Source organism: Oncorhynchus keta, chromosome 14, assembly GCF_023373465.1.
Source record: "Oncorhynchus keta strain PuntledgeMale-10-30-2019 chromosome 14, Oket_V2, whole genome shotgun sequence".
Lineage (NCBI taxonomy): Eukaryota > Metazoa > Chordata > Actinopteri > Salmoniformes > Salmonidae > Oncorhynchus > Oncorhynchus keta.
The window spans coordinates 24,271,000-24,341,148 of NC_068434.1; the positions used below are offsets into that span (position 1 = coordinate 24,271,000).

The 70,149-nt window shown below is 44.4% G+C and overlaps 5 protein-coding genes across 8 annotated transcripts in view; all 5 read left to right on the plus strand.

The window, feature by feature from the left end:
• Nucleotides 1-6,024: 6,024 nt before the first annotated feature.
• LOC118375645 (FK506-binding protein 15) lies at nt 6,025-19,785 on the plus strand. Of its 3 annotated transcripts, none has more exons than XM_035762235.2 (29): nt 6,025-6,271; nt 10,776-10,879; nt 10,987-11,065; nt 11,189-11,258; nt 11,391-11,465; nt 11,564-11,662; nt 11,748-11,897; nt 12,021-12,089; nt 12,212-12,355; nt 12,463-12,617; nt 12,718-12,766; nt 12,894-13,010; nt 13,110-13,194; nt 13,389-13,492; nt 13,680-13,862; nt 13,959-14,057; nt 14,181-14,275; nt 14,409-14,511; nt 14,786-14,818; nt 15,281-15,452; nt 15,556-15,692; nt 16,756-16,911; nt 17,003-17,155; nt 17,349-17,441; nt 17,565-17,678; nt 17,766-17,873; nt 17,988-18,577; nt 18,774-18,882; nt 19,186-19,785. In XM_035762235.2, the coding sequence occupies exons 1-29, from the start codon at nt 6,222-6,224 to the stop codon at nt 19,258-19,260; spliced, it is 3,570 nt and encodes a 1,189-aa protein (XP_035618128.1). In that variant the 5' UTR covers nt 6,025-6,221; the 3' UTR covers nt 19,261-19,785. The 3 variants fall into 3 exon arrangements, with proteins under 3 accessions (XP_035618128.1, XP_035618127.1, XP_035618129.1); XM_035762234.2 differs by having other exon boundaries at nt 6,026-6,271; nt 13,662-13,862; XM_035762236.2 differs by lacking the exon at nt 14,786-14,818 and having other exon boundaries at nt 6,028-6,271; nt 13,662-13,862.
• A 318-nt stretch (nt 19,786-20,103) lies between these two features.
• On the plus strand, nt 20,104-24,795 carry LOC118375646 (uncharacterized). The gene is made up of 11 exons (XM_035762237.2): nt 20,104-20,287; nt 21,078-21,243; nt 21,384-21,558; nt 21,698-21,770; nt 21,953-22,071; nt 22,220-22,286; nt 22,419-22,784; nt 23,467-23,653; nt 23,874-24,037; nt 24,147-24,252; nt 24,417-24,795. The coding sequence occupies exons 2-11, from the start codon at nt 21,087-21,089 to the stop codon at nt 24,509-24,511; spliced, it is 1,509 nt and encodes a 502-aa protein (XP_035618130.1). The 5' UTR covers nt 20,104-20,287; nt 21,078-21,086; the 3' UTR covers nt 24,512-24,795.
• Nucleotides 24,796-29,227: 4,432 nt separating this feature from the next.
• LOC118375641 (CCN family member 1-like) lies at nt 29,228-39,040 on the plus strand. Of its 2 annotated transcripts, XM_052461386.1 has the most exons (6): nt 29,228-31,685; nt 32,266-35,959; nt 36,277-36,490; nt 36,727-37,092; nt 37,252-37,454; nt 37,706-39,040. In XM_052461386.1, exons 2-6 carry the CDS (start codon nt 35,888-35,890, stop codon nt 38,006-38,008), a joined length of 1,158 nt encoding a protein of 385 aa, XP_052317346.1. In that variant the 5' UTR covers nt 29,228-31,685; nt 32,266-35,887; the 3' UTR covers nt 38,009-39,040. The 2 variants fall into 2 exon arrangements, with proteins under 2 accessions (XP_052317346.1, XP_035618118.1); XM_035762225.2 differs by having other exon boundaries at nt 29,228-35,959.
• Nucleotides 39,041-41,567: 2,527 nt separating this feature from the next.
• Nucleotides 41,568-45,038, plus strand: si:dkey-90l8.3 (LIM domain transcription factor LMO4.1). Its single transcript, XM_035762233.2, has 5 exons — nt 41,568-41,911; nt 42,863-43,099; nt 43,281-43,377; nt 43,817-43,975; nt 44,071-45,038. The coding sequence occupies exons 2-5, from the start codon at nt 42,882-42,884 to the stop codon at nt 44,077-44,079; spliced, it is 483 nt and encodes a 160-aa protein (XP_035618126.1). The 5' UTR covers nt 41,568-41,911; nt 42,863-42,881; the 3' UTR covers nt 44,080-45,038.
• A 23,944-nt stretch (nt 45,039-68,982) lies between these two features.
• Nucleotides 68,983-70,149, plus strand: part of bcl2l16 (BCL2 like 16) — a 1,948-nt gene continuing 781 nt past the window's right edge. Inside the window, exons 1-2 of the mRNA XM_035762241.2 lie at nt 68,983-69,168; nt 69,474-70,109. Of these exons, the coding sequence (XP_035618134.1) occupies nt 69,630-70,109 (480 nt within the window). The 5' untranslated portion in view covers nt 68,983-69,168; nt 69,474-69,629. The remainder of the gene's footprint in view (nt 69,169-69,473; nt 70,110-70,149) is intronic.

The following is a 70,149-nucleotide window of genomic DNA, read 5'->3' on the forward strand; positions in this document are numbered from 1 at the left end:
TCTAAAAACAATTAAGTATTTTTATACAACATATCCCGATTATTCCATATATAATATCTGAGTGGAGAAAAAATATGTTTATAAATTAAAACCTGCCGATGAAAAGAAAGTTTCACTGGAATTTTGTCAATATTATAATTGCAAAACAATGAAGGCCACCAAAAGTAGAGAAGACATGATGAGGAATAAAATTCCAGATAGAAGTGGGTCTTCTTAGGAATTATTTTATCCAATTGATCTTAAAAGTATTATTTAAAGTAGTAAAGTCCAGAAAATTCAGTCCACCATTCTCATAAGTGTTCATTAAAACAGTTTTCCTCATGTAATAGGTACGGTTTCTCCAAAGAAAGTTGAAAAGCAGCTGGTCTATCTCCTTGCTTATTTAACTGTCAAGATATAAAGATAGAGCGCCATATGTTAGTCTAGAGATACCCTCAGCCTTGGTTATTAGGACTCTACCTTTTAAAGATAAGTCCCTCTGTAGCCATTGATTTAGCTTCTTCTGGGTATTTCTAATAAGAGGGCTAAAATTTAGTAAGCCTCTAGACTTTTGATCCTTTGTACCAGTTATGCCTAAATATGTAAGTTCTTCTTTTACTGGAATACCATAATATGAAGGTGTCACACAATCTTTGACAGCCATGAGTTTACATTTATTCATGTTAAGATATAGACCAGACGCTTTGGAAAAGGATTGTATCACATTCATAGATATGGGAATTTGGTTAGCGTCTTTCAGAAAAAGTGTAGTATCATCAGCCAGCTTGCTTATAATAATTTATTTATCAGCTGTGGAAATACCTTGTACAGGACTATTATTTAAAGAATTTGCAAGAAGTTGGGTGATTAATAAAAACAGGTACGGAGATAGGACAACCGTGCCAAATTCCTCTCTTTAACTCAAATCTAGGTGAGGTGCCATATTTCAATTTGATTGAGCTGTTACCATTTGCATAGAGTCTTAATGACCTAACAGAAAAAATCCCCAAAGCCAAGTCTCTCAAGGGAGTGGAAGAGAAACTGATGCTCTACTGTGTCAAATGCTTTATAAAAAAAATCTAAAAATAATATGAAGCTATCCTCAGTTATTAGGTCTGAGTAGTCAAGTATGTCCCCTACCTGACACCCTAGACCCACTCCAATTTGCTTACCGCCCCAATAGGTCCACAGACGACGCAATCGCAACCACACTGCCCTAACCCATCTGGACAAGAGGAATACCTATGTGAGAATGCTGTTCATCGACTACAGCTCAGCATTTAACACCATAGTACCCTCTAAACTTGTCATCGAGCTCTAGACCCTGGGTCTCGACCCCGCCCTGTGCAACTGGGTACTGGACTTCCTGACGGGCCGCCCCCCCAGGTGGTGAGGGTAGCTAACAACATCTCCACCCCGCTGATCCTCAACACTGGGGCCCCACAAGGGTGTGTTCTGAGCCCTCTCCTGTACTCACTGTTCACCCAAGACTGCGTGGCCATGCACACCTCCAACTCAATCATCAAGTTTGCGGACGACACTACAGTGGTAGGCTTGATTACCAACAACGACGAGACAGCCTACAGGGAGGAGGTGAGGGCCCTGGGAGTGTGGTCTCGGGAAAATAACCTCACACTCAACGTCAACAAAACAAAGGAGATGATTGTGGACTTCAGGAAACAGCAGAGGGAGCACCCCCCTATCCACATCGACGGGACAGTAGTGGAGAGAGTAGTAAGTTTTAAGTTCCTCGGCGTACACATCACAGACAAACTGAATTGGTCCACTCACACCGACAGCGTTGTGAAGAAGACGCAGCAGCGCCTCTTCAACCTCAGGAGGCTGAAGAAATTTGTCTCGATACCAAAAGCACTCACAAACTTCTACAGATGCACAATCGAGAGCATCCTGTCGGGCTGTATCACCGCCTGGTACAAGAACTGCTCCGCCCACAACCGTAAGGCTCTCCAGAGGGTAGTGAGGTCTGCACAACGCATCACCGGGGGCAAACTACCTGCCCTCCAGGACACCTACACCACCCGATGTCACAGGAAGCCCATAAAGATCATCAAGGACAACAACCACCCGAGCCACTGCCTGTTTACCCCGCTGTCATCCAGAAAGCGAGGTCAGTACAGGTGCATCAAAGCAGGGACCGAGCAGCTTATATCTCAAGGCCATCAGACTGTTAAACAGCCACCACTAACATTGAGTGGCTGCTGCCAATGTTCCGACTCAACTCCAGCCACTTTAATAATGGGAATTGATGGAAAAATGTATCACTAGCCACTTTAAACAATGCCACTTAATATAATGTTTACATACCCTACATTACTCATCTCATATGTATATACTGTACTCATTTAAACTGCTGCATCTTGCCATCTTTATGTAATACATGTATCACTAGCCACTTTAAACTATGCCACTTTATGTTTATATACCCTACATTACTCATCTCATATGTATTTCTGTACTCTATACCATCTACTGCATCTTGCCTATGTACCATCACTCATTCATATATATTTATGTACATATTCTTTATCCCTTTACACTTGTGTGTATAAGGTAGTAGTCGTGGAATTGTTAGGTTAGATTACTCGGTGGTTATTGCTGCATTGTCGGAACTAGAAGCACAAGCATTTCGCTACACTCTCATTAACATCTGCTAATCATGTGTATGTGACAAATAAAATTTGATTTGTCTAATACTAGTTTGACATTGTTAGAAATATGTCTGTTCCTCATGAAGCCAGACTGTGTTTCATCAATGATTGCATCCAGGACTTCTTTAATTATTTTTGCAAGTAGTAAGGCTAATATCTTAGTCATTATTAAGAAGACAAATTGGACGCCAGTTATCGACGAACAGCACTTCTTTTTTAGGCTTAGGTATCAGTGTTATTAACCCCTGACTCATTGTAGGAGGGAGAACATTGTTTTTAATACTCTCTAAAAAAAGACTTCAAATAGGAAGGGAGCTACTTCAGAAAATAATTTGTAAAATTCTGATGTAATTCCATCAACACCTGGTGATTTATTGTTCTTTAGATGTTTGATAGAGTCTATATTCTCTTCAACTTTGATGGGTTAATCACACTGTTTAGATTCTATATCACTGATAGAGTGAACATTATTCAGTGAGTTAAAACACATATCTGTGGATTCCTGACAGTACGTAGAGCTATACAATTTTCTATAAAAAATTGCTACAGTATTTAGCGATTAATTTTTGGTCATCTGTAATAACACCATCAATGTTTAACTTCTGGATAGTGTTATTTTTAGAGTGAAATTTCTCAAGTCTAAAGAAGTAGGATGAATTCTGTTCTCCCTCCTCAATCCATTTTTTCCTAGATCTAATAAAGGCTCCTTCTGCTTTTAATTTATATATATTATCCAGTTTATTTTGTAACTTAATGAGTTCCATCTTCTCCTCCCCCAAGAGGTCAGCTGGGGACCTCTGAGAAAGGGAAGTTATCTTAATGATCACCTTGTCCTCCTCAGCTCTTCTGGTCTTAGCAAGATTACTACCATATTTTCTAAGGTATTTGGACACCTCAAATTTAAAGAGCTCCCAGTTCTTGCAATAATATTTTTCTTCACAAGCCTTTTCCCAAAAGTGTGAGAGCAGATCTTTAACCTCAAATTGAATTTTATCATTATTTAATAATGAGCTATTTAGCTCTACCAAGGTTAATATCAGGGGTAAATATTTTGATATCAATGTAAATGGCCCTATGGTCTGTGAGGGGAGTAGTACAAATATTTGTAGTAACACACTCACTATCAATACATTTGGATATAAGCCAAAAATCTATTCTGATTGTCTGGAGCCTGTTTTGTTACTCCAAGTGAATGATCTGTCAGGCGGAAACCTCTCTCTCCATATATCAGTAGGATCAAACTTTTCCATAAAAAGTATTAAACCCAAATTCTGATTGGTTGGCCTACCTGGGGGCCATCTATCAGTTGAATTATCTATAGTAATGTTAAAGTCCCCTCCTATCAATAATAACAAATTGGGAAATTTAGATAACCAATTAAATATATGTTTCTCTATAGATTCAAGTAACTCATCATTATCATGTTTGGTGTTGTACCCGTAGAAGTATACAGTAATGAGTGTAACGTCATTGTAACTGATCACAAGACAAATAAAGTGACCAAAGGGGTCACATTCCGAGTGTAGAATATGACCACCAAAGGTATTTTTCATTGTTCAGATCCATGGGAAAGACAAATATCGTTGCCCCACTGTGACCTCCAGAAGTTGGCAACAGCCTAAATTGAGTGAGACTCTGTTCAAAATTGTTTAGCAAATAAAAAGAAGGCCTTACGCTTCACACTGTTTCGTAACCCCCTAGCATTAAGAGAAACTATAGACAAAACAACAAAGATTATATAAAAGTATAAACTGTAGTAGGATGAGTCAAAGACGTAGGAGCAGTGAACATAAAAGATAAGGAACTGAGATCTGCACCATTTAAGTCAATTTAAAGTGAGAAATAGCTCATTGCATAAACTTTGCGCTAGACGTTATCCGGCTTTGAAATTCAACTCAACTGAAGATTATGTTCAAAACCAAACCATGGGTTCTTGTAGTAAGAAAGACTATTCTGAGAAATCAAATACAAATGAATGATTTAAATAAAAGGGTACCTACTATTTTATGTGCATATGAAAACTGAACATAAAAAAAATGAATAAAAAATGTTTTCATATACATGTTCCTAAGACATTTTTTTGGGGGGGATTAGTATTAATAACTAAATAGAACAATAACCGTGTAAAGTCAGAGCAGACCTGTATGCCCTTTAAAACAGTATCTTAGTTACTGTATACACAAAAAATAAATACAGCTTTCAATCTTCATCGTAAGTTTGTAAACAAAATAGGACTTCCGGTCATACAAGAACAAACTAATAAATTGAAGTACCTGAGTATTCCTGAAAAATAGCCACCCGATGCTTGTTAGGTAGAAAACATAAGGAAAATAAGAATACCATGGCTGAAACCATCAATCTGTTCCTTCTGGTGAGATTTTAGGGAGGAATATGGATTTCTGAACCGTTGATGAAGCCTCGTCCTCCGACGAAGTAAGCATCCTTTCCCTCATTTCGTGCTATCTTGATCGTTGGCCACAACTTGTTCCTTCTTTCTCTGTCCCCCGGGCTGAGATGCTCTGCGAAACGCATACCATGGCTCTGTAGGAAGGCGTTCTTCCTAGCAGCTTTCCAGACAGCATCCCTGTAGAATCTGGCAGTGAAGAGGATGATGATACCCCTTGGTCTTGAATCGTTTTGCTGTTGCTTCTTGCCGAGGCGATGCACAACGTCGATGGTATCACCAACTTTGTTAATTCTCTGCAGATGCGGATAGCCTCTCCTCGCACATCTTCATTCTCCGCATCTGGCAAGCCGTAGAGTCTCAGGTTCCATCTTCTTGTGCATTGTTCCAGATCAGTGAGACGTCTATGGTAGACATTGTTATTCTTTTCCACACTTTTTCCAATTTATGCCACTCTCGTTTTCACATCGTTGATTTCACCACATGCAAACTACAGTCTTTTTCAAGCCTTCGATAACCATGGTGTTCGTGCCAACCTTTTCTCAATGGCGTCAGACCTGGGGTTGATGAGTAAGGAGAGGGTGGCCACTATGTCAGAGTTCATGTTGGTTTTTTTGGAAGGTGGAGGTTTGCACGGAGTAACCGGTAAAGAGAGGAATTCGTCATCTTCAACAGCATTCGGAAGCATGATATTATCCATCGGCCAAGCGTAGTTATGGCAGTTGTCCATAAGCACGTTTCGCTCTTTCTCCCGCTAACTTCTTCCTTTCTTTTTTTGTCACGACTTTGTATAGACATGCCGAAATAAATAATCAAATTATTATTCAAGTAACAGTACAAGTCTTATATCTTGAACAAATAAAAACAGTAATGACTGTAAACTTGTTTTTTTCACAATCTTTCTGAAGTTTGGTACGGAGCTCCGTAAAAAAAGGGTCTGTTCAAGCTGCCATCTTGGCACCTCCTCCAATAAGGTCATTACCCCGGAGCAGAACAATTCACAGTACCATGGATCAGGTGATATGTCAGCTGATGATCATTAGAAACAGGAAGAGAGATTAGTTGGTGTCCTAGCGTTGTTATTTCTCAATAAGTATTATATTTATCAACCCAAGAAAATCATAATATTTGAGAAGTATTATTGCTACACGAAAGAAAATACATTCAAAATGTTTGCCGCTGATGACGAGGATGGAGATTTTCTGTCGCCTACTGGAGGGTGAGTTTGCTTTCTTTCAGGCTAACTGGCTAATACCAATCTAGCTAAACCATTTTTCTTTGACATGAAGCTGTGCTTATTTTGTAGCTAATGGAAGCTAAGATATCTTGCTTGTTTGCTTTTTTAGACACTTCCTGAATTGAAGTAGGCTTGGCTATAATTTTCACAGAGCTAGCTAGTTACTGCACCCACTGACGACAACTGCACCGATGCTATTGAAAATGGCTAGCTGCGAAATCATTTTGATTGACACTGTCGCCAACTACCCCCTGAATTCACTACAACAATTTGAGGTAGTCAAGCCCATTCACACACAGTCTGGTACATTGTTAGATTACTTGTTGATATTACTGCACTGTCGGAACTAGAAGCACATGCATTTCGCTACACTCGCAATAACATCTGCTAATCATGTGTATGTGACCAATACGATCTGATTTTACGGATTTGAGCTAGTCTAGCTAGAGCTAGTACCTTGCACAATATAAATCGAAGGAAAGCGTAACCTCGCTTTACACTTCGCGCATCCCCAGTTAGAGCCCTGTGTTCTGAGACAGGCTTTGTCCTCCACCTCTCACCCATTGACAGTAATGCATTGGATTTGCATGTACAGTAGGTGTCTCATGCAACTGGTTAAGTTGCAGGTCACGATATTTGCTATATCCTATGTTTTGGGTAGTTTGATTTCACCCCAATATGTTTTTCCATTTGGCTGTGAGCCCGATTTCAGTTCAAGAGGTTTGGTACCACAGTTGCTGAATTAATAGGTCTGCTATGTCTCATCTGAAGTTCATATCTATTCAATCACTTGAACAATGCAGGCTAACTGCCAACTAGGGCATGTTGTTTTGCTCTCTAACATTTCCTGGTTAGTAGGGCAATTGTTCACTCAGATAATATGATTTGGACTAATAAAGCTTGTCTGGGCTAGGAGCAGTGGAGGGGGGGGAGGCTAGGGTTGTGGCTCCTAATTCCTCTCACATGCTGCTAGTTAGGTCCAGTAGGGCGAGGGCTGCCTGCTCCTTCACATCAGCTCAGCAAACTGGACTGCAGACGTAGCCAGAGCACCACAGCTCTTCCAGTGTTATGGTGTCAAATCTGCCATGGTGGTGTGACTGCATTGGTGAGCAAGCCATTGGGGAAAGGCGAGGAGGGCATTGCTAAAAGTGGCAACACTGAAACTTAGTGTGTTGTTGGGTGGCCCATGCCTGTCTGTGGCCCATGCCTGTCTGTGGCCCATGCCTGTCTCTTACAAGTGGCTAAACGGGCTACTCTTCACCACCAGTCGTCAGCAACAAAGACCCCAACCTCAAGGTGCCTACCATGTCTTCTGCTCTGAGGGATAATGACTACCTTTGGAGGGAGATCCAAGGGTCAGTATGGCCCTGCTCTGGAGGGAAACGTTAAAATGAAACCTGATGTTTTTCATCTCGATAATGAACAAAGCATTCATTTGCCGCTTGTGGTCTGACTGTGGCAATTGAGGAAGGTCATGGTTTGAATTTGTGATATGGTTCTTCTGCTGGAAAGCATGTAAATGTTCTTGTGATGTATTTACACTTCACTTATGGCAACATAACGTTAGAGATGATGGTGCAATACCTGATGATGTAAGCTATTCTAGTGTGTACGATTTATATCGCAGTAAGAGCTGCTGTGATAACACACAACTGTGAATATAGGTTGTTTTCGTCATCTTTCATTCAACAAACTGTTAAATGTGGAAATGGGCTACTTGACTTATTAACATGAATAAGTAATTTTTGCATTTTCACTTGTTTGATGCAGTTGCTTTGGGATTTGGAAATCTTCAGTCTTTTTCAGATGAAAGGGCTCATAAGAGCAGCTTTTCTCTGTTGTGTGGGCATGGGTCTTGATATACAGCGTGTGGTGGCTGTATAAACCAGGCATGGGTCTTGATATACAGTGTGTGGTGGCTGTATAAACCAGGCATGGGTCTTGATATACAGCGTGTGGTGGCTGTATAAACCAGGCATGGGTCTTGATATACAGTGTGTGGTGGCTGTATAAACCAGGCATGGGGCTTGATATACAGTGTGTGGTGGCTGTATAAACCAGGCATGGGGCTTGATATACAGTGTGTGGTGGCTGTATAAACCAGGCATGGGGCTTGATATACATTGTGTGGAGGCTGTATAAACCAGGCATGGGGCTTGATATACAGTGTGTGGTGGCTGTATAAACCAGGCATGGGGCTTGATATACAGTGTGTGGTGGCTGTATAAACCAGGCATGGGGCTTGATATACAGTGTGTGGTGGCTGTATAAACCAGGCATGGGGCTTGATATACAGTGTGTGGTGGCTGTATAAACCAGGCATGGGGCTTGATATACAGTGTGTGGTGACTGTATAAACCAGGCATGGGGCTTGATATACAGTGTGTGGTGGCTGTATAAACCAGGCATGGGGCTTTTGTTCTCTGTGCTCAATATAAATACATTTTTCACTTCAATTTGTTGTCAGCTGAAATCAGGAACGGTAAGCAAGGAAATGGTTGACAATGAAACGGCAATTGACAGAATAGCGTTTGCTTTTTATCCAATGAGCTGTTTTTTTTGTCTCTATAGAACATATGTGTTTATCTGTTTTTGAATTTGACTTAGGAGAGCGTAGTAGACCAACCTCATTACGGTACACTAATAGGGCTTCTGCAGATTATGGGTTTACAGAAATAACCTAAATAACACTTGCTCTATGTCCGGGTTCCCCATCTCGCAGCCTGCGGGTGATTAAAATAGAAATAATAATAATGATAATAATAATAATTTGGTACCCCAAGTTTTGAGTGTTAATTTTATTTTTACTTGTTGGAGCTGATTTGCAGTCTCATGTCCAAGTGATTTTACTTTTGGAAATCTGTTTCAAAGTATTCCCACACATTGTAGAGAGATGTGATTGTATACAAATGTAAGCACTGTTAGAAATTGTCATGGTCAACTATTATATCCATTTGGGCTTCTTGTGGTCAATTTTCAGTCTACAAATGAGTTGTAATTACAGTACATGCGGAAAGCATTCAGACCCCTTCAATTGTTCCACATTTTGTGACTTTACAGCCTTATTCTAAAATGAATAAACTTTTTTCCACCAAAATCCATCAACACACAATACCCCATAATTACATTTTTGCAAATTTATAGACAACTGATATCACATTTATATCACATTTTCAGACCCTTTACTCAGTACTTTGTTGAAGCACCTTTGGCAGCGTTTACAGCCTCAAGTCTTCTGGGTGTGACACTACAAGCTTGGTTACACCTGTATTTGGGGAGTTTCTCCCATTCTTCTCTGCAGATCATCTCAAGCTCTGTCAAGTTGGATGGGGAGCGTCGCTGCAGAGTTATGTTCAGGTCTCTCCAGAGATGTTCGATCAGGTTCAAGTCCGAGCTCAGGCTGGGCCACTCAAGGACATTGAGACTTGTCCTGAAGCCACTCCTGCATTGTCTTGGCTGTGTGCTTAGGGTCGTTGTCCTGTTGGAAGGTGAACAGGTTTTCATCAAGGATCTCTTTATTTTGCTCTGTTCAACTTCCCCTTGATCTTGACTAGTCTCCCAGTCATTGCCGCTGAAAAACATTCCCACAGTATAATGCTGCCACCACCATGCTTCAATGTAGGGATGGTATTGGCCAGGTGATGAGCGGTGCCTGGTTTCCTCGAGACATGACGCTTGGCATTCAAGCCAAAGAGTTCAGTCTTGGTTTCACCATACCAGAGAATCTTTTTTCTCATGGTCTGGGAGTTCCTTAGGTGCCATTTGGAAAACTCCAAGCAGGCTGTCATGTGCCTTTTACTGAGGAGTGGCTTCCGGTTGGCCACTCTACCATAAAGGCCTGATTGGTGGAGTGCTGCAGAGATGGTTGGAAGAGTCTTGGTGGTTCCAAATTTCTTACATTTAAGAATGGAGGCCACTGTGTTCTTGGGGACCTTCAATGCTGTAGAAATGTTTTGGTATCCTTCCCCAGATCTGTGCCTCGACACAATCCTGTCTCGGAGCTCTACAGACAATTCCTTCTACCTCATGGCTTGGTTTTTGCTCTGACATGCACGGTCAACTTATATAGACGTGTGTCTTTCCAAATCATGTCCAATCAATTGAGTTTACCACAGGTGGACTCCAAGCTGTAGAAAATTCTTAAGGATGATCAATGGAAACAGGATGCACCTGAGTTCAATTTCGAGTCTCTTAGCAAAGGGTGTGAATATGTTTGTAAATACAGTTTAAAAAAATGAAAGAAATTATATTTTTTATACATATGCAAACATTTCTAAACCTGTTCGCTTTGTCATTACACTGTATTCTGTGTAGATTGAGGAACATATATTTTTATACATTGTAGGATAAGGTTGTAATGTAAAAAAATGTGGGAAAAGTAAAGGGGTCTGAATGCACTGTATGTTCCGCCTCCTAGACCATCCACCCAAGAAAAAAATCAGCTTGCGGCTAAATATAGTTGATGATCCCTACTGTGTTATTTCAGGGCAAAGCTGGCATCACTTTTTGGACTGGACCAAGCACCTAGTCAGGGGAATGAATCCTTCCAATATACAGCCCCTAAACAGCCTAGGAAGACCTTGAATCCAGGTAAAAACAATTTTAGCAATGGAAGGAAATATGACCAAAGTTAGGTTAACATGATCAGGTGAAACTGAGATGTGTTTACTGACAATAGAGCATGTTTAAATTTCCAGGACCTCCTGCCCAGAAACCCACTGGCCCTCCTGGTGCTCCTGCAGTATTATTGGCTACAGCTATCCATGCTTTCAAATAGTGAGTATCTTTAAACTGTACAAATGACTTGAAATGCTGCCCTGTTGGTCCTGTGACGAGACCCATTCATTTGTTTTGAGTTCATGACTTACTCCATAATCGATGGTGCATCTTTTTGTTTAGTCTTAATGGACAGTATCAGAAACAAGGAAAGCTTGGAGCTGCAGTCCTGGGTAACCACACAACCAAAGAGGTGTGAGCAGAGATGTGCTTTTATTTTTTTAAATGTGAATAAATGTTAATGATTTCTGTTTCTTTGTACATGCTCATCATCATGCACGTTTGCTAACAATGACATAAGAGTTCCCTGTCTGTTTTTTCGTAGTACAAACTCTTGCTGTACGCCAGTCAACAGAAACAAGTGACTGCGGCCACGATTCATGTTGGGTTTGTCTTCACGGTGAGTTTGTGTCAGGAGAATCTGAGCAAGTGAGGAGCGAGCCAGTTGGCTTCACTTAAAGAATCTCAGCTCTTACTCTTTCCCATTGTCTTCTGCAGGTTCAGCCCAGCAACTACTGCACTTTTTATGACGACCAGCGTCAGAACTGGTCCCTGATGTTTGACACAGACAAAGCTGCCGTGGACTTTTGTAAAGAGGTGAAGGACAGCAGATGGACTCTGAGTTTGATTAATTTAATACTCATATAAAAGTGATTGAATTGGCAACTTGTCTTTAATTTAGGTGTGTTTGGCAAAAGTGAACAGCGCCCCCTCCTTAGATATGGTGGTGGTGCAGGACCTGACACTAGGGGAGGGGCAGGGTGTTGAGAATGGAGACTCCCTGGAGGTGGCATACACAGGCTGGCTCCTGCAAAACCATGCCATCGGACAGGTAAGATATCGCTGTGTTTATTGTGTCATTAGAGACCAGTGCTTTGCACATTGCTGTGTGTCATCTTTGCCCTGGGATGTAGTGGTACAGCAGTGGTCTTGTAATATTCAACTATTGTTTCAGGTTTTTGACTCCAACCTGAACAAAGACAAGCTACTACGACTGAAACTTGGCGCTGGAAAAGTGATGAAGGTGAGTCATTGATATCCTATGGGTGAGTTATTTGGGTTGTATATGCGCAGCTTCTGTTCTCAAGAAGAATAGTAGGGACATGTGGAACTTACAGTTTCCTCGCTCTCCTTTCTAATTGCCAGGGCTGGGAGGAGGGCATGCTGGGTATGAGGAAGTCAGGCCGGCGTCTCGTGGTGATACCCCCCAGTCTGGGAGACAGCTCCCAAGGAGTGGCCAACTGCGTTCCAGCAGACTGCACTCTTATCTTTGAGGCAGAGCTACGACGGGTAGGACGTCCAGCATCTCTCAAATGGGACTGTCCGATAACATTAAGCCAAAAGTAACATTTGATGAGTTTCTTTGTCTCCTCATGCTTTTTTTATTGTGTCCTCAGTTGAAGTTGGCAAAGGACAGTGTGTCTGACCGTGCCAGTGCTGGGTCTCGGGACTCTGCTGCCCCCTCACCTGCCCCCAGTATGGAGAACTTGGGCCCGGACCTCCCAGCAGGGCCCGCTCAGCCCCCTTCTACTACAAGCCCCGGGAGACTAGGGTAAGAGTACATGCTTTCCTGAACACTCATAACCATCTCTCCCAGCTCATTTTTTGTCTTTGTCTTGTCTCTTTCATTGTTTTCACCCTCTCGTTTTCAGGGAACCACTACTTCGGGCAAAGTCGAATTCCATCAGTGAACAGTTGACAGTGAGTGCTTTCTCTTCTGAGTAACATTAGACTTTAATATAAAATGTTCAAAGCTGACTTGTTTGTAACCCAAGCCCTATCAGGCTGATGAGCTATAACCTACTCCTTAATCTTCCCATGGCTCCAGAATCCAGATGCCACCAAAGCCAAGCTGATCTCTCGCATGGCCAAGATGGGCCAGCCCATGTTGCCCTTCATGGCAGGGCCCTCCTCTCAGCCAGACTCCAGTGACTCTGAGATGGAGGTAAGATGGAGGGTCCAAGGGATTGTATTTTCACATCGCTGCACCTACAGAATATGAGCTAATATAATGATGCTAGATATAACCAGTGTCTTCCTTCAGGACCCCAGTGTGTCCAGACTGAAGGAGCGTCCTGCTGCTCCCTCTCCTGTGCAGATCTCCCCTGCCCCCCAAGCTCCAGTGCAAGGTGAGCTCTCCCACAATCTCTGCTGGAGTCATCACTCTCCATGTTTAGCTGGCCAATAAATTGTCTAATATCACCGTTTTTTTAAGACTCATTTAGATTGATTTGCTATAAAACTTTCTTTTCAGTGTGTCAATGTTTGTTGATGCCCTGGGTGTAATTTCTCAGTTTGTACATAATGTGTATTTTTCCTACAGTGCTTTCCTACCCTCATGGGGCACCACCCTCTGCCTTGATGCCTGTCGCTATGACAACTGCTGCTCCGCAGCCTGTGATGCCAGGCTCCGCCCATGCCTTTCAGGTGAGAATGACAAATGTCATTTTCATCGTTCAACTGTCAAACATTTAAACTAATTTCCATGCTATTTTGTATTGGCTGCAGAGCTGACTTAAAGGCTAACCTCCTTTCTAACGAATCTTCCTCCATTCTCTGTTGCGTCATTGAATCAGTCTGTTATGTTTTTTCATAGCCTTATGCCTACCCACAGTCCTCTATGGCTCCCTCTCAACTTCAACAAATGGGCCAGATTTACCCCACCCAGACAGTGCCATACATGGGAGGCACTGGAGAGGTCACTTCCTTCCTCATGACTGAAGCTCGGCAGCATAACACTGAGATCCGATTGGCTGTCGGCAAAGTGGCCGATAAAGTGGACCAGTTGGCGTCAAAGGTCAGCAATATTATTATTATTATTATTTCTCTTTCTGTATCAGACATTTACACCTCCAGTATGACATCAGTTTTTCACTTCTCATCAATTTGACAGGTTGACGACCTTCAGAGGCAAGGAGGCCACTCATTGGCTATGCCCAGTGTTAATATGGAAACATCCATGATTATGCACAACATCCAAAGAATCATTCAGGTATAGTCTGGTTGGGGGGACGGGTTGGGGGGGGGTGTTAGGGATTTAATTCCCTAATAACACTTTAGTAAAATGTCTACGTGTTTTTCTCTCTCACTGTATCTCACTATATTTACTGTACAGGAAAATGAATCTTTAAAGAAGGATGTCTATGAGAAGAGCTCACGTGTAGAGGAGCAGAACCACAAGATTGGGGAGCTCATCAACCAGAACCAGAGGTAGGACACAGACATTGATGCAGAAGTTAACATTGGGGGATCTAAAATGGCATCATTCACATACCAATTTCAGACACAGCTGTTGATTTTCTCTGCGTGTCCAGCCAGGCTTGTCTCTTTTGTTGTTGTCCAGATACATGGAGCAGAGTAACCTGCTGATGGAGCAGAGGAATGATTCCCTGAAGTCCTCCAGTGAACACAACCAGGTCCGGGTGCTGCAGGCTGAGCAGGATAAGGTAGATCACAGTACCACCACCCTACCGTACTTCTTCTGTATATACTGTCATCAGACTGCAAGGAGGAACTAACCTTCTCTTATACTCTCACAGTCAGGGCTCATTATTCTCACGTGACTTAACGGCTCTATTACTGTATCTAACATGGCTTTAGGGATATTAGTGTTGTTTTTGTCTGGGGACTAGACTAACAGAATGACTGCTGCAGCTCCTGGCTATTTGTCCTGCTGTGTTCCTCTCAGGACCTTTAGTAGTGACTGCTCTCTCTTTCCAGCATGTACGGCCTCAGGACCTGTGCTTGGGCCAGGTGAGCCTGTTAGCTCTCGCTCTACCTTCCTCCACTCATCCTCCTTCCCGTCCCCCTTTTTGCTGACTTTTCATTTTTTTTCTTCAGCCCTTTCCTCCTCATCAGTCATCATAATTCACCAGTCATCTTCTTCCCACAGGATCATGCTGTCAGGCTCCATGTTAACTCTGTCTCTCACTCATCACATCCAGCCAATCACCATCACCACTGTCCACTCGCACTGTCTATGGCTGTGTCCCAAAACTCTGAGATGGCCTCCTTTCCTCGTCGCCTTTCCTTCATGACCACTGGATAAAGGACTGGACACTGACAGTTCCCAACATCTTGATTTATTTCCAGTCAGATTAGTGATCATGAAGGAAATACGTTAGTTTAGGTTATTGGGACACAGCCTGCCTTTGGACTGTGTATTGTATAGACCGACAACACCGCTGACTAACAGTACTTGTCTCTGTCGCTCAGGTGCGTCTGACAGAGGAGCTGGCTAAGTGTACAGCGCGGGTGTCCCAGCTGCAGCAGGAGGCCACGTCTCACCAGCAGAGGGCTGCAGAGCTGCAGAGCAAACTGACCTCTGCCCTGCAGGACAGTGACACACACTGCACACGCATCTCCTCCTTAGAAACCCAACTGGAAGGTTTGCACTACTCTTACATAATTATGTGCTATAAACACAATGTTTTTCTTTTAAATTGGTTAGAAAGGTGTCAGTGAGAGTGTGTTTATGTTGGTGTGAGTAGAGCTAAAGGAGACGTCAGAGCGAGGCCAAGCCCAGTACCGTACAGAGAAGCAGAAACGCAAAGAGATGGAGCTCAGAGTAAACAACATGGAGGAGGAGTTGCAGGACCTGAAGATTGACAAAGAAAGTCTGGAACGAGTGAGTATGGCACAGTGTCTGTGGGCTGTTTTCTCGCAAGGGCGCTGGGCGTGATGGTATTCCAGGGCGTGTTCTCAGAAGGTGTGCAGATCAGTTGGCAGGCATCTTCACGGTAATTTCCAACCTCTCCTTCTCCCAGTCTGTAATGTTTTAAGATGACCACCATCATTCCTGTTCCCAAGAACTCTAAGGCTTCATGCCACCCTGTAGTGCTCACATCTGTCATCATGAAGTGCTTGGGAAGGCAGGTTATGGCACACATCAATTCCATCATCCTAGACACACTCCAACTTGCATACCGCCCCAACAGATGCATAGACGACGGAGTCTCAATTGCACTCCACACTCCATTTTCTGATGACCCAACGGTGGTAGATCACTGGCGACCTACAGGGAGGAGATCAGTGACCTGGCACTGTGGTGCCGGGACAACAACCTCTCCCTCAATGTCAGTAAGACCAAGGAGCTGATTGTGGACTACAGGAAATGGGATGGCGGGCACGCCCTCATCCACATCGACGGGGCTGTAGTGGAGCAGGTCGAGAGCTTCAGTTTCCTCTATGTCCAAATCACTAAGGACTTAAAATGGTCCACGCGCACAGTGCCTCTTCCCCCTCGGGAGGTTGAAAAGGTTTGGCATGGGTTCTCAAAGGTTCTACAGCTGCACCCTTGAGAGCATCTTGACTGGCTGCATCACTGCTTGGTATGGCAACAGCACTGCACTCAATTGCCTGGTGCTATAGAGGGTGGTGGGGACAGCCCAGTACATTACTGGGGCTGAGCTCCCTGCCATCCAGGACCTCTATATCAGGCAGTGTGAAAGAAAGGCCCAGAAATCGTAACCATGTACTTGTGCACGTGAGATTAAAACGTAACTTTTAGATTTAGCCTCCAATGCTTACATCTCTGCTAGAAATTGCCCAAAGGCACAGATCTAGGATCAGCTTACAGATCTCAGTTCTCTTCACTCCTATACCATAACCTTCACCAATAGTGTGGGAAATTGACCTAAAACTGAAATTAGATCAGTGTCTTAAGGGTAGCTTCATCTTTCTTCTCTTAGACGCTGTCAGACAGGAAGAGGAAGTGGCAGGCGGAGAGGCAGCGGTGTGATGAGGAGATGGAGGAGCTGAGGAGGAGCAGCCAGCAGGACATGGACAGTCTAAAGACACAGCTCCGCAAGGCCAGGACCAGCACTGGCCAGGCGGCCTCAGAACAGGTACTGTACAGGGTATAATAATATGTCTATGGGGAGAGGGTGAAGAGTAATTGTGCGTGCGTGTGCGGCTGACTGTGCGTGTGTGTTCCAGCTAGCCCAGCTGCAAGCGGAGCTGGAGGAGGAGTGGAAGGGGAAGTGTGAGCAGGCGTTGGCCTCAGCCAAGGAGCAGCAGGGGCGTCAGATGGCCGAACTGGTAGAGCAAAGGGACACACTGGAGCAGAGACTGACCCAGCTACAGGAAAAGGTCAATAGCCTAACCCATATTATACCGTATACAAAGCTTTCTCTCTCCTGACGCCCCTTTGGACTCCTGAGTTAATACATACTTTTATATTGTGTGGCTAAGGGGAATTTGTTACTGTTATACAACAATGGAATTCCAATTACTTGTGTAGCTTAATCTGTGAGAGTTTAGTGGCTCTAACGCATTCTAACAGTTCTCAGCTCTGAAGCAGTCCAGGGACTCAGAGGAGCAGGGCCTGCTACAGCAGCAGGTACAGCACGAGAAGCTGCAGGTCCTACAAGAAAAGGTACTGGTGTGTTTACATGTTAGTCTAGCATTAGCAGCTAACTCTCTCCATATCATAATGAAGTCCTCTTTCTCACACACCCACATTCTTTCTCTCCTTTTCTCTCGTTCTCCTCTCTTTCAGTATTCAGTCCTGGAGGAGAAGTCATCAGCTATGAAACAGAAGCTTGAGGAGCGAGTGGCTGAGCTGGAAAGGAGGCTGGCAGAGCAAATGGGCCAAGAGGACACTGCAGGGGAGGTGAGAGGGACACAGACATGTTTCACAGCTGAGTGTCTGTCTTACCTGTACCTCATGGTTTGACCCTAGCCCTGTGTGCCCTGGCAGGTGAAGCGTGTGATGAACGGAGTGTTCCACTCTCTGAGAGGGGAGTTTGACCTACATGAGACCTACACAGGCAGCGCTGTGCTCAGTATAATCGTCAACACCATAAAGGTACTGCATCTCTGCTTGACAATTATCGAGACTGTTATATCTTACTGTGTTATTCACAATGGAGATGGACTGAAAGGGATTTGGGTGAATTAATGTTGGTGTTTGACCCTTCAGAGTGTTACGTTGCAACTGCTCAATGTTACTGAGAGACCTTTGTCCCAACGGAGTGAAGAGGAAGAGGTGGTGGAGGTCAGTGATGTGAAGCTTCGAGAGGAGAGACCACCACAGGATGTCCATGTGAATGGAGAGGAAGAGGAGGAGCAGAGGGTAGAGTCAGAGCAGCCTAGTGAGGCCGTTGGGCAGAGGGAGGGAGACCCCAGAGATGTGCAGGAGAGGGCTCGTCTGGAGGCAGAACCAGAGACAGAGAAGCCGACTAAGGTGGAGCTAGCGTCAGACATCCATACAGAACCAGAGCAGCAATCACACTCAACCCAGCCACAACCAACATCTCCCGAGCCACTGAGAGAGAACACCACCGAGGCTTCGGAACCCACTGACATAAACCCTGAGGAGAATCTGCCCTCTGAGATGGGACAGGAATGTCAGTTAGAAGGTGATGTAATTACCCCAGAGGTGAAGAAAGTGAGTGTGACTATTGAGGGTCCCATGGGTGAACTGGAAATAACTAGCCCCAAAGCCACAGGTCCTCCAACCCAGCCCCCACCTCCACCAAGCCCTCTGCATGACAGTCCTGGGAAAGTAAGGTGAGTTTTCTAGAGAGACCAGTGAACTACACAACCCAGTCTCATTCAACTGAGCCTTATCTATGTTCATAATAAGTCTGTTGTCCCTTGCTAATATGCATGAATTCCTGCACCTCTCTCTGCCTTCTATCTCCCCCTGCTCTCCCTCCTTGCTCTACTCTATGTCCATTCTCACTTATGTGTTCTATTCTCTCAGTCTGACTGAGGGAGTAGGAGAGGAAAATGGAAAGGAGACATTTTTCCAGAGCACAGCCCCAACCAAACCCCCACCACCACCCACTGAGGAGGAGGATGATGATGAGCTGGTGAGGAAGGATCAGTAGAGCCACACCAGTTCTCTCAGATTTATACACACTGCTTCTGTTCCCCTTGTTTGTCAGTAAAGTTTGTCTGTTACATGGCCTACTGAATAGTACATCAGATATCTTGAAACCAGCTTTATGTTATAATTCAGTGGCAGGTTCCTCTGCTGTTGAATGTCTATGACAGGAACTTGTTCTGAATTACTTCATTCCTTTCCGAACAGTTTCATATGTTTTTTGTGGTTGGTCAGCATAGGATTACGGAACACAACTCGCATTTGATATACTTTCCCCATGTTTTCTAAGAGCTTGAAGGGGCGACCTCCCCCAGCCCCTCTGTTTGGCGATGAAGAGGATGAAGATCTTGACTGGCTGGGCTGAGCAACAACTGAAGTGATAAGTCTTATGAGTCTTGAAGGCCATCCTCTAGAGAGATGATTTCCACTGTCCTAGAAGAGACTATACCTGGATGAACATGTAGTGAACTCAGTCTCTGTCTGAGATAAGGGAACTCTGATCAATGTGAGTGAGAAGGACGTCCTGTCAGACTGCCCTGAACACTGTGGTTAAAGGTCTGTGTGCCATGTTGAGATCTGTAGGGCTGACCTGATTGCTGTTGCATGAAAGCCACCTTTGATCAATTAAGTCTGATGCAATCAAAGTCAATCCATCTGTTAGCCCTGTAATTTGTTGTTTTCATTGGGTCTTCGAGACTAAAATGATGGTCTAGGGTATTTTAACTACTGTAGCTTTTATCTGATTTGATTTAAGATGTCTGTTTGCTTGTTGTCAGGGTTACAAGGCTGTTGTGTATTAATAATGAGGGCTTGATGCTTCAAGAACATCTCATTTTTAAAAATGTTTGCTGAGATTCATTCCAGAAAATAAAAAAACATATAAAAAAGATGTCCACATATTCTTAATTGAATTTTTTTCTTCTTCTTGTATTTCCACAAGATATTGCACCAGAGAGATTTCTGCATCATTTTGGTATGACATCCATAATCAAACCAACGACCTGCAATCAATGAATGCTGATACTGCTAGATTATAGCATACTTACTGCAATTAAAAAGTTAAAAAATAAATCTACCAAACTGGATCATAATTTGGTGTTGACACATTTACCATAACACCACATAATAAAGTATACCTAAAATGAGTAATTGGTATGAAAGGTTGTGCAGAGCATCCTCCAACAGAGGATTGGTTTTGGTGTAAAAACTGACGAGCAGGTGGAGAACTAGTATGGAAGTGTCTCGCCGTTGCTTGGCAACGCCAGTTCTGACAGTTGGCTCTTCCTGGGTAGCTAGCTAGCAGAGTTGTTGACTAGCGACGTTTATTTTTATTTGGCTAAATTAGCCTAGCATAGTTATTCCATTCCGTTATCTAGGTTGCCCAACACGAGGTACGTATGTTGCACTCGGATTGGGGGTTCTGCTCAATAAGTATTGCAGAGTTAACGTTACTGTAGAAATGGCTGGCTGGCTAGCTAACTACTAGTACACTAAGTTTCTCTATTAAAAAAAAAAAAAAAAAAAAAAGTAGTTTCCTTCCAATTGACGAGAAACAGACAGATCACAAGGCCAGGTGCTTCTCCAAAAATGTTAGCGGCTCTGTTATAATATTCACAATAGCACATTAGCGACATATATCACTAGCCACTTTAAACAATGCTACCTAATATGTTTACATACCCTACATTATTCATCTCATACGTATATACTGTACTCTATATCATCTACTGCATCCTTATGTAATACATGTATCACTAGCCACTTTAACTATGCCCCTTTGTTTACATACTCATCTCATATGTATATACTGCACTCAATACCATCTACTGTATCTTGCCTATGCCGCTCTCTACCATCACTCATTCATATATCTTTATGTACATATTCTTTATCCCCTTACACTTGTGTCTATAAGGTAGTAGTTTTGGAATTGTTAGCTAGATTACTTGTTGGTTATTACTGCATTGTCGGAACTAGAAGCACAAGCATTTCGCTACACTTGCACTAACATCTGCTAACCATGTGTATGTGACAAATAAAATTTTATTTGATTTTTAGATTGAACCAATGTAGCTAGCTATTATTGGGAATGCATTCTAAGTGGTATGCTAGTATGGACATTAGATGGCTAACAGTATATGTACTACAGGACAAGCTACATGATTGCATTCTGTCACTCAGGTGTAGTCCATGGGCAGCCTTGCCAGTGAGGTTTTGGATGAGGCCCACTGTTTCTGGGCGACATGCGCTCATCCTTGCTGCTGGGAGTCGGAGCAGCGCATTGCCAAAGGCGTCCCAAACTACATAAAGCCAAGAACATCAGATGGGGTCAGAGCCCCTGTAGATGGTAGGTAGTCATGTATTGCAATTCAATTTCCCTCCTCTCTTTCAAACACACACAGCAGTACTGCAAAATGCATTGAGCAGCTGCTGTCTCATATGGACCATATGTCAAAGTGGATTAACAGTGCTGTTCTTGCTGTTCAGTGGAAGAGTTTCCAACCCTTAGTGTGGTTAATGTATCGGAGTGGACTGAGGGCCAAAAGATCCCTAAAGGGAAGCTGCTTTTCAAGACGCGTAGCAAGGAGAATTTTGCCACAGATGCCTCTCTAACTCTTCTCTCCAGCCAGTCACACGTCCAGCAGCGGGAGCATAACACAAGGTTAGTAATAGCCTAATAAGTCAATATAATATATTGCCATTCAGTATACTGATACAGAGAACAGAGTTATCATTTATAGTTTAAGTTTAAACAATGGATTTGCATATGGGTCGTCTTACTCTCTAATACTTCTTTGCAGTGCAGACCTTCACGTTCCAGGGTTAAACTCTGTTGACCAGATTCCTCGTAATAAACAACACAAGGAAGTAAAGGTTTGTCACAGTTACACAGAGACAGTAGGCCTAAAGTCAGATGCAAGGCTTACTGACTTTGTCTTACACCCTTTGTTGAAAACCAAAGATGGAGTTTTTGTAGGCTATACTTTTTCATGGTGAGTAATATTGATCGAAGTATAGCTGATCCAGTGTAATGTTTGTTGTGGGTATTATTGCAGCTCAGCACAGTTCAGATCAATCAGTTGGCCAGCTGTTCCAGTGCATCATGGGGCTCTGGCTCCCTAGTGATGTGGGTACCCAATCCCCAACACATCCCGCAGTGCCAAGCCCGAAACAGGTCACTTGATTTATTGTATTTGATGTTGATTGTATCTTTATTTTTCATCATACTCAGTCACCTTGTGCTGTACTTTTTATGTTGTAGGCCTATTACCTTTTTAGGCGTTAAACTTGGCAGATATGCAAATTGCCTTTTTTGATCACAGGCCTAAATCTCCCTATGTACCTGTCAAGGAGCTCATTTGCCTTCCGTCCTTAAAAACCTCAAAAATTGTGAGTACCATATTTACACAGCTTTCATAAATTGTATGTGGCAGGTTATTTGTCTTTGTATTACATTAGTGTTAAAGAATAGGTCTATTTCGTTAACCAGTTACATTTACTAGTCTTTCTTGTATATTATAGAACAGAAATCCAAGAATTGAAGTTCAAGAGTCCAAGAATGTGCGGAAGAGGGTGCCGTTCCAGCTGACAACATTGACGTCAAAGCCGAGAAGTGAGCATGGGTTGAGCTCCCCAGTGGCACAGCAAACTGTCCACCCAACAGACCTTGCCCTGGCCAAGCCTGACACAGACACTGACCCTAAGAGGGAGGAGGAGGATGCCCAGACCCAGGCTCATACCAGCCCACACCCTCCCCCAGTACCCAGGATCCCCAGTGCTTTCCTCCTCAGGAACAAACCTGTGGTGTTCCACAGTGTCAGGGAGAGGGTACTGAGAAGACACACCCAGCAGGACCTCTCAACATACAAGTACAAACTGGACAGCAAGGTCACACATACTATCATACTACTGTCCCATGGCATTCTCTTTTTACATAATGATTCTCTGCTCTGAGTATGACTGGTCTGTCTGATCATTAAAAGGCCTGGCTCCAGTGCTGTTTAATTTACATGTAACCAACAGCCATGAAGCATGTTGCTGCCTTTCAATCCATACTCATCAGGCTTGCTGAGTGGTTGAGAGAGGGGGAAAACCCTGCTTTGGCTCCACAGTGAGGGAGAGTCACGGGAGAGTGAGACTGGGCATTGGTTCTGGAGATGCAGGCACCGATAGCTCCTATTACACTCAGCTTTTCTGCCTGGTTTTATAACTGTTTATTTTTTGTTTTCAGCATCTCGTGTAGGGAGTGGTCAGTAGATTGGAACAAATTCCTGCTCAGCTGTTGATAAATAAATGAAGAGTTTAAACTTAACTGAATTATTGCCAAATACACTGTCTGGGATGTATGCTACTTATTTTAGACAACACTTGTCTATTGTAATGTCCTGTTGGTGGGTGGAAATGAAGTAAGGAACCGCGAGTTTAGTCGAAAATATATATATTTTTGTAGAGTGTTACACTTGAATACGGTAAATCTGGCAACCCATGTTGTTGTTTTGGTTGTTTGGTTTTTTTAGCTCTATTTTAGCTCTATTTCCTTTTTCTTCTGTCTTCATGGTTCTTGCTCTAGACTGGTAGGGGTGGCATTGACTGGGATAGTCTGAGAAGACAGACCTATTTGTGGAGGAAGCACAACCTTCCACCCAGAGAGAAGCCATTTCCCGCAGAGGACATGACTGTCAGCCAGATAGGCTTTGGTTTCTACCCCATCCCAAAGGCCATGCTCCATCATGACCCAAGGAGCCCTCTGTCCAAAGGTAACACACTGGAGCTCTAGGCTGCATATTGTATGCAAGCCAGGACGCTGTGTCATGCTGTCACAAAGAGACTTACAGATTTGTAGATTTGGCATCGAATGGATCAACGTGATCAAAGAACTGCTCATTTGTAACAAACTTGTATATGTTTTTTGGTGTGATGCCAATAGAGAGAAAGATTTCAAAGAATTTTGTTGAGGAAGATGTGTGTGCATTGCAGGTCCAGCTGTGTGGCGCTGCCTGGAATGTGTGGATGGGATGTGGTGTGGCCATGGTGGTGGTCCACTGGCCTCCATATCCAAGTGCCTTAACTCATTGGTGTCAAACAGTTCCTTCAAGTTCTGTAGCAGATCCAACCTCAGCTGTCAAAACCCCTTGCACCAAGTAATTGTCCGACTCTACATCTCTCAAAGCTAGCCAACACACTCAGTGTGAACCAATCAAAACCAAAATTTGTCCCTGCATTTGAAACTGATCTGACATGTTCTTTAAGCTCCTAGATGGAGATTACCTAAGTGATGTGGATCCAGGCAACAAGGGCACCATCGCTCCTCAGAACTCCATGATGTACCTTCAGGACACAGCTTCAAACTACAGTGGTGAGTATATCAATACCTTATAGGATGGTTCTCCGTTTTTAACTTTTATGTTTGTTATTGTATCGTCATTCATCTGCTACTTTTTAAAATGTATGTACATCAGAAGTGTCCACATATGCAATATATTCTCAGATAATTTTCCTAATCTCCATGTGATTCTACAGACTGTCAAGGAGAGGATAATGAATTTGGCTTATGTCCAGAGAGAGATGCTGAAGGAGGTCTAGGATCCCTAGAGAGGCCAGGTAGGAGCTCTTAGGACAAAGGGCACAGCTCTTCCGGTTCCCAGCCATCCCCTCCACCCTCTAGCTTCAACTCCGATACCTACGGAGATGGTTAACCTTGAATATGAAGAGACGGACACTGAACGATCCAGGACTAAGATCCAGGAGTAAATGTACTCATCATGCCTGTGAACATTCATATATTTAATCCAGAGCTATCCTTATGCTTTAGATAAATACATCTGGTGGCTTGCTTTTTTTTCATGTCAAGTATAGCCTAACATGGTAACGTAACAATAAACACTAAGTGTACAAAACATTAAGGACACTTGCCCTTTCCATGTCATAGACTGGCCAAGTGAATCCAGGTGGAAGCTATGATTCCTTATTGATGTCATTTGTTAAATCCACTTCAATCTGTGTAAATGAAGGGAATGAGGCAGGTTAAAGACTGATTGTTAAGCCTTGAGACAATATAGAAATGGATTGTGTATGTGTGCCATTCAGGGTGAATGGGCAAGATAAAATATTTAAGTGCCTTTGAACAGGGTATGGTAGTAGGTCCTAGGCGCAGCGGTTTGTGTCAAGAACTCAACAGTTTTGTGTATCAAGAATGGTCCACCACCCAAAGGACATCCAGCCAACTTGACACAACTGTGGGAAGCATTGGAGTCAATATGGGCCAGCATCCCTGTGAAATGCTTTTGACACGTTGTAGAGTCCATGCCCCGACGAAGTGAGGCTGTTCTGAGGGAAAAAGCGGGGGTGTAACTCAATATTAGGAAGGTGTTCTTAATTAAAAATTTTGTCCACTCAGGGCTCCGGGCAGCCGAGCGGAAATGGAGGAAAACTCGCCTCCCTGCGGACCTGGCATCCTTTCACTCCCTCCTCTCTACATTTTCCTCCTCTGTCTCTGCTGCTAAAGCCACTTTCTACCACTCTAAATTCCAAGCATCTGCCTCTAACCCTAGGAAGCTCTTTGCCACCTTCTCCTCCCTCCTGAATCCTCCTCCCCCTCCCCCCCCTCCTCCCTCTCTGCAGATGACTTCGTCAACCATTTTGAAAAGAAGGTCGACGACATCCGATCCTCGTTTGCTAAGTCAAACGACACCGCTGGTTCTGCTCACACTGCCCTACCCTGTGCTCTGACCTCTTTCTCCCCTCTCTCTCCAGATGAAATCTTGCTTCTTGTGACGGCCGGCCGCCCAACAACCTGCCCGCTTGACCCTATCCCCTCCTCTCTTCTCCAGACCATTTCCGGAGACCTTCTCCCTTACCTCACCTCGCTCATCAACTCATCCCTGACCGCTGGCTACGTCCCTTCCGTCTTCAAGAGAGCGAGAGTTGCATCCCTTCTGAAAAAACCTACACTCGATCCCTCCGATGCCAACAACTACAGACCAGTATCCCTTCTTTCTTTTCTCTCCAAAACTCTTGAACGTGCCGTCCTTGGCCAGCTCTACCGCTATCTCTCTCAGAATGACCTTCTTGATCCAAATCAGTCAGGTTTCAAGACTAGTCATTCAACTGAGACTGCTCTTCTCTGCATCACGGAGGCGCTCCGCACTGCTAAAGCTAACTCTCTCTCCTCTGCTCTCATCCTTCTAGACCTATCGGCTGCCTTCGATACTGTGAACCATCAGATCCTCCTCTCCACCCTCTCCGAGTTGGGCATCTCCGGCGCGGCCCACGCTTGGATTGCGTCCTACCTGACAGGTCGCTCCTACCAGGTGGCGTGGCGAGAATCTGTCTCCTCACCACACGCTCTCACCACTGGTGTCCCCCAGGACTCTGTTCTAGGCCCTCTCCTATTCTCGCTATACACCAAGTCTCTGTCATAACCTCACATGGTCTCTCCTATCATTGCTATGCAGACGACACACAATTATTCTTCTCCTTTCCCCCTTCTGATGACCAGGTGGCGAATCGCATCTCTGCATGTCTGGCAGACATATCAGTGTGGATGACGGATCACCACCTCAAGCTGAACCTCGGCAAGACGGAGCTGCTCTTCCTCCCGGGGAAGGACTGCCCGTTCCATGATCTCGCCATCACGGTTGACAACTCCATTGTGTCCTCCTCCCAGAGCGCTAAGAACCTTGGCGTGATCCTGGACAACACCCTGTCGTTCTCAACTAACATCAAGGCGGTGGCCCGTTCCTGTAGGTTCATGCTCTACAACATCCGCAGAGTACGACCCTGCCTCACACAGGAAGCGGCGCAGGTCCTAATCCAGGCACTTGTCATCTCCCGTCTGGATTACTGCAACTCGCTGTTGGCTGGGCTCCTGCCTGTGCCATTAAACCCCTACAACTCATCCAGAACGCCGCAGCCCGTCTGGTGTTCAACCTTCCCAAGTTCTCTCACGTCACCCCGCTCCTCCGCTCTCTCCACTGGCTTCCAGTTGAAGCTCGCATCCGCTACAAGACCATGGTGCTTGCCTACGGAGCTGTGAGGGGAACGGCACCTCAGTACCTCCAGGCTCTGATCATGCCCTACACCCAAACAAGGGCACTGCGTTCATCCACCTCTGGCCTGCTTGCCTCCCTACCACTGAGGAAGTACAGTTCCCGCTCAGCCCAGTCAAAACTGTTCGCTGCCCTGGCCCCCCAATGGTGGAACAAACTCCCTCACGACGCCAGGACAGCGGAGTCAATCACCACCTTCCGGAGACACCTGAAACCCCACCTCTTTAAGGAATACCTAGGATAGGATAAGTAATCCTTCTCACCCCCCCCCCCCCCCCCCTAAAAGATTTAGATGCACTATTGTAAAGTGGCTGTTCCACTGGATGTCATAAGGTGAATGCACCAATTTGTAAGTCGCTCTGGATAAGAGCGTCTGCTAAATGACTTAAATGTAAATGTGTATGTTAACTTACATGATTTATACTGCCTAATCCTTGTTCAACAATCAACAATTCTTATTCAGTTATGTCATGATTCAGTATTTGATTATTTGACATTAGTCAGCTTCATGGTAGCCTTGCATATCAGGATTAGAGGTGCTTCTCACCACAGGGTTTAAATGGAGTCCACCACCTTCATGGATATGAGAGGGCACCAGGTGTCACTGTAGAGTCATCGAGGAAATTCCCAATTTGGCTGTTTTGATCAGTTGCCATTGCCAACTTCTAAATATTTCACTTTTAAACATAGTTAAAATGTGTTTTTATAATGATAAAATCGTCTACAAAAGATAAACTTGGTTCCACATATTTTGGGAGCTTTGTCACAACCGTGGCTCCTGTCCGTCCAGCAGCCCAAATATATACATTCGCCATGACAACTGAAAGAAGGGGCTCTGGGGTTAGATCACATCATAGGACTAGGGCTATGGTTCAGTCAGTTTGTTTATGGAATAGTTGATGGTACCCCCTCGACTCTCCAGCTGCGCTCATTTCCGCTCTCTGTCCTTGGCCTAATTATGACTGCAGCAGCAGTCAGTGGTTTGTAATGTAGCAGAGGATGTGAAGTCCAGTGTTGGTGCAGGAGGTTAGGCTAGCTGTGCTACTGCTAGTGGAGTAGACGCCCAGGAGAGGTTTCCTGCTGCTCTGCCAGGTGCTCCTCCTATGAGGGCCTCATAGTAACAGTACTTATTAAGCACGGACTCTCACTGTAACAAAGCTGGGTTGAGGAAATAACTGGCTGAACTGAACCTGTCTGATGCCCTTTTTTACTTAAATTCTCTCTGTAAAAGGCAAGGTTTTAAAAGCAAAAAGTACTACATGAACAAGTTATAATAGTGACGTGTTCAACATGTTTCTCTCTTACTCCCTGAACCCCAGAGCATCTCCTATCAGGGAAAGGCCTCTTTCTGCGGCGTGTTCATTATTCTATAGATTTGATTTGGTATTTTTTCCTATTGTAAAGGTCCTGTTTTGATTCAATTCACCAGGGCAGTGGTGGAAAACGTACCCAATTGTCATACTTGAGTAAAAGTAAAGATGCCTTAATAGAAAATGACTCATGTAAAAGTGAAAGTCACCCAGTAAAATACTACTTGAGTGAAAGTCTCAAAGTATTTGGTTTTAAATGTACTTATGTGTCAAAAGTAAATGTAATTGCAAAAATATACTTTTGTATCAGAAGTAAAAAGTAAAAGTATAAATCATTTCAAATGGATTATTAAGCAAACAAAAAGGCACATTTTAGACTTTTTTTTTTAATGGGGCACACTCCAACACTCAGACATAATTTACAAATAAAGCATTTGTGTTTAGTGAGTCTGCCAGATCAGAGGCAGAAGGAATGATCAGGGATGTTCCCTTGATAAGTGCGTGAATTGGACCATTTTCCTGCCATGCAAAATGTAATGAGTACTTTTGGGTGTCAGGATAAATGTATTGAGTAAAAGGTACATTGTTTTCTTTAGGAATGTAGTAAAGTAAAAGTTGTCAAAAATATAAATAGTGAAATAGTAAATTACAGATACCCAAAACAACTCCATAAGTAGTACTTCAAAGTATTTTTACTTAAGTATTTTACACCACTGCACCATGGTATAAAGAAGCCATTGATTAGGAATGACCTCAAGTAAGTTGAATGTCAGAGCAAACAAACTGGCCTATTTTTAGGTGGCATAACACTGAATATTGGTCATTAGATATGAGTGCCTGCTGCACGCTGCTGGATAACGAAGTATCTAACTACTTAAAGTATTGCTTAATGCTCTGAACTATGATAGTGGAGTGTAAATATCCAGTAGGCCTGACTCCCTTACCTGTACATACGTAGCTGTTTTATCATCAGTTGTAGATTGAATGAAATATCAAGTGTATGGTGGGTTACATTTTCTAGGCTATTACCAGCCTAGCGGCCCATTCAGTCACAGTAAGCTTTATGTGTTTGTGTCACCATCCCTGTTGGATAACTCTGGAACTTTCTGTTTACAGCTCTTTGCGATAAAATGTTCCCCTCTGAATCATAGGCACCACTGTGTAATGGTGCCACACAGCCCGTCCCCCTCTCGCCTCCCCACTAAACAGGACACTCTCTGTCAGGCAGCTACACCAGCAACTCCCACACTAAAGTCCCTTTGAAATGCAAGTTCGTTTTTTTTGTGTGTACATAGTGTAATATGCAGTGTGCAGCTTAATAACCCTCAGATTCACTGGAGCAAAAAGCAGTGTCAGTAGGTATGGTTGCCTTGGCCCATAATCTGTTTGTCTGATTCAATTTTTGGATTGGAAGGAGAATCAAAGTATTTTCAATTGATGTAGGCTATAAGTAGCCACAGTATATTGGGTAAAAGGAAGGATTCATTTTGAAATGGACTGTGTGTAGGTGGTCTGGATTCTCAGTTCCAGTAGATGGTTTATAATGAATGTTTTGTCACAGCCTAGTAGTTCTGTCCTGGGATTCTATTTATTTTTCTATGCATTGCATGTGTATTCTGCCTGGTTGTCATGCAATTATTCCAAAACTCCTAACCTTGTGTAGGTGGGTGTGCTTCGCACTATCAGGTGATTCTGCAGTAGTTTTGGGTTACAGCATGGGCTGACTGATTACAGTGGGCATGCATACCTCTCCTCTCAGAAAAGGTGCGCCTGTCTCTCTGTACCTGACTATAGCACACCTGCTCATGTCAGTCAGCCACACAATGGACAGGTTGTTGCAGTGCTGTGGAGAGCTCTGCAGAGGGGGTCTCTTCTCCTGGTTGCTTTCATCACTCCTATTAGGCTGGATGAAGGAATGCACAGGCCACAGGTTGTCTCTGCTCTCCTGCTTGGGTAGCCATCAGGTTAGGCCTAAATGAGGCCCTTTTGTATCTTAATGGGTGCAGGAGCGCCACACCTGCATTAGGCTAGCACAAGTTTACTTATCATGCTCTGCCCTGGGGTCTCGTGGAGGAGCGTACTGGAGGAGAGATGCACAGATGTCTACCCCCAGTCGTGAATCCATACTTCCAATGATCAGGCCCCCTGACATCATCCTTTTCACAGCTGCCTTGCTCAACTGCCTTACAGGAATGTACAAAATGTAACGTATTTAAAGAATTGTTGTATAATCAGTATTCTCTCTTATACATGTACAATTATGGGCATTTAGCAAACAAACAAGTGCTCTTTGAATGGACCATTTGAAGGGTTACTGATGATTGAGTGTGTGAGTGTACCAGCCAAGGTTTTTAGGACACTAGTGTGAGGAATTCAGTGGAGGCCTGACCTATAGAGCGGGTGTCATGAGCTGGGTTAGGGTGCATCACACGTGCACAGCTGACTCTACACTGGGTAGATGTTTACCCAAATACACGTGTCGTTGCTCCCACAGTCACTGTTATATACTGTACCTCAGAATGCAAGTCACATGCAGTACTTGTCAGACAGTTATGTACGAGTATGTTTTTTTAATTGTCTGCTTTTAGTGAAGAAAATAGTTGTAGTACTTTAGTACTTTAGAGGACTCTCATTATACAGTACACCAGTCTGATAAAGTTGACTTGATGAAACTGTCTGTTTGCTATGATACGGTATGGAATACTTACTCACACCCACAAACCCAGTTACACTGATTTACGTGTTCAGGGCAGGTCTGTTTGGATTACTGACTGTCAGTCTTTAGGACATTAGAACACCTCTTCCTGAGTGTTGTGTAGATACTGTAGACTTCCTGTTTACCCACTTCTTCACCAATGATACATGAGTATACCCATCATCATTGGCCCTCGGCACTACACAGGGTACTTACAGGCATCAGGGCTGCCAACAATATCAACATGTCCACAGACCATCTTCAGACTGTGAGTAGACCAGAAATCAAGCTGTTATAAAAGCCTCCAATATAGTAAAGCTGCTAACTACTGTCATACAGTATAGATGGGTCAGACTGCAGACACAGGAGTGGATAGTAAATCTGGGTGGTGGTTTGTTGGTGTAGATTAAGACTAGGTTGACTAGATTGAGACTAGGCTGAGTAGATTGAGACTAGGCTGAGTAGATTGAGACTAGGCTGAGTAGATTGAAACTAGGCTGAGTAGATTGAGACCAGGCTGAGTAGATTGAAACTAGGTTGACTAGATTGAGACTAGGCTGAGTAGATTGAGACTAGGCTGAGTAGATTGAGACTAGGCTGAGTAGATTGAAACTAGGCTGAGTAGATTGAGACTAGGCTGAGTAGATTGAGACTAGGCTGAGTAGATTGAGACTAGGCTGAGTAGATTGAAACTAGGCTGAGTAGATTGAAACTAGGCTGAGTAGATTGAGACTAGGTTGAGTAGATTGAGACTAGGCTGAGTAGATTGAGACTATGCTGAGTAGATTGAGACTAGGCTGAGTAGATTGAAACTAGGCTGAGTAGATTGAAACTAGGCTGAGTAGATTGAGACTAGGCTGAGTAGATTGAGACTAGGCTGAGTAGATTGAGACTAGGCTGAGTAGATTGAAACTAGGCTGAGTAGATTGAGACTAGGCTGAGTAGATTGAGACTAGGCTGAGTAGATTGAGACTAGGCTGAGTAGATTGAGACTAGGCTGAGTAGATTGAGACTAGGCTGAGTAGATTGAAACTAGGCTGAGTAGATTGAAACTAGGTTGACTAGATTGAGACTAGGCTGAGTAGATTGAGACTAGGCTGAGTAGATTGAGACTAGGCTGAGTAGATTGAAACTAGGCTGAGTAGATTGAGACTAGGCTGAGTAGATTGAGACTAGGCTGAGTAGATTGAAACTAGGCTGAGTAGATTGAGACTAGGCTGAGTAGATTGAGACTAGGCTGAGTAGATTGAGACTAGGCTGAGTAGATTGAAACTAGGCTGAGTAGATTGAAACTAGGTTGACTAGATTGAGACTAGGCTGAGTAGATTGAGACTAGGCTGAGTAGATTGAGACTAGGCTGAGTAGATTGAAACTAGGCTGAGTAGATTGAGACTAGGCTGAGTAGATTGAGACTAGGCTGAGTAGATTGAGACTAGGCTGAGTAGATTGAAACTAGGCTGAGTAGATTGAGACTAGGTTGAGTAGATTGAGACTAGGCTGAGTAGATTGAAACTAGGTTGACTAGATTGAGACTAGGCTGAGTAGATTGAGACTAGGCTGAGTAGATTGAGACTAGGCTGAGTAGATTGAGACTAGGCTGAGTAGATTGAGACTAGGCTGAGTAGATTAAGACTAGGCTGAGTAGATTGAGACTAGGCTGAGTAGATTGGAAAGGGACAGCATTGATAAATCGCCAGGGCTCCTGACCCCCCTGTTTTGGAAATGTTTGTCAATCTGACAAACAATGGCTGGCTGAAGGCCAGGGGGGACTTGCCAAACCACGGCCAGCACACACATCCTGCCTTTGTGGGCCAGGAATGCCAGGAATCTAGACAGCTGCCCTCCTTCACCCACCCCTCCCTCCCCAAAAAGGTGCTCTCTCTCAAACATCCCCAGTGTCCCAGTGGTTTCAGCCCAGTAGCCTGGGTGTCTGGGTGTTTGTGTAAGGCACTGCTTGTGACTCACCTCTCTCTCCCTCCATTCCTCCTCTCTCTCCACAGTGCTCCATCAGTGGCAGGCAGGTTAGTAGCAACACCTGCTCTCTGTTTCACCTCTGCTCCCACCCACTGATATTTATCCACATTGAGATTCCTGCTGCCTCAACTCTCAACACATCCATGGTGGTTTTTATATTTGGTTTTTCATTTTGGTTCATTCCTTGCAATTCTTGAATTACTGAAGCCGTTTTGTATTCAAAGGTACTTGTATTATACATGTTTGTTTTTTTACATTAATTTGATTTAAAGAGCACATAAAGAGCATGTAAAGTGCATACACAACATATCTTTGCAGTCTTTACAAAGGAGCGTAGTGAGATTCACATGTTAAGGGTACATTTTGGCTGTATAAAGCAAACATTTCAAGAGTCTCAATAAGAATACAATATGTAAAAACCACTTAAGAAAAATAACATAAACAATCAAACACAAAAACCCAGAAGTTACAGAATAAGACCAGTACGATATGACAGGAACTTTGACCAGACATCTTCATACCTATGCTGTCTATGTTGAAAGATTGATGTAATTCTCTCCATGACAGTAAGTTCCACCCATAGACCTAACCACATATCTTTTGGGGGTGCATTTTTTTTTTACACATTTCCTTTCTGCTGCTAAAAGATATTCTATCAATTTAAGTGGAGAGGAGTGGAGTGTATCCACAAGAACAATACCTAAGAGGAGATGACATGTGTCTGGTTGAGTAATAATATGTGTGATGTCCTATATAAAATGGAGAATTTCAGACCAAAAAGACTGGATTTTCAGACACATACAAAATATAAGTCGCTCTGGATAAGAGCGTCTGCTAAATGACTTAAATGTAATGTAATATGTGATTAAGACACATGTTTTTTCTGAACCATTATTATTTATATTTCGTTTGAAATTTTGGGGGATCTGATTTTGCAGAAGAAGCTGTGTTGTGGTTTTGTCAAGGTGAACTGGGTTAAGTAAGGACAGGTCTGACAAAATTGAGCAAGGAAAAACAGAAACAAAAACAGGTCCTAGTTATTTTCTTTGCTTTCTCCTGTGGTGTGAGAGTCTTGCTATATTCACACTCCTCTCTGTCTCGCTCTGCAGGTTTTCAGTGGCCTCATCAAATGTGCTAAATTCCGTTTCCTGTGTTTCATAACAATGAGAGCCAAGGCCTAATGCAGGGCCTTCCTGCCCTCGAACAAAACACTTTTTATGTCCCGCTGGTATGACAATGGGAATGTTTCGTTTTTCCTACCAAACATGGGAACCTGTAGAAGAGCCTTTGTTTCCTGGAATGTGGCCATTAGGAAAGAGATGGAGGGAACACAGGATATGTGCCCTGCCCTGGGCAATGCGTTTCAATGGGATGGCTGGGGCCAGAGGAGTTGTACGCAGGGATTTTCTCTGCTATCTGCATCACCACTTCCCCTATTAAAGTGGATTCTATGCCAGAGTGGGATTCCCCACTCGTTTTTTCCGTTACACCTGCACTTGTTTTTTTCTGTTGACAGCATCAGTCTTACTTGACCCCCATTGTCAAATACCGCTCATATGCCAGAATGTAGCTACTGTGTCACTCGACAGTATGGGAATCCCGCAGCCCTGGGTTCAAATAGTGTTTGTGTTCATTCAAATACAAATACTTAGGACATATGTGTTACTTTTCAACCTCATATTCATTAACTCCAGCACCATACCAGTGTCTACATATGGGAAAATGGCATGTTTCTATGTTCAGTGATTACAAAGATAAGATGAAAGGTCCTAATGAAGGCTTCTCTGTGACATCACAGTGTAGGGTTAAGTCTTTTTTTTTTACGTTGATTTTTCAAACCTGCAACAAGTTTCTAGCCAGAGGGAAGATGTTTTCTTGCTCCCCACGTCACCGAGAATCTCATAGTGTTTTTCAAAATTGTAACTTTGGATGACGTCATGGGATAGAACTTTTTAAATGTTAGATTTTTTCTACTAAATGTAGAAATGCATCGTTTTCACACATGTAGACACTGGTACTGTGAAAATGGAGATAATGAAAATGAGGTTAAAAAGTGGTTGCCCTTTAAGCTACACTTGATTGAGCTTTCAAAGCAAAAGGGGACTGATGGGGAGAATTTAAATTGCATACTCCTATTCCTCCCGTCCTCTCCCTGCCTCCTTCTCAAAACCCATTCGAGGAGAAGGTTCGGGTGGAGGGAAATCTGGCTTCCCATCTAATGGGTTTTAAGAAGGAGGCGAGGAGAGAGGACATGAGGAATATGCAATTGAGATTCTCCCATGGAATAGTCCCAAAAGTGCAAACCACACCAATCTGGCGCTAAAGAAAGGCTCAATCAAATGCTCAACCTATTTGAAAGAAATCAAATACTATTTGAAGCCACTCCACACTTAGCTTACTTATTATGGATTTATCAGCAATGATCTTTTCTTGTAGTTTCTCAATAGCATTAGGGACATATGATAGTAAGCTGTCAGTGCACTGAAGTGCCTACAGAGTTGTTTCGTAATATAACCATGGTTTCTCAGTATGGTAATGTAGCAATGGTGCAGTTTCTTCCTCTCCTACTCCACTCACTCAATCCCCCCTTGATTCACTTTCTCTTCCTCCTTGAGAGGAGAGCTGATGTCACAGGGAGGTGGCGGTCTGCCCATGTCTATAAGTACAGGCACCACAGAGGGAATCTCTATATGAAGTGGAGCTAACCCAGCTGAGCAGTTCTGACCCATGCTGAGAAAAGACACTGCAGGAGAACAAAGAAACACTATCGACTGGTGTACCTTTTTAGTGCGCTCAAACAGATGAAGGAATAAGTGAACTGACAGACAGACTTCTCTCCTCTGGACTCAGGTGCAGGCTCTGGACAGTATATCATCACAGACACTAGGTATCTATTCTAGAATTAACAACCTCCAGGGCGGAATCTTTATCTCTAATTTAAATTGTGTAATCTACACCTTCGGGATGTTTTCTCTGGTTAGTTTGAGACGGACCGTCTCCACACTGTTCGTTCTCCTCTCCAGTGCTGCTGTCATGGTGAGTTTCAAAGATGCATTCTTACCTTCCTGCCCTCATTTTATTTATTTCCCATTCACTCTTTCTCTCTACACTTTGCATGACCATATTTACATTGTGTTTCTGTTTTTTATTTTTCTATGTAAAAATATTTTTTACAAATATAATTGTTGAACTTTTTTGGTATTTTGTTACAATGAATAAAGGCACTGAGATCAATATACTATTGTATAAGTAGTCATAGAAATCAGCCTGGAATGCATTCCCCTCACCTCCACCCTACTGCTGCTGTGCTGACCCTTTCTCACATTTAACACTGACCCCGCTGTCTCTCTCAGGTGGAGAGTGACTGTCCTACCCAGTGCTCCTGTGGCCCCTCACCGCCATCGTGCCCAGCGGGCATTAGTTGGGTGACAAATGCCTGTGGCTGCTGTAAGGTGTGTGCCAGGCAGTTCAACCAGGACTGCAGCCCCAGCCAGCCCTGTGACCACATCAAGGGCCTGCACTGCCACCTGGGGGCTGGGGGAGACCCAGAGAGAGGCCTGTGCCGAGGTAAGGACCAGGAGCACCCCTAACATCAGTGGGAGAGATATGAGGTGGTTGGGCCAGTATGGGAGTATGCAGAATTATGGGAGTAGCAGCTGGGTATGGGTTTTTCAGAATTGTAGTAAGATTTTGATCATTAGATTGATCCAAGTAGATAGTTGTCAAATGCTCAGCATCATGGTAACACACTACCATAGGGGTATGAAGTCCACAGTGCTGCTAATGTCTCTGTTTCTCCCCAGCGGAGGCCCAGGGCCGGCCCTGTGAGTTCAACGGGCGTGTCTACCAGCATGGAGAGGACTTCCAGCCCAGCTGCCAGCACCAGTGCAGCTGCATGGACGGGGTGGTGGGCTGCATGCCACTCTGTCCCCAGCAGGTACCCTTGCCCGACTGGCGCTGCTCCCAGCCAAGGCTGGCACGGCCCTGGGGCCGCTGCTGTGAGGAGTGGGTCTGTGATGACAAAAATAACATCAGTGAGGACCCAGAGGAACCTCCACAGGCAGCCCTACCTGACCCACAACCCCTCCCAAACCACATCAACAACCAGCTCCAGGCCCAAGCCCTGGCCCAGCCACACTATCAGGCCAGCACTGGAGTCACCTTTAGAGGTACAGTAAAGCCTAACCCAAAGGGCCAGTTTCCCAGGCACAGATTGTCTAGTCATGGCTTTTCAGTACAGGAATAGGCTGAGAAACCGGCCCTATATGTTTGTTTTTCCCAAGCCTTACCCTACATGTTGCTGATGACTCTGTCCTTTTCTTTCACAGAGTTGGTGTCCCTCCCCAGGTCCCAGGTGTTGCTAAGCGCCAGATGCCTCCCTCAGACCACTGATTGGACGGAATGTTCCACCACGTGCGGGATGGGCATCTCAAGCCGGGTGACCAATAACAACGCAGAGTGTCGGCTGGGCAGAGAGACACGACTCTGTCAGGTCCGCCAATGTGACCTGCCGCTTACCCCAGCAATCAAGGTAAAGTGAAACACATGGTTATCAGATGTTAATGCGAGTGTAGCGAAATGCTTGTGCTTCTAGTTCCGACAGTGCAGTAATATCTAACAAGTAATCAAACAATTCCACAACAACTACCTAATGTGGGAAATTGCGTTAGAGCACATATAACATTTGATATTTCACTCTTAATTATGAGAACTTTTGTAATATATATATTTTTTTGTGGAATACATAGCTCAGTTGTCTAACTCTGTTTGTTGACTGTCCAGAGGGTAAAGAAGTGCCAGCGTACAGTGCGGCCCCAGGAGCCAATCAGGATCAACTTTGCTGGCTGCTCCACAACACGCCGCCATCGACCTCACACCTGTGGCTTCTGTGCGGATGGGCGATGCTGCACCCCTTCACTGACCCGCACCGTCCGCCTGCGCTTCCAATGTCCCGACGGAGAGGGCTTCACACGCAACGTCATGTGGATCCAGAGCTGCAGCTGCAAGAAGAGCTGCCACAATCACAGTTCCCCCTCAAGGCCCTCTGTCAGCCTGCACAATGACATCCACAACTTCAGGCACTGAGGCAGGCTTAGGAGAATGCCCAACCCTAGCCTCAACACACTAGACAGGGCTACTGCATGCTAACCTCTCCCCATCTTCCACCCACCCTCTGCCCAGGGATAGCCCTGCCTTTCAGTCCCTTCCTGGACACCAGCCTCTCCCTCCTGCACCAGCGCCAGACTGTGGGAGAGAGAGCCTCGGCTAGGTGGCCGTTCCATCCAACCAGGCAGAACTATCGCTTGCACTTTAAGCTTCCTGACACGTTGCCACAAGTTATCTCATATGAGAGATGTGGAGCAACTGCTCTCCACATCCAGGTCCAGTGTCCCTTCCCTGTTGATGACACAGTCACAGAACTGTTCTGGTGGAGGGGCAGGGACAGCACTGAGCACAACAGACTGTGGATGGCCTGATGTGACTTTCTTGATGTAATTTTGAACTTGTAAATTAATCAGTTTGGTTGTCTGCTTTTCCCCCTCATTATTTATAATTTGTATTTGTTAACGTTGTCAAGTTCCTCTATAACCACAGAGGAACAAGGGAAAAGGAATGTATATGTATGTATGTGAAAGACATACATCACTTTTTGTCATAATAGAGATGTGTAAATTAGTGAGGCCAGTGAATGTGTAAGGATGTGATGAGTGAGACCATGGGCAATCTCATACATTCATGAAGTGTTTTGTCTGATACATCGATGGTAGAAAGAGGACAGGATATCATTCTACAAATTCATCAATGATTGGAATTAACTGTATATTACATTGTGTAAAGGTCAGTGTTTATGTGTGTGAGAGAAAATGAAAGGGCGAGAAACAGAGTGTTTACATGTGTGTATTTGTGTCATATGACAGAGTATAGTGTACAGACTTCACTCTTAGTGGAGTGGCAATTGATGGAGATCACCTCATTTTCCGGGGTGTGTTTTTATTGCCTCATAGTATAGAGACTTGTACTGGAGGGAAGATTGTATTTGATATATTTAAGATTTCTATAATGTTTGAATTCTTATCAATAATACTCTGAAAAATTGAATAAAAACATTCAACATGTGCCCCTCTCTGTCTTACTTGTGTTTCTCAGAGAGGTGTGTTAGTTGATGGTGATTTAGATGACAGTATCGGGTGGTTGGTCTGAGATGCTACAGTAAGGAGGAAAGCAAACGTCTCTCCTGAGTTGGGATAGGATCACAGAAGGTGGTGAGTCTGACATGTACCTTGTAGAGGTACTTTATTGCTGAGTACTACTCCAGAGAGGGGAGCTGTGCTGAAAGCCAGCCTGTTGTTTTGTGGTTAGGGCTGGGGCCGGAGAGAAGAGGCTGGGTCTCCAGTGTGGCCGGGGTCAGTACTCTAGCCACGATCATGTTCCCTTGTGTCTTTATACATACAGGCTGGTCTCTGCAGCACAAACATCACAGCAGCCTCCCAAATTCCACACACCGTCCTCCTCCCTCTGTCTCCTATCTCTCTCCTTGTCTATTTATTCCACCCTGACCTCCTCCGGTGTCTATCACACCACTGTCTACAGACCTGGTCTGGCTCGGAACAGACTGACTTCCGGTGTGCTAGTTGCCTAAATGGCATCTCTGAGGCTGTTACAGCATGGGCCTGCTGTTTAATGTATTCTGATCATCTCAATGTATCATCTTTTCACCTGCTCAATGTAATCCGTTTGAAATTCAGGTTTGGACACATCAATCATACACTATAGGGTTAGATAAGGGTATTCAACAGTTTGATTTCTTATGAGCCTATACATTCTCCTTGCATTTTGTTAACTGGTCCACTGACAGACAAAACCCTACAGAGCACACATGGCATTCCATCATCACCATAGAAACCGCAGTACTATCTGCCATCGTCTTCGATAAAGGCCCCAATCCTCCTATTGGCTGTATCCCTTCTGACTGTACCACATTTCTCCAAAGACTATGGTCTCTAGTGTTTGTCTAGTGGGAATATTTGGTGTTGTAAATTCAGGGAAATAGTATCGTTCTCAGAATTATTGAACACTGGAGCTGATGTCCAAGGACAACGTTTGACACAACAGCTGTCAAAGAGGCGCTCTTGCATTTCAGTGAAAACCATGGCAATATGAGAACTGGGGAGGAGGTTATAGGAGGCTGTGTGATAGTTGATTGTTCAAGGGAAGAGTATTAAAATGGGGTTATAATAACATGGTATGTATTTTTAAAGGGTCCAGTCCATATTAAACAGAAGTTTTGTCATGTACTGTCGTTGACTTACACTAACACATATTATATGAAAGCAAAGCATCCGGTGAAATGAGTATTACTCAAAGGCAGTGTATAAATGTAGTTCTCTCCCCTGTGAATTGTTTTGGCTGTAGCCTCCTTCTGCGGTGGAGTTGACTTTATCCTGGACACCAGACTGGAAGTTACAGGTGTTGTCCAGCCTCACAGAAAACTGAGTTTCAGCATGGCCATAACATAGGAAGAGGAAATATGTCAGAAATAAACAGGGTCTGTGGGAAGTAGTGGTATGGTGGGGGCCTGGGTGGAAGGTTAACCAGAGCAGAAGAAACTCCCCCCAAAAAACATAGCATCCTCTGCAGAAGACAACTGTCATATAAGTAAATTAAAAACACCATTTTGTTTTTTTGCAAAAATTATTCCCGAAGAGAAATGTCACTCTAAATAGGAGTTACACCAAGATATAAACATTCCAGCAGTTCGGGTTCTGCAATCTGTGATATGTATTGTGTAACACAACATTTAACTTGTCCCGCCATATAACTCTGAAGCATATCTTTACATTCAAAAATTCAAACATTATAGGGAAAAAATAACCCTGGGTGGACATTTTCTGCAGCACAGTTTTCCAGTACACTGAAGTTCTCATTGTTCATTGCCCACTGTTGAGGAGACAGTAGGCCCACAACACAAGAGAACACTGTTCTCTACTGGCCCCTAGTAAGCAGTGCAGGTTAGGTTGAGCTTGGGCGAGGACATGGAAGCTAAGGTTAGGTTTATGGCTAGGGTTAGGGTCGAACCAGGGTGTGGACATGAAGCTCGGGTTAGGGTCAGGGTTGAGCCAGGCTCTCCCTTTAACCCAAGGTCAATTTAACCACTGTGTATTTGGCCTACTCTAATAATAATACTAGGATTTAGTCTTATTTGAAAATGTTTTATTTTCTTATTGTTGATCCCCAGCTCTTTATTTACTATGAAATATATGATACGGAAGTACATAATTTAACTTACACAAAATATAGTAACTATTCAAATAAACTATATTCAAATAAATGTATTGCCACATCTCGCCCAAACTTCTCTTAAAAGTAAATGGGAATGTCTAGTAAACCAAATTTGTATGATTCCGAATATATTAATTGTAAGGTGGAAGTGGTTATTGACAGTTTATGCGTTTTAATTGCACATATGAATTGTGGAATGGATTGTCATATTTGGAAACAGTTTAGTTTGGTTCAATCTAATGAGAAAATGTACAATGGCCCTCTCCAAACACATAAATCATTTTGACAGTAACCCCACCCCTGAGAGTCTAGTGGCTGCGCACACTGCATGTTAAAAACGTCACCAAGAAGCGAATTAAATACCCGCTTGCGCAATTCAGTTAATAGTGTAGCTGTCAAAGACGCTAGTGATAGTTGAGAGTCGGATGATCAATGTAATTGACTTAAAAATATGTTGCATGCAATCTCTTTAAAACGAATTTTATTACATTGTATCTTTGATAACGTGCGCTTTTTACTTTTTGACAGTGTTTAAATCTTTCGAAAATGTTGTCGCTTTATTTGTGGGATATGGATATCATAGAAGCGCTAGTTTGTCGCAGTCAGATTTAACTGTTGTTGAAACATTATCCGCTGTCGTCCATTGTTTTGTTTCTGCTTTTTTACAACAACTTCTCCACGTCTGAATTCTCTGGAACGCACATCAAGGTGAGCGAGCATCTTATCTTCTAAATGCTCCTATGATACGTTAATAAGCAGCCTATTTTGATGACCAAATTACTTACCGTAATGTTCAACTTAATTTTAATTCCATGAAATATACATTTATATACAGGCTATTTTCACCTAATCTTGATTCGATGTTGTGTGATGGTTCGAAGTTCATTCCGAGTCTCCTTTTTTTGTGACTGCTATTGATTTCATGCACGTGAATCACTGACACTTCTGTGTTTGACTGTATCATTTCCTGTATAAAAAAATGCTATTCCTAACCAGGACCTTATTCAACATAGGAAAGTGTTCCGCATGAATAGATAGCACAGCTCCCTTATCTTGTGGAATATAAATCAGTAGTTTTTTATTTTGATACCTGTAAATGACAGGTAAAATGGCAGGTTAAACTGGTGTTAAAAGTCGTGTTATAAATGCTATGTTACAGTTTTTAATATAATGTAGCTTATTTTGTTCAACCGGTGAATATATTATTTGTTGGACTTTCTACATTATTGGTGAGTTGTGATGCAGGCAAATGCACATTTGCTAGATATACCTTGTCTGCTTGGTATTTGGAATAAAAAAATCCTTCACCCAACCACCTAATATGGGCATCATTTATTAAAACCTCAGTTTACAGTTTACCTGGCTTGTCCTGTAGCGTAATGTTCTTGAACTAGCAAACATACAGAAAGTAAAGTTGTGGGGAATTCATTTCTCTGAAGATATAGTAAAACATGAGCATGTTGACAAAATACTAGTTAAAACAATTGGATTAATGTTGCATGCTTGCTTTAATGGTCACCTGTTAGGACTTCTGGATATCCTGACCCCTTCCAGTAGTAGATAATTGGAGGCTCCCTGCTTACATTGTCCATGAGGTCATTGTAACAGCTTGCTACCTTTGCCATGTAGCTTAAGTGTCAACATTGTCTTTGTTTCCAGGAGCTTCTGAGGGCTCAGCATGGTGAACAGTCAGCTGGGTGGTGGTGTGGCGTCACCCCCCAGGTCGTGTGCAGGATGCGGGGGGAAGATCACAGACCGCTTCCTGCTCTTCTCCATGGAGCGCTACTGGCACACACGCTGCCTCAAGTGCTCCTGCTGCCACGCACAACTAGGCGACATTGGCAACACCTGCTACAGTAAAGGAGGCATGATCCTGTGTAGGAGCGACTATATCAGGTGAGGTCCTAATGGGGCTCTGGGGAGAGGACAGGAGGGGGAGGATCTAGACTTTAGCTACCAGGCTAGGGCACTGAGACTGATCTGACTCTGGGGAGAGGACAGGAGGGGGAGAATCTAGACTTTAGCTCCCAGGCTAGGGCACTGAGACTGATCTGGCTCTGCTGATCTGGCTCTGCAGGTTGTTCGGACACAGTGGAGCATGCAGCACCTGTGGCCAGTCGATCCCGGCCAATGAGATGGTTATGAGGGCACAGGGCAATGTGTACCATCTCAAGGTAAGACCCTCTGGCAGTAAGTGTTTCACTGTTGTTAGTGTCTGTCACCATCAGTGCATTTGTAACAGGTTGTTTGTGTGAAACCAATAGATGTATACTTGAAACAAGATGCTTTATACACTATCCTAAAGTTACCTTGTATGTTGGAGTTTAGCGTTTGCTAACGCCCCAATAAAAAAATATATATATTTAACGTTTATTTAACTAGGCAAGTCAGTTAAGAGCAAATTCATATTTACAACCTGGACGACGCTAGGCCAAATGTGCGCCACCCAATCACGGCCGGTTGTGGTACAGCCTGGAATCAAACCAGGGTCTGTAGTGTTGCCTCTAGCACTAAGATGCAGTGCCTTAGACCACTGCGCCACTCAGGAGCCCACTAGAGTAATGTGTGGACTTGGCATGAGGATTCTAACTCCTGTGTCTCTTTTATCCCTAGTGTTTCACCTGTGCCACCTGTAGAAACAGACTGGTGCCAGGCGACCGCTTCCACTATGTTAATGGCACCATCTTCTGTGAGCACGACCGGCCAGAGGTTGCACTGCTCAGCAGCCACCTGCCCCCACTCCAGAGTAACCCTGTGCTGCCTGACCAGAAGGTGAGAGAGGGACCAGGACCATGAGGCCTTTCACACTTTCATACACACTACTGTCAAGTACTGAACATTCTATTCCCCCCTGCTCTTGTCTGTAGGTGTGCTGAGTGGTTAGAGCAGTGCGGTGTGCCTTCATCCTTCCCTTGTCTCCAGAGGTCTCTCCATCCCTGCTCCTGATACTGTTGTTGTGGATCCTTTTTAATTCAACCTTTTCTTAAACAAGTCAAGTCAGTTAAGAAGAAATTCTTATTTTACAAGGACGGCCTAACCCAGACGATGCTGGGACAATTGTGCGTCGCCCTATGGGACTCCCGATCATGGCCGATTGTGATACACCCCGAGATCGAACCAGGTTCTGTAGTGACGCCTCTGGCACTGAGATGCAGTGCCTTAGACATCTGCGCCACTTGGGATCCTCATCACCATCCACCATCTTGTCTCTTTGACCAGGAGGTTATTTTTACTTGCAGGATCAACTTCAGATGTGTTGTAATATCCATGCTTGAGACAGTGTACAAATACACCGTAATGGTGAGTCGTGTGTGATACAGTGCTGGTCTGCCCATCAAAGACAATATGGACCACATTAACTACTTCAGGACTGAGGTTACATGTTGTACTGTAAGTAAGGGACCCCCAATTCTGTGCACATTCAGAACTTTGGTGCTTGTGGACAAATCTCGCCATGAGTTTTAAGGGTATGGCCCGGACCCTCTCCAGGAAGAATAAAGCAAATCAAAATAAGCTATTCCGTGGAGTCCACTGTCATAGTGGCATTGCTGTGGTTATCATTATTGTCAAGAATAACCCATCGCTTAGATAATGAACTCAGAATCCCTCTCAATGGCCTCACATGTGTTCCTTTGTGATGTTTAAACCATCATATGAATTGGGCTGAAGTCAAGGAAGACCAATGTCCATTATTTTTCTATAATGCTATTGTGTGTTTCCCAGTAGAGTTCTATTTCCTGAATTAATGTTTCATTCAATTGAATTATGGATGCCTGTTCAATATGTGAAAATATCAGATGGAGACAAAGAATGCTATTAAAAGACTTGAACTGAAGTAATTGAAGCCTATGTACAGTTGGTTGGTCACATGACACGAGTCTTGCGGAATTACATGGTAAACTACTACCCAGTTGGTGTGGCATTTCCTCCCTGTTTGTGCTGCATAGCTCCCCTCAGCCCTGTATGGTGAAAGCATGCCTGATTACCCTGAGGAATGGAAGGCTACAGTCCTGACCATTTACAGAAGCAATTAAACTTGAGTGGTGTATCTGTGCTGCCTGCTACAGTTCCTGCTCCTGGGAGGCTGAACTTTGGCCATATCCCGTGGCTGAATTTATTAAAGACTAATCTGGGAGCCGGCCTAATTAAAGGGAGGGGCTCCTACGCTTCCAGCCAGCGTGTCTTGTCTGTAGGTTAAAAAAACACAACAACAATCTGATGCTTGGACGGTTTACCATGTTGCAATTAAAAGACACAAGCCAGAGCTTTTCTTATCCCCCTCTGCTGCTCTTGGTTGTTCAAAAGAATGAGCTTTGATTGCTGTTAGGATCTGCATTGGCTAACTTGCTTGACCTTCCTTGAATTTGTCTGTTTCATGTACTGTAAAACTGGATATGACAAATCTGTAGCCTGTATAGTCAGACATGGGTGTGTCGACCTGAGTGGTTAAGGCTTTAAGAAATACAGTTTGAGTGAATCAGATGACAGCATCTGCTGTGCTTCAAATGAGCTCTGTACTTTCACACCTTTGCTAGGAGCATGGCAGCCATCAGAATTGCACCTTAATGTGCTTAGCTATTTCAGAAGTCCCACTTGTCATGGTAGGTGCTGATACTGCATCAATTATTTATTCCACGTTTGATTGAAAAGCATCACGCAAATGCATTAACTTATGGAAATGATCACAATTACAAATATTTTCATATCTAGATAGGGAGGAAATCAAATCTCAAGCCCACCACTCCACAAGTTACACTTTGCATTCAAACCAATCAGGCGTCGTCTGCATATCACTAATTAGCCCAGCATTTTCAGATGCCAATTAGCAGGTCTCCTAAAAAAATCTCTTTGCCATGAAGCGTTGTTTTTTAAAGCCAGAGACGTTGCAGGTGTGTGGCTCACCATCTAGCCTAGCTTCTGTTATAGGAAAGTGTTTATACTCACTAATGAATCATTAATCATATTAACACATGCAGATGAGTGTAATTGCCTTCGCTTCTACGCCTCACACTGTGTGAAGAGACCGAGATGAGCCAGGATATTTTTTACAAGCGTATGAAGAGGAAGAGAGGGTCTGAGTGGTGTCCTTCTGCCCAGCCACTCCTCTGATACAGATTCAAGATGTGTCCAGCTGTATGATGATGATGCTCCATTGTCTCTGTACCAGCAGGACTGGCGGGAAGATCATATATGTCTCATGATCTCCCGAGAGGCCAAGGAGAGGGTTTGGAGCAGTCTGACAATGTGCTGGAGTTAAGAGACAGACACACAGACACCATTTAAATCCTCTCAGCTCAAGCGGTCTGGCTGCTGTTAAATGTGTTCCAGTGAGAATACAGTATGTCAGAGAGCTATGTGCATGTGGTCACCGTCAGGAACAGAGCCAGAGGCTGCTGAAAGGGTGTCTGTGTTGATAGACAGGCCTGCAAGCTGAGGTGATGTTCGCCTACAGACATGCATAACATTCATGGTAACAGGTTTCCAGTAAAAAAACACCATCTGTTTTTTATTTGTTAAATTAGGCCTATCTATTGAAAAGCCAAGTATGTACAGTATGTACTGTTGCCTAAGGAATTGCAACTATGCTAAAAATCCTTCTTGCGACCATAAAACTGTCCTGTCTGCTAAAACAATAGTGAACAGGCTTAATAACAAAGAAAAAACAACTTTACAAATATGAGCCTCACACAAGAATGAGAGAGAGAGAGAGGTAGATAGAGAGTGGAGAACAGTTCCCGGCCCAATCAGAACGCTTTGAATAATTAAACTGATCGGCTTAATTAGCTCAATTAGGTTAATTTGACCACGGTACAGGGCCATATGGTGAAAGGAAACAAAAGAGGGGGGAACTAATTAAAACTAAAATAATGAGGATTTGAATGAACTGCTTCCCCAGACAGCAGTGCGCAGGGATCAGGAGCCTGGTACCATAATTAAAGTGTTGTAACGCAGGCAACATCTCTCCTCTCTTCTATCTGTGAGGGCGCTATCCATCTAATTAAATCTGTAAATAAATTAGCAACATTGAGGGTTCCTGCTTGACTTAACACCGCCTGCAATCCACCCCCCACCCCCCCAATAACAAGCTCACTTTACTCCCATCACACATGTCTACAACAGAATGGATGTGCAAGCAAAGGTTTTACCAAATCTGATATTAACAACAGGTTGTAGATAGAGAGTGTGTGTGTGTGTGTGTGTGTGTGTGTGTGTGTGTGTGTGTGTGTGTGTGTGTGTGTGTGTGTGTGTGTGTGTGTGTGTGTGTGTGTGTGTGTGTGTGTGTGTGTGTGTGTGTGTGTGTGTGTGTGTGTGCGTGTGTGTGTGTGTGTGTGTGTGTGTGTATATGTTCATGATGGAGGTTGTGCTATCATGTTTGTGCAGGCTGATGTTTGTGTTTGCTCCCTCTCATAACCCCGAACTCTTTTAAATTTAATCTACCCTGAACACCAGGATAACACAGTGACACCAGCCCCTATCTCAGTGACACCAGCCCCCCCCCACAGGCCCTATACCCCATACCCAAAGGGATATTGACTCAAAGAGCATAAGGTAAACATAGCTGCATGTTCTGCTCAGTAACTACCATGCTCCCTACTATAAGGTTCACATGTTAAAATGTGAGTACCTAGGTAAGTCTATCTACCCTCTGGGCCAACCTGGCATATCTAGTTTGTCCCTTTGAAAAACTGCCCATGATATGTTGTATTCCCACCTCTCTTGTCACATTTAGATCATGATCCTAGTTCACCCTGCTCTCCTGTCTCTCTTTCCTCTTCACTCTCACAACCTGCAACCTCCTTCCTTGGAAACAGGCTTTTCAATAAAATGCATTTAGACTGACAGGGGTCGATTGCATATTAAATGAACAACCACTTAAGGTTCTGAGCGAAGCGGAATGCTGCCAATTTGAAAATATGAAGAGCAGGCATGTATTCAGCTGTCATGACCATGGTTGGCAGAGACAGAGGGGTGGATGGGGGAGCACAGAACATACCAATGATTTGGCATACAGTGCCACAAAACACACTGTACACATTATTTCTAATCCTATATACTGACTAATGGTTGAAGCTCCAGCCGCTCTGGTGTAATGCTGATTATCCCAGGTGCGGTCCATGTTAGGGTAAACCCACAGGGTGTTGTATCGATACATAAGAAGACAGACTGGAGACCCCCAGGGGGAGTAACGTAATTCTCACCTGAGAGACGGGGGACAGATGCTGCTCTGAGATGAGCTGTGACCTGTTTGTAAATGGAACTCCGTGTGGGATGCGGATAATTTAAGAGTCTATTCTCATACAGTATAAATAGTGATGACCTTTATTTAGTTAGTTCCACCCTAGTCTTCCTGTCCCCAACTGAAAGGCTCCAGAGGCTCTTAGGACACCAGAGGCTCTTACTCTCCCTTAATCCTAATTTTAACCAGTGAGAGGAGAAGTCCAAAAATGACCATAGATCAGCTTCTACTGGCAACTTCATAAAACTTTGTTCCAGAGCACTATAGTCTCTACATCTTGAGACAAAGTTCTATTATTGCTCAGAAGAAATGTTGTGAAAGGCCAAGGCCTCGTCGGCAGGTTTAGTTAGTGTGTGTTCCAACCCCCTCTCACTGGAGCCAGGTGGAACACACGTGCATTCATTAGCGCTCTGTTAATGAGGAGCAGATGCAACATGTTCTCTCTCTCCCTCATTCTCTCTCCCTCGCTCTCTCTCTCTCTTTCTCTCCCTTGTTCTCTCTCTCTCCCTCTCCCTCGTTCTCTCTCTCCCTCATTCTCTCTCTCTCTCTCTCTCTCTCTCTCTCTCTCTCTCTCTCTCTCTCTCTCTCTCTCTCTCTCTCTCTCTCTCTCTCTCCCTCATTCTCTCTCTCCCTCATTCTCTCTCCCTCGTTCTCTCTCTCTCTCGTTCTCTCTCTCTCCCTTGTTCCCTTCCCCTCGTTCTCTCTCTCTCCCCTCGTCATCTCTCTTTCCCCCTCATTCTCTCTCCCTCGTTCTCTCTCTCTCTCTCCCCCTTGTTCTCTCGTTCTCTCCCTCTCAATCTCTCTCTCTCTCTCTCTCTCTCTCTCTCTCTCTCTCTCTCTCTCTCTCTCTCACACACACACACACACACACACACACACACACACACACACACACACACACACACACACACACACACACACACACACACACACACACACACACACACACACACACAATGCTGGCCTCAACTCTATTCAACCCTGTTGTGGAGGTCTTTCACAGCTCAGACGAGTGGGCCTCATTAAAGGACATTTGTCCAATTTAGAAGAATGACTGAGATCGTATATCATTCTCTCTCGTCACTCTATTTGTATCCCCAAGGAACTGAGTGTATATAGTTCAGTTTGAGTTTTGAACACTAAAATGTGTTCTGGTGGCGTGGTTGGGTTGACTCCCTTGGCCTCACATTCACCACCTTAAAGTTAGAGTTTTTCCATTGTTGTCTAGAGTGTCAATCATACAGTATCACTGTAGTCTTTGATAATAGCTCACAGATGTGATATTCTTCTCTACATCACCAGCAGCACACTGTGCTCTAGATTTGCAGCCATGTGTAATGAATGGCCTTCTCCCACTCCTCAAGAGGGCATGCTTTCAAGGCACACTATCCCTAATTGTCCATTAAAGTTAACTCACACCATCCCAGCCAAGCTTTCTAATTGAAGTCCTTAAAATAAGAGAGCCAGCCTTCCAGGGGAGCTCTGACAGTTTGAGCACTGCCACTTTGGGACTGAACTCAGTATGGTCCCGGACTTCCAGGCCTATGGGAATGGACCCCTTCTATCCCGGCATATGGGGCTGTGGACCCCTTCTATCCCGGCATATGGGGCTGTGGACCCCTTCTATCCCGGCCCATGGGGCTGGACCCCTTCTATCCCGGTCTATGGGGCTGTGGACGCCTTCTATCCCGGCCCATGGGGCTGGACCCCTTCTATCCCGGCCCATGGGGCTGGACCCCTTCTATCCCGGCATATGGGGTTGGACCCTTGCTATCCCGGCCTATGGTGTTGGACCTCTGCTCTCCCGGCCTATGGGGTTGGACCCCTGCTTTCCCAGTCTATGGGGCTTGACCTCTACTATTCAATTGGGCAAATTAAGATTCTACATCTGTAGTATCATTCTACCATTACACTCTTCCACTTTATGGGGCGGCAGGGTAGCCTAGTGGTTAGAGCGTTGGACTAGTAACCGAAAGGTTGCAAGTTCAAATCCCCGAGCTGACAAGGTTCAAATCTGTCGTTCTACCCCTGAACAGGCAGTTTACCCATTGAAAATAAGAATTTGTTCTTAACTGACTTGCCTAGTAAAATAAAGGTAAAAAAAATAATAATTTTGTCAGTGCATGAAGGTTTGTCTGAGCTGAAGTCACGTATTGTACATAAGCAGGAGAGGATGATGTCGATCAGAAGTGGCGCAGCAGCTGAAATGTCACTGTGTGGTCGGGTGCTCTGGCATTTCAGAGAGAGATATCATTTCAGACAGGGGTTAGAGATGTGCTGACCTGATTTAGGGGCCAGTCTGCACCTCATAGTGCGCAAGGGACTGTGGTTTTCCTATGAGTATGTGACACTGGCAGAGGCCCCAGCCAAACAGCTGGGGGAAAGGTCTTCTTGAAGCAGGGTGGTGATGCTTAATGCTAGTGCAGTAGGGCAGAAAGCCAACTCCCCATGGCTCTACTGAGAGTCTGTGCCTTGGTCTCTGGGATGATAAGCAGAGCCTGAGTGCCCTCCTCCATGTTACCTCCCCACATTTGAAATGCCAGCGAAGGGCCAAGGGCAGAGTTCTCCCCAGCCAACCCCCATGGAGACCCACCTCACTGAACCATGGGGCACCTCTACACCTTATCAGCGCTCACACAGATAATAGGGGGCCATGGTAGTGTGTGTGTGTGTGTGTGTGTGTGTGTGTGTGTGTGTGTGTGTGTGTGTGTGTGTGTGTGTGTGTGTGTGTGTGTGTGTGTGTGTGTGTGTGTGTGTGTGTGTGTGTGTGTGTGTGTGTGTGTGTGGGGGGGGGGTGATATGTGTGTGTGGGTGAGTGTGTGTCACATGCTCAAGGCAAGCAAGTCAAACCACTGTATACATGTTTCTCCACTCCACTAATGAAGTCAGTTTGTGGTTTGTCATCTCAGTGTTTCTGTGTGAGCCGTACCAAACTGTTGTCGAACTGAACTTTCTATTCACAGTCAAGGTTTAGCGAGGTAGCAGAAGATAAGAGATCTGTCACTCCACTCCAACAGTCACTCTACTATCTTGGTTTCTATTCTCACAGTCTATTTGCTTATTCTCTACTGTTCATGACCTCAGTGACTGCAGAGAGAGAGGGATAAGCATATCTGAAAATGAGACCAATTTGTGTGAATTGTTTGCACAATGTGTATGGAATTAGTATGTTACAGACAAGAGTCTTTGAGCTTTGTGAATTGTGCTGTACTTCATTGGGCTTGACATCAATAAGAGCTATTAAGGCGATGAAGTTGACTCGATTGTTCCCCAAAATACAAAATGTTCTCGGTGGCTAATGATATTTGTGATTGTGTGTTCTATAATTGTGTAAGTCAATGAGTAACTCTGATAAGCCGCATGGAGCCGTAAGTCAGGGCAGTCTCTCATTCTCTCTCTCTCTCTCTCACACACACACACACACACACACACACACACACACACACACACACACACACACACACACACACACACACACACACACACACACACACACACACACACACACACACACACACACACACACACACACACACACACACACACATTCTAATCCATAGTTCCCTGTCGTTGCATCTGATAGTCTAAATAAACATTCCTTCACATAAAGAAATTAATCTCAATTCCAATGTAGTGGAGAACCAACCCCCTCCCATTAGCTTTTAATGAGGTTAAAAGGTATTTGATTGCATGTTGTTGGTGTATGTGTGTGTAAGAGAGTGAATATATGTGTATATCAGAGGAGGCTGGTGGGAGGAGTTATAGGAGGACAGGCTCATTTTAATTGCTGGAAAGAAATCAATGGAATGGTACCAAACACATCAAACACATTGATTCCATTCCAGCCATTACAATGAGCCCTTCCTCCTATAGATCCTCCCACCAGCCTCCTCTGCTATATATGTGAGCACCCTTCACCCCATACCTCCTGTATGTGTTTTTGAACTTGGAGATGAAGTCATCTGCAGTGCTCTAATGAGAGGCAGGACTCTCCAGTCTCCTCGGCTCCCCTCCATTTTCTGCTCCCATAGTAATGGGAAAATTGGTCTGTCTTTCCGCTCTACTTGGGATTGGCAGTGTTGATAAACAATGCAGGGACAATTAAAGGCAGTTTCATTGAGAGGCACTCACATGAAGCTCAGACGTGGTTGGTGGCTGATACCCATGGGACTGTGCAACTGCAACAAACTGAAAGGTCCCCTCCTAAATTCCTTTCAAACATCCCCACCATTAGGAGGTAATGTCCAATACTGCAGTAACCAACATTTGTCTGTACTGATATGCTCAGCTCGTGAGACAGCCACTACATGTGCACATTCCGCAAACTGCATGTTTTAGCTTGGTAATATCATATGTCTCTGTCTCACATTCTGCCCAGCTATGTTACTCTGATAGCTCAATTTAGACAACTCTGTCTAGAACATAGCAGGAATCATACTCAGGATAAAATCCCACTTTGTTTGAATAAGTGATCATTTTAACAGTCTCTATAACGTTTTTACAGAACTCACACATGGCTCGGATGAAGACCTATTAGGGAAATGTCTTGCTGTGCTGCAGCTCCTCAACTAATTATAATTGTGCTGGCAAACGGTCCAGTATGACTTGGAGGTGGAAAGGCAGCAGAGCCCGGTTTGTGTTCATTGGGGGGAGAAATGTGAAGGTGTGGAGGGGGATGGGGGCGTTGTTTATGGGCTAAGTGAAGTGGACCATCACGAAAGGAGTCAAGCACAGGCAGAGTAAGTGACAGAGAGAGCGATTAGAGGAGAGAGAGAGAGAGCGGTATGAAAGAGGACTCAATGCAGGACTCAATCGCTCTCATCAACTGCACTCAGCAACAAAACACTCCCACCAATCCCTCTGCCTCCACAGTGGAAGCATTTAGCAATGGGATATCCAACGCCAGACCAACCCTTGTTTTGAGTGTGTGGGGCCACTCACTATTGTAAATGCAGAGGCTCCTTGTGGTTTTTCATATCAAGTTTTTCCTTTTATAATCCCACATTTATACGTACATTCAACCCAATCAATACATTTGACCCTTTCCCCAAAATCCCGAATCCAAACCGCACACTCTGTAAACCCAATTTCAAACAGTTATCATAATCAGTTCAGTTACAGTGTGTTTGGAAAGTATTCAGACCCATTGCCTTTTACAACTTTTGTTAAGTTACAGCTTTTTTTCTCAAATTGATTCAATTGTTTCCCCCCCTCAACATATCACATTTACATAAGTATTCAGACCCTTTACTCAGTACTTTGTTGAAGAACTTCTGGCAACAATTACAGCCTCGAGTCTCCTTAGGTATCATGCTGCAAGCTTGACACACCTTTATTTAGGGAGTTTCTCCCATTCTTCTCTGTAGATCCTCATAAGCTCTGTCAGTTTGGATGGAGAACATTGCTGCACAGCTATTTTCAGGTCTTTCCAGAGATGTTCGAATGGGTTCAAGTCCGGGCTCTGGCTGTGCCACTCAAGGACATTCAGAGACTTGTCCCGAAGCCACTCCTGTGTTGTCTTGGTCGTGTGCTTAGGGTCGTTGTCCTGTAGGAAGGTGAAAATTCACCCCAGTCTGAGGTCCTGAGCACTCTGGAGCATGTGTAACAGTATAACTTTAGACCGTCCCCTCGCCCATACCCGGGCGCGAACCAGGGACCCTCTGCACACATCAACAACAGTCACCCATGAAGCATTGTTACCCATCGCTCCATAAAAGCTGCGGCCCTTGCAGACCTAGGGGAGCCACTACTTCAAGGTCTCAGAGCAAGTGACGTCACCGGTTGAAACGCTATTTAGCGCGCACCACCTCTGACTAGCCGTTTCACATCCGTTACACATGTTTTCATCAAGGATCTCTCTGTACTTTGCTCCGTTCATCTTTCCCTCGATCCTGACTAGTCTCCCAATCGCTGCTGCTAAAAAACATCTCCACAGAATGCCGCTGCCACCCCCATGCTTCACTGTAGGGATGGTGCCAGGTTTCCTCCAGACGTGACGCTTGGCTTTCAGGCCAAAGAGTTGAATCTTGGTTTCATCAGACCAGAGAATCTTGCTTCTCATGGTCTGAGAGTCCTTTAGGTGCTTTTTGGCAATCTCCAAGCGGGCTGCCATGTGCCTTTTACTGAGGAGTGGCTTCCGTCTGGCCACTCTACCATAAAGGCCTGATTGGTGGAGTGCTGCAGAGATGGTTATCCTTCTAGAAGTTTCTCCCATCTCCACAGAGGAACTCTGGAACTCTGTCAGAGTGACTATCAGGTTTTTGGTCACCTGGCTGACCAAGGCCCTTCTCCCCCGAATGCTCAGTTGGCCAGGCGTCCAGCTCCAGGAAGAGTCATGGTGGTTCCATACTTTTTCCATTTAAGAATGATGGAGGCCACTGTGTTTTTGGGGAGCTTCAATGCTGCAGACATTTTTTCTGTGCCTCGACACAATCCTGTCTCGGAACTCTATGGAAAATGTCTACGACCTCATGGCTTGGTTTTTTCTCTGACATGCACTGTCAACTGTGGGATCTTAGGTAGACAGGTGTGTGCCTTTCCAAATCATATCCAGTCAATTGAATTTACCACAGGTGGACTCCAATGAAGTGGTAGAAACATCTCAAGAACGATCAATGTAAACATGTGGCATCTGAGCTCAATGTCAGGGTTTGAATACTTATGTAAATAAGGTATTTCTGTTTTTTATTTTTTATAAATTAGCAAACATTTCTAAAGACCTGTTTTTGCTTTGAAAATGTTATCCATTTTAGAATAAGGCTGTAACGTCAAACAATTTGGAAAAGGGAAAGGGTCTGAATACTTTCCGAATGCCCTGTATCTATGGCTACCCGTGCTCATACACCCACGGACCCCACACATATTCTGCTTGCTTATTCCACTTCTCAAACTTTAGTTGTCTTCCAGTCCCTTCTTCTGCCTCCATGAGCATGCTCACAATCATGACTCTAACTCTCTTAGGGGGGTGTGGTTAAATCCCCACCAAAACATATCTAGCTTTACAGCTGTTGGCTTTCCTCTGAATAAATATAAAAGGTATAATTGTGTTAGGTGAGTCAGAGTTCACTCACAATACTGGAGCTAATTGGCCATAAATGAGTCCATCTGCCAGAACCCCCCAGCCTCCCTACTCGCCCCCCACCTCACTGCCAGGACCCAGAGGACCACCTGGCCTCACCTTCTGTGACCACAACAGTATTGTCTCTACTACACAAGCTCAGAGCATTCTTCCTCTTGACACATAGGATGTCTCAGAATGCCATAGCTCACAGTTCACCACAAAACAGTCAGCAACAGCAGCCGTGGAAAGACTATGTCTTATGTTTACTGGGTCTTTGTATGTCCTGTGTTTGCAATAACAAAAACACAAACTGGATCAGTATAACATCAACAACTCAACAGCATACCTCTTAATGCCCTCCATTAGATAAACATTCAATACAATCATGCAACAATTCCATAATCTCCTAAAATAAAGGGACATTAATGTATCACAACATTGTAATAACCCTTTACCCTTTGCTCAGTTTAGACTCACATTTGACTTGTTCCACTCCAACAGGTCCAGACCTGTTGGCAGCATCCACAGACCTCCAATCTCAAAATCCCCAAAGCCTAATCGGGTTCTGTGTGTTTGCACAGCTTGCTGATCAACATTTTCTATTATGACCTCAGAGCAGATCAAACTGTCGGACCCTTTCTGGATCAGTGTGGATGGATGCAGCTTGCCCCACACACCTAAGTCCTAGTATGCCTTCAGGCTGTGGACATGTCCCATGAGAGGGATTCATAAAGAACATACAAAGTAAGGGCTCGATTAAATCCATGGCGCTGAAGATCTGCACTAGCATGATAGAAATTGAAAGGCAATGTCCGAGCTCAATGGGAAATTACTTTTAAATGTAAATCGTGCTACATCGCTGATCTTCAACGCTAGGGAATGAATCGAGTCCTAAATGTGGTCTTTATACTCGCTGTGAGCTCCATGATCCCTACTCTACTGGCTCTGTGGTTGTGGCAAGGAGGCCACAGTACTTCTTGGTTGGGGTTGAGAGTGGCTAGCCTTAAATAGCGCTTGAATTCCCTCACTAACTATATTCTACCTCTGTTGACAGGCCTTGAACTATAGGCTAAACTTCAGTTATTATGCATTGTAATGTAATGCCTTATATGATCAATAGGGAGGATTAAAGGGCAAAACGCAAGCAGTAATTGATGTGGGAATTCAGTAATAGATGGTGAGAAACAAAGCTGTCAGAGTAATTGTGGGATAGAGTTGAAAAAGTAAAAGTCAATTCACGTTAAGGACTGTGGTGTTTCTGTAAGTGTCTGCTGATGCAACACTCTGTTGGATCTTTGTCACAATTGTTATTTGTATTAAATTTCCTCAAATTCAGATTGTAGGTGATCACATGCCGTATCTCTTGTCCTTGAGCGAGAGAGTGTGTCTGTTTGTGTGTGTGTGTGTGTGTGTGTGTGTGTGTGTGTGTGTGTGTGTGTGTGTGTGTGTGTGTGTGTGTGTGTGTGTGTGTGTGTGTGTGTGTGTGTGTGTGTGTGTGTGTGTGTGTTGTGTGTGTGTGTGTGTGTATTTATGTGTGTGTGTGTATTTATGTGTGTGTGTGTGTATTTATGTGTGTGTGTGTGTGTGTGTATTTATGTGTGTGTGTGTGTGTGTGTGTGTGTGTGTGTGTGCCCGCTCTTCTTTTCACCCCAGGGGCTCTAATTGAGTAGAGGCTTCCGTTATATAAACAAGAGGTACATCTGTAGTTGAACATGTTAATCTGGTGAAGAACAGTCAGACAGTGCTGGTTGAGAGTGATACAGATTCCAGTGGGTGAGCTCTCATCATGTCACACGTCTGACAGTGAGAGGGAGTTATTGGTATGGAGAGACAGCTCATATTCCACAGGAGAGTCAACTCTCACCCTTCCTCAACAATGAACAGAACATTCTCTCAGATCTATTTCTGTAGGCCGAGGTCCGAGCACATTGGTAGAGACTGTTATACATTTTAATAGCTTGCTAAATTCATCCAGGTTTGGAGAGGTTTAGGAGGTGGAGAAGAGAAGAGGTTTAAAGCTGGGTGGTCCAATGGTTCTAACTGCTAATGTAGTGTAATATAAAGAGAGGACACTTGAATAACAGTTGACCACTTTAGGAGGCTTTAGCACCCACTCTACCTTAACCTGACCTGGACCTCAAAACTGTATTCTATCCATATAATTTACTGTCCCCCATAGAGCTCACCATATCTGAGATACAGTACATATATATATTTTATATGATCACCTGCATAACTTTATGAAGAAAAATGTGAAGATTGTGGAGGTTAACTTCAGAAGCAGAGGCCGAGTCAGACAGCGATCACAGGCAGATAACCATTCAGAGAGACACATTCATCATTCATCTCTCTACTGTCATCGTCCCAGCATGAAGGAAATGTGGCTTCTGCACCTACAGTAAAGAACCTAAAGCTAGAATCGTTAGATGCTACATCCACTTTTGGACCTATAAAGTAATGAGATATACCCATTGATTCTTGAAGAATATAACTTATAAAAGCCTTGTGAGCATATTTCAACTGTCGCACCCCATCAAAATAGAAGCTTGTTTTACTCCAATATTTGTAAACAATGTAAATGTTAAAAAAAACACTGAATAGCCTCAAAACATGATTACAACTAAACTTTCGTCTTATTTTTTAAATGAAGGATTCTAGCTTTAACACCTTCTCGGATTTGGCTTTTGGTATCTGAAGAGCTTGTACAGCACAAGAACATCTGGAGGAGAAGGTAGAAATCGATAACTGCTCTCCTCGCCTGATGGGCCCCTAATTTCCTCCATCAACGCCTGATGGGCCCCTAATTTCCTCCCTGGCAGAGGGGGAAACAATAGCGGGCATCAACACCTTCAATTGGACGAATGGAGGTGGGGTGGGAGACAGCGGGACACAGAACACAAGTGGGTCACCTCTCCTCCAGACACTAAATGGACCTCAATCGATTGCATAAATTCAGTCTGGTGGGAGACTGAGAACAGGTTTGGGTAGGGAAGCCATTAAGACTGGTTTGGAATAAAAGGCAGTAACAGGGGAAGGAAAAGGGAGTGGATGTTTGTGGCCAGGTGGAGATAGGGAGGTATAGGTATCTTCAATTACTGTCAAATTCAGAGCAATTTCTACTCTTTCTGCCCAGCCCTCCCTCTGTGAGGGTGATAGGAGGCTCACACAAAACAAAGGTATAGAGGGGGTGTTTTTCCATTCACTTGTCTCCTTTTACCTTTCTTAGTCATCTTGCAGCTTTGTATTGAGCTGAGTGTTTTTATAGAAAAGGTCAAAAACTTCAGTGTTTCAAGTTCTGTGTAGATAAGAAACTTCCTGAAACACGAGATATACATACAAATGCATTACAGATAACAGACAGACAGGATGGAAGGAGCATATTGTTCCAATTGATAGAGGAAAAAACTGTTTGTGTTTCTGCTTTTTCTAGTCATTACAATGTGTAGCACGCAGAGGTCACAAGATTCACATTCCATCTTAAATCCTTTATGTTCATTTACACCACTGGTCAAGACTCTAATGTTTCCCTTTCCTTCTTTGTCTTGATTGGGAGGCTATTTGCCGTGGATGACAGAGGATGAGTTGTGGGGTTGTTATTGTGCTGTCTTCGTATGCCGTTTCTACAGCTTTCCTGTTGCTAGATGTTCTTCAAATCAAATGTTATTAGTCACACGAGCCGAATACATTTATTTTTTAAATTTTATTTCACCTTTATTTAACCAGGTAGGCTAGTTGAGAACAAGTTCTCATTTGCAACTGCGACCTGGCCAAGATAAAGCATAGCAGTGTGAGCAGACAACGCAGAGTTACACATGGAGTAAACAATTAACAAGTCAATAACACAATAGGAAGGGAAAAAAGTGGAGTCTATATACATTGTGTGCAAAAGGCATGAGGTAGGCGAATAATTACAATTTTGCAGATTAACACTGGAGGGATAAATGATCAGATGGTCATGTACAGGTAGAGATATTGGTGTGCAAAAGAGCAGAAAAGTAAATATATAAAAACAGTATGGGGATGAGGTAGGTAAAAATGGGTGGGCTATTTGCCGATAGACTATGTACAGCTGCAGCGATCGGTTAGCTGCTCAGATAGCAGATGTTTGAAGTTGGTGAGGGAGATAAAAGTCTCCAACTTCAGCGATTTTTGCAATTCGTTCCAGTCACAGGCAGCAGAGAACTGGAACGAAAGGCGGCCAAATGAGGTGTTGGCTTTAGGGATGATCAGTGAGATACACCTGCTGGAGCGGATGCTACGGATGGGTGTTGCCATCGTGACCAGTGAACTGAGATAAGGCGGAGCTTTACCTAGCATGGACTTGTAGATGACCTGGAGCCAGTGGGTCTGGCGACGAATATGTAGCGAGGGCCAGCCGACTAGAGCGTACAAGTTGCAGTGGTGGGTGGTATAAGGTGCTTTAGTGACAAAACGGATGGCACAGTGATAAACTGCATCCAGTTTGCTGAGTAGAGTGTTGGAAGCAATTTTGTAGATGACATCGCCGAAGTCGAGGATCGGTAGGATAGTCAGTTTTACTAGGGTAAGTTTGGCGGCGTGAGTGAAGGAGGCTTTGTTGCGGAATAGAAAGCCGACTCTTGATTTGATTTTCGATTGGAGATGTTTGATATGAGTCTGGAAGGAGAGTTTACAGTCTAGCCAGACACCTAGGTACTTATAGATGTCCACATATTCAAGGTTGGAACCATCCAGGGTGGTGATGCTGGTCAGGCGTGCGGGTGCAGGCAGCAAACGGTTGAAAAGCATGCATTTGGTTTTACTAGCGTTTAAGAGCAGTTGGAGGCCACGGAAGGAGTGTTGTATGGCATTGAAGCTCGTTTGGAGGTTAGATAGCACAGTGTCCAAGGACGGGCCGGAAGTATAGAATGGTGTCGTCTGCGTAGAGGTGGATCAGGAAATCGCTCGCAGCAAGAGCAACATCATTGATATATACAGAAAAAAGAGTCGGCCCGAGGATTGAACCCTGTGGCACCCCCATAGAGACTTCCAGAGGACCGGACAGCATGCCCTCCGATTTGACACACTGAACTCTGTCTGCAAAGTAATTGGTGAACCAGGCAAGGCAGTCATCTGAAAAACCGAGGCTATCGAGTCTGCCGATAAGAATATGGTGATTGACCGAGTCGAAAGCCTTGGCAAGGTCGATGAAGACGGCTGCACAGTACTGTCTTTTATCGATGGCGGTTATGATATCGTTTAGTACCTTGAGCGTGGCTGAGGTGCACCCGTGACCGGCTCGGAAACCAGATTGCACAGCGGAGAAGGTACGGTGGGATTCGAGATGGTCAGTGACCTGTTTGTTGACTTGGCTTTTGAAGACCTTAGATAGGCAGGGCAGGATGGATATAGGTCTGTAACAGTTTGGGTCCAGGGTGTCTCCCCCTTTGAAGAGGGGGATGACTGCGGCAGCTTTCCAGTCCTTGGGGATCTCAGTCGATATGAAAGAGAGGCTGAACAGGCTGGTAATAGGGGTTGCGACAATGGCGGCGGATAGTTTCAGAAATAGAGGGTCCAGATTGTCAAGCCCAGCTGATTTGTACGGGTCCAGGTTTTGCAGCTCTTTCAGAACATCTGCTATCTGGATTTGGGTAAAGGAGAACCTGGAGAGGCTTGGGCGAGTAGTTGCGGGGGGGGTGGAGCTGTTGGCCGAGGTTGGAGTAGCCAGGCGGAAGGCATGGCCAGCCGTTGAGAAATGCTTGTTGAAGTTTTCGATAATCATGGATTTATCGGTGGTGACCGTGTTACCTAGCCTCAGTGGAGTGGGCAGCTGGGAGGAGGTGCTCTTGTTCTCCATGGACTTCACAGTGTCCCAGAACTTTTTGGAGTTGGAGCTACAGGATGCAAACTTCTGCCTGAAGAAGCTGGCCTTAGCTTTCCTGACTGACTGTGTGTATTGGTTCCTGACTTCCCTGAACAGTTGCATATCGCGGGGACTGTTCGATGCTATTGCAGTCTGCCACAGGATGTTTTTGTGCTGGTCGAGGGCAGTCAGGTCTGGAGTGAACCAAGGGCTATATGTGTTCTTAGTTCTGCATTTTTTGAACGGAGCATGCTTATCTAAAATGGTGAGGAAGTTACTTTTAAAGAATGACCAGGCATCCTCAACTGACGGGATGAGGTCAATGTCCTTCCAGGATACCCGGGCCAGGTCGATTAGAAAGGCCTGATCATAGAAGTGTTTTAGGGAGCGTTTGACAGTGATGAGGGGTGGTCGTTTGACTGCGGCTCCGTAGCGGATACAGGCAATGAGGCAGTGATCGCTGAGATCCTGGTTGAAGACAGCGGAGGTGTATTTGGAGGGCCAGTTGGTCAGGATGACGTCTATGAGGGTGCCCTTGTTTACAGATTTAGGGTTGTACCTGGTGGGTTCCTTGATGATTGAGGGCATCTAGCTTAGATTGTAGGACTGCCGGGGTGTTAAGCATATCCCAGTTTAGGTCACCTAACAGAACAAACTCTGAAGCTAGATGGGGGGCAATCAATTCACAAATGGTGTCCAGGGCACAGCTGGGTGCTGAGGGGTGTCGGTAGCAGGCGGCAACAGTGAGAGACTTATTTCTGGAGTGAGTAATTTTCAAGATTAGTAGTTCGAACTGTTTGGGTATGGACCTGGAAAGTATGACATTACTTTGCAGGCTATCTCTGCAGTAGATTGCAACTCCTCCCCCTTTGGCAGTTCTATCTTGACGGAAGATGTTATAGTTGGGTATGGAAATCTCAGAATTTTTGGTGGCCTTCCTGAGCCAGGATTCAGACACGGCAAGGACATCAGGGTTAGCAGAGTGTGCTAAAGCAGTGAGTAAAACAAACTTAGGGAGGAGGCTTCTGATGTTGACATGCATGAAACCAAGGCTTTTTTGATCACAGAAGTCAACAAATGAGGGTGCCTGGGGACATGCAGGGCCTGGGTTTACCTCCACATCACCCGCGGAACAGAGGAGGAGTAGTATGAGGGTGCGGCTAAAGGCTATCAAAACTGGTCGCCAAGAGCGTTGGGGACAGAGAATGAAAGGAGCAGATTTCTGGGCATGGTAGAATATATTCAGGGCATAATGCGCAGACAGGGGTATGGTGGGGTGCGGGTACAGCGGAGGTAAGCCCAGGCACTGGGTGATGATGATGAGAGAGGTTGTATCTCTGGACATGCTGGTTGTAATGGGTGAGGTCACCGCATGTGTGGGAGGTGGGACAAAGGAGGTATCAGGGGTATGAAGAGTGGATCTAGGGGCTCATTGTAAACTAAAACAATAACTAACCTGAACAACAGTATGCAAGGCATATTGACATTTGAGAGAGACATACAGTTATCACAGGTGTTGAATTGGGAGAGCGAGCTAAAACAGTAGCTAAAACAGTAGGTGAGACAACAACAGCTAATCAGCTAGCACAACAACAGCAGGTAAAATGGCGTAGGCTAGGCAGGGGGGGTCGGATTAACTACACACAGAGCCTGAGTGCTGCTGGGGATGACAGATAAAACATAAACAAGCAGAATAGAGTACCGTGATTAATGGACAGTCTAGCACGCATCAGGTATGTAGCCAAGTGATCAGTGTCCAGGGGGGCAGCGGTGGATGGGGCAGGGAAGCTGGACTGGCGAGTGTTATCCAGGTTAAAAAAACAGTTAGCAGTGGCTAAGAATGACTAAATAGCTTGTAGCTGGTTAGCTTCTGGAGGTTCTTGAGTGTGTTCTAAAAATAAAAAATAATGGCGATTATTTTCACATGGGGTGAGGCAGGTTACCGGAAGGTATAAACAAATTAAAAATCGAAAAGGGAAAGTAAATATGGGTCCAGTGAGTGTTTGGGACGCGGCGATTCAGACGGTTAGCAGGCCTGTGCTAACAAGCTAACAGTTAGTAGGCCAGGGCTAAACAAGGTAGCAGTTAGCGGACCGGGGCTAAACCAGCTAGCAGGCCGAATTAGCAAGCAAGGACGTTGCGATGGGGTGAGTCTGTTTATTCCTCTTCATGCGGTGACATCGATAGACCGGTCGAGGGTCCGGATATTGTAGCCCAGGAGTATGCTTCGGTGGTAGCACAGGAGCTCTGGCCGGGCTAGCTTCAAGCTAAGTGGGTGGAAACGCCAGCCAGGAGTAATCATCCGGGGTTGCGGTTAGCTAGATAGCTAGTTGTGAAGAATCCAGCTGAAAATGTTCCGTTTGCGGTGGGAATCCGGTGGGAATCCGGGGATAAAAAATAATAGGTCCGTTATGCTCTGGTTAGAGTCGCGTTGTTCGAACTGGCGAGATTTCCGAGCTAAAGGTTAGCTGATGACCGGTTAGCTGAAGACCGCTAGCAATGTTTTGCTGACTGATAGCTGGTAGCTAGCTGGTAGTTAGCTGGCTAGCTTCAGTTGAGGGGTTACTTTGGTTTATATCCAAAGTAGATATAAGTACTTTAGAAGAAAATAGCTACATTGGGTGAGGCGGGTTGCAGGGGAGTATTTAGAAGTTGAGGTTTAACAAAATGTTTTAAAAGATATGCGAAGAAAAATCTGTTTAAAAAAGATAAAAAACGATATATACAAGGGACACGACACGACAAGACGTTCGACTGCTACGCCATCTTGGACCATCACCTTACAGTGAAATGCTTACTTAAAGGCCCTTAACCAATAATGCTGTTTTAGGAAAACACACAAAAAGTCATAAAAATATCAAAAATGACTTAAAGACACAAATTTAAATGACAAAAAGTAAGAGATAAGAGTATCAAATAATTAAAGAGCAGCAGTGAATAACAATAGCGGGGCTACATACAGCGGGTACCTGTCATGATCGTTGGAATGAATGGACCAAGGCGCAGCGTACTTACAGTTCCACATGTTTAATAAATATGCACCTCACCAAAAACAATACAGACTGAAACGAGACGTGACGTTCTGGGCTGCTCACAGGCAGCTACACAAAAACAAGATCCCACCCAAAACAGGTGGAAAAAAGGCTGCCTAAATATGATCCCCAATCAGAGACAACGATAGACAGCTGCCTCTGATTGGGAACCATACCAGGCCAACATAGAAATGCAAAAACTAGAGTACCCACCCTAGTCACACCCTGACCTAACCAAAATAGAGAATAAAAAGGATCTCTAAGGTCAGGGCGTGACAGTACCGGTACAGAGTTCATGTGTGGAGGCACCGGTGTCGAGGTAATTGAGGTAATATATACATGTAGGTAGAGTTAAAGTGGCTATGCAAAGATGATGACAGAGAGTAGCAGCAGTGTAGAAGAGGGGAGGGGGCAATGCAAATAGTCTGGGTAGCCATTTGATTAGCTGTTCAGGAATCTTATGGCTTGGGGGTTGAAGCTGTTTAGAAGCCTCTTGAATCTAGACTTGGCACTCCGGCACCGTTTGGCATGCGGTAGCAGAGAGAACATTCTATGACTAGGGTGGCTGGAGTCTTTAACCATTTTTAGGGCATTCCTCTGACACTGCCTGGTATAGAGGTCCTGGATGGCAGGAAGCTTGGCCCCGGTGATGTACTGGGCCGTACGCACTACCCTCTGTAGTGCCTTGCGGTCAGAGGCCGAGCAGTTGCCATACTAGGCAGTGATGTAACCCGTCAGGATGCTCTCGATGGTGCAGCTGTAAAACCTTTTGAGGATCTGAACCTGCTCCTCTCTAAACCTGCTCCCCTACAGCCCCGTCGATGAGAATGGGAGCGTGCTCGGTCCTCCTTTTCCTGTAGTCCACAATCATCTCCTTTGTCTTGATCACGTTGAGGAAGAGGTTGTGTCCTTGCACCACACTGTCAGGTTTCTGACCACCCTATAGGCTGTCTCATCATTGTCGGTGATCAGGCCTACCACTGTTGTGTCATCAGCAAACTTAATGATGGTGTTGGAGTCGTGCCTGGCCGTGCAGTCATGAGTGAACAGGGAGTAGAGGAGGGGACTGAGCACACACCCCTGAGGGGCCCTCGTGTTGAGGATGAGCGTGGCAGATGTGTTGTTACCTACCATTACCACCTGGGGGCGGCCCATCAGGGAGTCTAGGATCCAGTTGCACAGTGTTTAGTCCCAGGGTCTTTAGCTTAGTGATGAGCTTTGAGGGCACTATGGTGTTGAACGCTTTGCTGTAGTCAACGAATAGCATTCTCACATAGGTGTTCCTTTTGTCCAGATGTGAAAGATCAATGTGGAGTGCAATAGAGATTGCATCATCTGTGGATCTGTTTGTGCGGTATGTAAATTGGAGTAGATCTAGGGTTCCTGGGATAATGGTGTTGATGTGAGCCATGACCAGCCTTTCAAAGCATTTCATGGCTACAGACGTGAGTGCTACGGGTCGGTAGTCATTTAGGCAGGTTACCTTAGTGTTCTTGGACATAGGGACGATCGTGGTCTGCTTGAAACATGTTGGTATTACAGACTCAGACAGGGAGTGGTTGAAAATGTCAGTGAAGACACTTGCCAGTTGGTCAGTGCAGGCTCGGAGTACCCGTGCTGGAAATCCGTCTGGACCTGTGGCCTTGTGAATGTTGACCTGTTTAACGGTCTTACTCACATCGGCTGCAGAGAGCGTGATCACACAGTCGTCCAGAACAGCTGATGCTCTCATGCATGTTTCAGTGTTACTTGCCTCGAAGCGAGCATTGAAGTTATTTCGCTTGTCAAGTAGGCTTGTGTCACTGGGCAGCTCTCGGCTGTGCTTCCCTTTGTAGTTTGTAATAGTTTGCAAGCCCTGCCACAAGCCCTCCCGCTCCTTGAAAGCAGCAGCTCTACTCTTTAGCTCAGTGTGAATGTTGCCTGTAATCCATGGCTTCTGGTTGGGGTATGTACGTACAGTCACTGTGGGGATGACGTCCTCGATACACTTATTGATAAAGCCAATGACTGATGTGGTCTATTCTTCAATGCCGACAGAAGAATCCCGGTGCTAGCAAAACAGTCCTGTAGTTTAGCATTGCTCACAGTGAAGCTCTACATGATTCTTTCAGGTTCCAGCAAAGACTGGAATTTTCCCAAAGAAACAACATGCAGTCAAATTATAATATTCCACATTTCTGTTCTCAGACCAATTGAATGTGTTAATGTGTGTGTGATGCTGGGGAAGCTCTGAAAACCTCTCGGCAGGGAGAGAAGCAATGAACCAGTAGAAAGAGAGAGATATACATGTACATGTGGTCTTGGGGGGCAGATATAAGTGGATGAAAATGAGCAATGTAAAACACAATAATATCATTATTTCTTACTCTCGTCAAATTGTCCATAACTGGCACGATTTTTCCACAATATCCTTTGTTTGTATGAGAAAGACAAAACATTAAACATCCTATATCTACACTATATATACAAAAGTATGTGGACAACCCTTCATATTTGTGGATTCTGCTATTTCAGCCACAACCGTTGCTGACAGATGTATAAAATCGAGCACACGGCCATGCAATCTACATAGACAAAGATTGGCAGCAGAATGGCCCAACATCAGTGCCAACCTCACTAATGCTTTTGTGTCTGAATGTTCCAATATCTAGTGGAACGCCTTCCCAGAAGAGTGGAGGCTGTTATAGCAGCAAAGGGGGGACTAACTCCATATTAATGCCCATGATTGTGGAATGAGATGTTCGACGAGCAGGTGTCCACATACTTTTGGTCTTGTAGTCTATTTTGTTTCACCAAGGACATAGAAACTACAGTAAGCAACATACTCACGTACTCTCAAATACTTCAGCTCTCAACAAAAGCTGGTGTTGGAAAGCAATTATCTTGCAATCAGCTTGTCAGATGAAACTGTCAGAGTGATTTTGTTTCATCTGGTTAGACACTTTAGTTTCCCTGGCAGGGACTGAACCAACTTCAAAGGGCCCTGTAGCCTACAGTAAAACTCTAGACAGGAAGTTCCCCCCCTGCAGATGTTGCCACATGAACATATGAGAGCCCTGATAGCAGGTACTATCAACGATGTCACTTCCCCTGCACCCTGTCTCCTGTCTCTGAGGAGGAGAACCATGTTACAGTCTCATTGTAACGTTCTAGCATTGTCTATTGAATGTGTTGAAGAATAATAAAGCACCTCTCTCATACGGCATCTATCTATGGGGAAGGATGAGGGGACTTGTCATTTTTCATATCTCCTTCTGCATGTACAGTATGTGCCAGATGGGCAAACACACGGAGCTGCTGACGATGCTACTTGAGCTGGTCTTTGTCTTCACTTATAAATCAACGGAGTAAACAGGACGACATGACTTAACCCTAATTGAGCCTGTAAATCTCTCTGGATAAGAGCGTCTGCTAGATGACTAAAATGTCAATGTAAATGAGTGCATCTGATAGATCCCCAAATGCTCCATCAGATTAACGGGTACGTAGATAGTTCACACACAGGCCAGTGTAGATGCACACATGAACATGAGTGCGTCATTAAGCCATACACTGTCGCAATAAGAACCCGTTCTTTTTGTCTCTTTAAATCAACAGACAATTATTTGTTTGCAATATGCGTAATCACAAGAATAAAAACAAATGTATTGAAACCCAAAATGCTTGACAATGTGTTGAAGATAAATGATTGTTTCCATGTTGCTGGTGCCATGGCCATACAATATACTGGTTGTATATACAAAGCTGCAGGGGAGGAAGTACAAAGGAAACCATTTCCTGGTCTCTGTTATTTCAATCAATTACAAACCTACAGTATTGCAAAACCATAATTTACAGTTCAATACTGACTGCAATTTACAAGCTCAAATCTGTTTAGTGACACACCACTGCATCCTAGTGGAAGTCCAAGTGCTTGCATGCGGCTTTTATTGCCTTGCACTCCACTGGTCAGCATTATTCCTGGTGGAGGAACAGATAGGTAGATTGGCAGACTCCCATTGGAGGAAAACAATGGTCAATAGAGGATAGCCTTCAGCACCTCTTAAAGCCTACGCCTCCTTACCACATTCCCCTGACTGGCACCACACAGATTACAGACAGGCTGAAAGAAGATCACTGGAAGAAACACAATCTATGCTAAATCTGTATGTGAAGGAGTAGGATTGTTGTTGTATGTTTATCGTGATGCTGTGTGAGTGTGCGTGTGTTTGTGGTCTCTGAATTAAAATACCACAATCAAACATCAATGACAAATGTTCCAGAGCTAAAACTGTATAATTGTACATCTATGTAAGGCTGCACAACATCACAGTATGAAATCTGGTTTTGATGAGGGCAGAATCCAAAAAGAAACACCTCTGAATGGTTTTCAAAGGTAATAGCTCAGTGAAATATTAAACCTATCAACTGATGACTTTATTTTGGCCTGCCTCCTCTTTGACTGTCTTCACCAGTATGATCTCACAGACTGTTCAAATGAACCTGTTTCTATACTGAGCCACACACACACTCTCTCTAAGATCTATATTTAACTTTGCTTGTGTTGGAATGGGGATGTGTGTCAGAGGGTTGATGATTGTGCATATGACGCAGGAGTTCAATGTCAGTTTCCAACAAGGTCTCTAAATTTAGCCCAGGCTAAAGGCAGCAACGAGCGGACCGGTTGGCGACCCACTCCTGCTGAACTATATACTGCTTTGGACCCTCTGTTGTTCCGCCACCTGCACCACTAATTCCTTTGTGTGTGTGTGTGTGTGTGTGTGTGTGTGTGTGTGTGTGTCTTGGTACCACTTGTGTTTTGGTGGAAGGGAAGGGGTGAGTTTTAAATACTTTCTCTGTTCATTGCTAGTGTTGTTTATTGGGAATGTGCACATTTGCTGTATTAGTTGATATTTCAGAATGTTATATTCAAATATTGTATGATATGTCTGTGTAATATGATATTAGTCTAATAAACATCATAATGGAGTTGGAGAAATGCACAGATTTGACTAACATTAACTGAAAATAATTCCATTTGTTTTGTTTATAAAAGGTATAATAAGTGCTAAATGTTTTTTTACCCACTGTGCTGTTCAACATGTACAGTGCAGAGGTTGATGATTTGTTTGTGGTTTCAGGTGATTGGATCTCTCACCCTCGATGAGGAATTGACATTGCTGAGAGGATGGCTGATGGCAACTTGGCACAGGGACTGTTTATCTGTGAACGGCCCACTGCTCTAATGCAAGTCACAGCGTTGTGATTTGCGACAGGGTGTCAGTCAGCCGGAAGCGATGGGTCAGTCAGAGGGGCTAGAGAGCAGGGGTGGCATAAACAGCCCTGACCCCCTGGTACGAGAGGCCTATCTGATGTTACATGACTATATAAACTATGTGATCGCAGGGCCCGACGGCCACATTGGCCCACCCCCTACTGCCACAGCAGCAGCCCTGCGCCATGCTGGGGATGAGCTGCTAGTTAGGTTCCCCATCTTCTTCAGGCGTTGGCCACGCGTCTTCCACGATGTGACCGAGGCCACAGCCTGTCCCATGCTAACCGCCATCCTGGATGAGCACTTTGCCACCACCACCCCCGGGGGGCGCCGACGGGACCTGGCCTGGAGTGCGGTGCTGTCTGTGTATGTGCTGGCTGGCCAGATGGCCCTGCATTGCCATGAGAGGGGCATGGGCGGAATCCTGCCCCAGCTTAAGGAGTGTGTGGGGGGTTACGTGGAGAGGGTCATCTGTCCAGAGATTCGGGACAAGGGTGGATGGGTAAGTTTACTAGTCAAGGTTCTTCACTGGCAAAGTAAGA

Bases quoted from the DNA above. Each gene is read 5' to 3' on its own strand.
- LOC118375645 (XM_035762234.2), top strand. From the start codon at position 6,222: ATGTTTGCCGCTGATGACGAGGATGGAGATTTTCTGTCGCCTACTGGA. The intron at 12,356-12,462 runs GTAGGACGTCCA...TTGTGTCCTCAG, and splicing joins TTGAGGCAGAGCTACGACGG to TTGAAGTTGGCAAAGGACAG. The intron at 17,874-17,987 runs GTACTGCATCTC...TTGACCCTTCAG, and splicing joins TAATCGTCAACACCATAAAG to AGTGTTACGTTGCAACTGCT.
- LOC118375646 (XM_035762237.2), top strand. From the start codon at position 21,087: ATGGGCAGCCTTGCCAGTGAGGTTTTGGATGAGGCCCACTGTTTCTGG. The intron at 21,559-21,697 runs GTTAGTAATAGC...ACTTCTTTGCAG, and splicing joins CAGCGGGAGCATAACACAAG to TGCAGACCTTCACGTTCCAG. The intron at 24,253-24,416 runs GTGAGTATATCA...GTGATTCTACAG, and splicing joins CACAGCTTCAAACTACAGTG to ACTGTCAAGGAGAGGATAAT.
- LOC118375641 (XM_035762225.2), top strand. From the start codon at position 35,888: ATGTTTTCTCTGGTTAGTTTGAGACGGACCGTCTCCACACTGTTCGTT. The intron at 37,093-37,251 runs GTACAGTAAAGC...TTTCTTTCACAG, and splicing joins CACTGGAGTCACCTTTAGAG to AGTTGGTGTCCCTCCCCAGG. The intron at 37,455-37,705 runs GTAAAGTGAAAC...TTGACTGTCCAG, and splicing joins CGCTTACCCCAGCAATCAAG to AGGGTAAAGAAGTGCCAGCG.
- si:dkey-90l8.3 (XM_035762233.2), top strand. From the start codon at position 42,882: ATGGTGAACAGTCAGCTGGGTGGTGGTGTGGCGTCACCCCCCAGGTCG. The intron at 43,100-43,280 runs GTGAGGTCCTAA...CTGGCTCTGCAG, and splicing joins TGTAGGAGCGACTATATCAG to GTTGTTCGGACACAGTGGAG. The intron at 43,378-43,816 runs GTAAGACCCTCT...TTTTATCCCTAG, and splicing joins GCAATGTGTACCATCTCAAG to TGTTTCACCTGTGCCACCTG.